General features: G+C 48.4%; 4 non-coding genes across 4 annotated transcripts; all 4 read left to right on the forward strand.

Annotated features, from left to right (window-relative positions):
* The first annotated feature begins 1,734 nt into the window (after positions 1–1,734).
* On the forward strand, positions 1,735–1,811 carry TRNAW-CCA (transfer RNA tryptophan (anticodon CCA)). Its single transcript has one exon. It is a non-coding gene; the product is annotated as a tRNA-Trp (tRNA).
* A 4,561-nt stretch (positions 1,812–6,372) lies between these two features.
* On the forward strand, positions 6,373–6,449 carry TRNAW-CCA (transfer RNA tryptophan (anticodon CCA)). Its single transcript has one exon. It is a non-coding gene; the product is annotated as a tRNA-Trp (tRNA).
* A 16,186-nt stretch (positions 6,450–22,635) lies between these two features.
* Positions 22,636–22,711, forward strand: TRNAL-CAA (transfer RNA leucine (anticodon CAA)). Its single transcript has one exon. It is a non-coding gene; the product is annotated as a tRNA-Leu (tRNA).
* A 4,649-nt stretch (positions 22,712–27,360) lies between these two features.
* TRNAA-CGC (transfer RNA alanine (anticodon CGC)) lies at positions 27,361–27,437 on the forward strand. The gene has a single exon. It is a non-coding gene; the product is annotated as a tRNA-Ala (tRNA).
* Positions 27,438–72,089: the final 44,652 nt, after the last annotated feature.

Consider the following 72,089-nt stretch of genomic DNA (forward strand, 5'->3'; position numbering starts at 1 on the left):
GCACTAGATATAAAAAGAAGCATTCCTCTATGCACCTTGATTTCTGTGACTGTTGGCTTCCTTAATATGTTTGTCAAATGAGCCCCTCACTACATTTGCTTTGCTAATAGCATAACGGGGGTCTCGGTTCTGGCAGTCTTGATGCCAGAGGTAGCATAAGAGGGCTCTCGCACAGTTTCCGCCCTCGCCGTTAGACGTCACACTTGCGGTATTACAGGACGTGCTACGTCCACCGCTATGGGCGAGGGTGGCACTGGTGAACACTCTCAAGGATCGCTTACACGCAAAACATAAATACCCACGAAAGCAGCAGATTAGATAGCCGTCGCCATAGCTCAGTTGGTAAGAGCACCAGACGCGATATTCGGAGGTCGTGGGTTCGGATCCGACCGGTGGCATGGTTGTTTTTTCTGCTGCTTTATAAGTTTTTTCTTTAAAAAACTAAATGATTGGCACTAGATATAAAAAAAGAATCATTCCCCTATGCACCTTGATTTCGGTGACTGTTGGCTTCCTTATTATGTTTGTCAAACGAGCCCCTCACTTCATTTGCCTTGTCTGCTAATAGCTTAACCGGGGTCTCGGTTCTGACAGTCTTGATGCCATAGGTAGCATAAGAGGGCTCTCGCACAGTTTCCGGCCTCGCCGTTAGATGACGTTCTACTTCCCACTTGCGGTATTACAGGACATGCTACGTCCACCGCTATGCACGAGGGTGGTGCTGGTGAACACTCTCAAGGTTCGCTTACACGCAAAACATAAATAAATACCAATGAAAGCAGCAGATTAGACAGCCGTCACGGTAGCTCAATTGGTAAGAGCACCGGACGCGATATTCGGAGGTCGTGGGTTCGGATCCCACCGGTGGCATGGTTGTTTTTTCTGCTGCTTTATAAGTAATTTTCTTTAAAAAAACTAATTGATTGGCACTAGATATAAAAAAAAGAAGCGTTCCCTATGCACCTTGATTATGGTGACTGTTGGCTTCCTTAATATGTTTGTCAAACGAGCCCCTCACTTCATTTGCCTTTTCTGCTAATAGCTTAACGGGGGTCTCGGTTTTGGCAGTCTAGATGCCATAGGTAGCATAAGAGGGCTCTCGCACAGTTGCAGCCCTCGCCGTTAGATGACGTTCTACGTCACACTTGCGGTATTACAGGACGTGCTACGTCCACCGCTAAGGACGAGGGTGGCGCTGGTGAACACTCTCAAGGTTCGCTTACACGCAAAACATAAATACGCACGAAAGCAGCAGATTAGATAGCCGTCGCCATAGCTCACTTGGTAAGAGCACCGGACGCGATATTCGGAGGTCGTGGGTTCGGATCCCACCGATGGCATGGTTGTTTTTTCTGCTGCTTTATAAGTTTTTTCTTTAAAAAACTAATTGATTGGCACTAGATATAAAAAAGAATCATTCCCCTATGCACCTTGATTTCGGTGACTGTTGGCTTCCTTAATATGTTTGTCAAACGAGCCCCTCACTTCATTTGCCTTGTCTGCTAATAGCTTAACGGGGGTCTCGGTTCTGGCAGTCTTGATGCCATAGGTAGCATAAGAGGGCTCTCGCACAGTTTCCGGACTCGCCGTTAGATGACGTTCTACTTCACACTTGCGGTATTACAGGACATGCTACGTCCACCGCTATGCACGAGGGTGGCGCTGGTGAACACTCTCAAGGTTCGCTTACACGCAAAACATAAATAAATACCCACGAAAGCAGCAGATTAGACAGCCGTCACGGTAGCTCAGTTGGTAAGAGCACCGGACGCCATATTCGGAGGTCGTGGGTTCGGATCCCACCGGCGGCATGGTTGTTTTTTCTGCAGCTTTATAAATAATTTTCTTTAAAAATCTAATTGATTGGCACTTGATATAAAAAAAGCATTCCTCTATGCACCTTGATTTCGGTGACTGTTGGCTTCCTTAATATGTTTGTCAAACAAGCCCCTCACTAGATTTGCTTAGTCTGCTAATAGCTTAACGGGGGTCTCGGTTCTGGCAGTCTTGATGCCAGAGGTAGCATAAGAGGGCTCTTGCACAGTTTCCGCCCTCGCCGTTAGACGTCACACTTGCGTTATCACAAGACGTGCCACGTCCACCGCTAAGGACGAGGGTGGCACTGGTGAACACTCTTAAGGTTCGCTTGCACGCAAAACATAAATACCCAAGAAAGCAGCAAATTAGACAGCCGTCGCATTAGCTCAGTTGGTAAAGCACCATACGCGATATTCGGAGGTCGTGGGTTCGGATCCCACCTTCGGCATGGTTGTTTTTTTTTGCTGCTTTAGAAGTAATTTTCTTAAAACAAGCTAATTGATTGGCACTAGATATAAAAAAGCAGCATTCCCCTATGCACCTTGATTTCGGTGACTGTTGGCTCCCTAATATGTTTGTCAAACGAGCCCCTCACTTCATTTGCCTTGTCTGCTAATAGCTTAACGGGCGTCTCGGTTCTGCCAGTCTTGATGCCATAGGTAGCATAAGAAGGCTATCGCACAGTTTCCGGCCTCGCCGTTAGATGACGTTCTACGTCACACTTGCGGTATTACAGGACGTGCTACGTCCACCGCTATGGACGAGAGTGGCGCTGGTGAACACTCTCAAGGTTCGCTTACACGCAAAACATAAATACCCACGAAAGCAGCAGATTAGACAGCCGTCGCCGTAGCTCAGTTGGTAAGCGCACCGGACGCCATATTCGGAGGTCGTGGGTTCGGATCCCACCGGCGGCATGGTTGTTTTTCTGCTGCTTTATAAATAATTTTCTTCAAAAAAACTAATTGATTGGCACTAGATATAAAAAAAGCATTCCTCCATGCACCTTGATTTCGGTGACTGTTGGCTTCCTTAATATGTTTGTCACACGAGCCCCTCACTTCATTTGCCTTGTCTGCTAATAGCTTAACGGGGGTCTCGGTTCTGGCAGTCTTGATGCCATAGGTAGCATAAGAGGGCTATCGCACAGTTTCCGGCCTCGCCTTTAGATGAAGTTCTACTTCACACTTGTGGTATTACAGGACGTGCTACGTCCACCGCTATGGACGAGGGTGGCGCTGGTGAACACTCTCAAGGTTCGCTTACAAGCAAAACATAAATACCCACGAAAGCAGCAGATTAGACAGCCGTCGCCGTACCTCAGTTGGTAAGCGCACCAGACGCCATATTCGGAGGTCGTGGGTTAGGATCCCACCGGCGGCATGGTTGTTTTTTCTGCTGCTTTATAAATAATTTTCTTTAAAAAACTAATTGATTGGCACTAGATATAAAAAAGAAGCATTCATCTATGCACCTTGATTTCTGTGACTGTTGGCTTCCTTAATATGTTTGTCAAACGAGCCCCTCACTACATTTGCTTTGTCTGCTAATAGCTTAACAGGGGTCTTGGTTCTGGCAGTCTTGATGCCAGAGGTAGCATAGGAGGGCTCTCGCACAGTTTCCGCCCTCGCCGTTAGATGACGTTCTGCTTCACACTTGCGGTATTACAGGACACGCTACGTCCACCGCTATGCACTAGGGTGGCGCTGGTGAACACTCTCAAGGTTCGCTTACACGCAAATCATAAATAAATACCCACGAAAGCAGCAGATTAGGCAGCCGTCACGGTAGCTCAGTTGGTAAGAGCACCGGAAGCGATATTCGGAGGTCGTGGGTTCTGATCCCACCGACGGCATGGTTGTTTTTTCTGCTGCTTTATAAGTAATTTTCTTTAAAAAAACTAATTGATTGGCACTAGATATAAAAAAGAAGCATTCCTCTATGCACCTTGATTTCTGTGACTGTTGGCTTCCTTAATATGTTTGTCAAATGAGCCCCTCACTACATTTGCTTTGCTAATAGCTTAACGGGGGTCTCGGTTCTGGCAGTCTTGATGCCAGAGGTTGCATAAGAGGGCTCTCGCACAGTTTCCGCCCTCGCCGTTAGACGTCACACTTGCGGTATTACAGGACGTGCTACGTCCACCGCTATGGGCGAGGGTGGCACTGGTGAACACTCTCAAGGATCGCTTACACGCAAAACATAAATACCCACGAAAGCAGCAGATTAGATAGCCGTCGCCATAGCTCAGTTGGTAAGAGCACCGGACGCGATATTCGGAGGTCGTGGGTTCGGATCCGACCGGTGGCATGGTTGTTTTTTCTGCTGCTTTATAAGTTTTTTCTTTAAAAAACTAAATGATTGGCACTAGATATAAAAAAAGAATCATTCCCCTATGCACCTTGATTTCGGTGACTGTTGGCTTCCTTATTATGTTTGTCAAACGAGCCCCTCACTTCATTTGCCTTGTCTGCTAATAGCTTAACCGGGGTCTCGGTTCTGACAGTCTTGATGCCATAGGTAGCATAAGAGGGCTCTCGCACAGTTTCCGGCCTCGCCGTTAGATGACGTTCTACTTCACACTTGCGGTATTACAGGACATGCTACGTCCACCGCTATGCACGAGGGTGGCACTGGTGAACACTCTCAAGGATCGCTTACACGCAAAACATAAATACCCACGAAAGCAGCAGATTAGATAGCCGTCGCCATAGCTCAGTTGGTAAGAGCACCGGACGCGATATTCGGAGGTCGTGGGTTCGGATCCGACCGGTGGCATGGTTGTTTTTTCTGCTGCTTTATAAGTTTTTTCTTTAAAAAACTAATTGATTGGCACTAGATATAAAAAAGAATCATTCCCCTATGCACCTTGATTTCGGTGACTGTTGGCTTCCTTAATATGTTTGTCAAACGAGCCCCTCACTTCATTTGCCTTGTCTGCTAATAGCTTAACGGGGGTCTCGGTTCTGGCAGTCTTGATGCCATAGGTAGCATAAGAGGGCTCTCGCACAGTTTCCGGCCTCGCCGTTAGATGACGTTCTACTTCACACTTGCGGTATTACAGGACATGCTACGTCCACCGCTATGCACGAGGGTGGCGCTGGTGAACACTCTCAAGGTTCGCTTACACGCAAAACATAAATAAATACCCACGAAAGCAGCAGATTAGACAGCCGTCACGGTAGCTCAGTTGGTAAGAGCACCGGACGCGATATTCGGAGGTTGTGGGTTCGGATCCCACCGGCGGCATGGTTGTTTTTTCTGCAGCTTTATAAATAATTTTCTTTAAAAATCTAATTGATTGGCACTTGATATAAAAAAAGCATTCCTCTATGCACCCTGATTTCGGTGACTGTTGGCTTCCTTAATATGTTTGTCAAACAAGCCCCTCACTAGATTTGCTTAGTCTGCTAATAGCTTAACGGGGGTCTTGGTTCTGGCAGTCTTGATGCCAGAGGTAGCATAAGAGGGCTCTTGCACAGTTTCCGCCCTCGCCGTTAGACGTCACACTTGCGTTATCACAAGACGTGCCACGTCCACCGCTAAGGACGAGGGTGGCACTGGTGAACACTCTCAAGGTTCGCTTACACGCAAAACATAAATACCCACGAAAGCAGCAGATTAGACAGCCGTCGCCGTAGCTCAGTTGGTAAGCGCACCAGACGCCATATTCGGAGGTCGTGGGTTAGGATCCCACCGGCGGCATGGTTGTTTTTTCTGCTGCTTTATAAATAATTCTCTTTAAAAAACTAATTGATTGGCACTAGATATAAAAAAGAAGCATTCTTCTATGCACCTTGATTTCTGTGACTGTTGGCTTCCTTAATATGTTTGTCAAACGAGCCCCTCACTACATTTGCTTTGTCTGCTAATAGCTTAACGGGGGTCTCGGTTCTGGCAGTCTTGATGCCAGAGGTAGCATAAGAGGGCTCTCGCACAGTTTTCGCCCTCGCCGTTAGACGTCACACTTGCGGTATTTCAGGACGTGCTACGTCCACCGCTATGGACGAGGGTGGCACTGGTGAACACTCTCAATGATCGCTTACACGCAAAACATAAATACCCACGAAAGCAGCAGATTAGATAGCCGTCGCCATAGCTCAGTTGGTAAGAGCACCGGTCGCGATATTCGGAGGTCATGGGTTAGGATCCCACTGGTGGCATGGTTGTTTTTTCTGCTGTTTTATAAGTTTTTTCTTTAAAAAAACTAATTGATTGGCACTACATATAAAAAAGCAGCATTCCCCTATCCACCTTGATTTCGGTGACTGTTGGCTTCCTTAATATGTCACACGAGCCCCTCACTTCATTTGCCTTGTCTGCTAATAGCTTAACGGGGGTCTCGGTTCTGGCAGTCTTGATGCCATAGGTAGCATAAGAGGGCTCTCGCACAGTTTCCGGCCTCGCCGTTAGATGACGTTCTACTTCACACTTGCGGTATTACAGGACATGCTACTTCCACCGCTATGCACGAGGGTGGCGCTGGTGAACACTCTCAAGGTTCGCTTACACGCAAAACATAAATAAATACCCACGAAAGCAGCAGATTAGACAGCCGTCACGGTAGCTCAGTTGGTAAGAGCACCGGACGCCATATTCGGAGGTCGTGGGTTCGGATCCCACCGGCGGCATGGTTGTTTTTTCTGCTGCTTTATAAATAATTTTCTTTAAAAAACTAATTGATTGGCACTTGATATAAAAAAAGCATTCCTCTACGCACCTTGATTTCGGTGACTGTTGGCTTCCTTAATATGTTTGTCAAACAAGCCCCTCACTACATTTGCTTTGTCTGCTAATAGCTTAACGGGGGTCTCGGTTCTGGCAGTCTTGATGCCAGAGGTAGCATAAGAGGGCTCTTGCACAGTTTCCGCCCTCGCCGTTAGACGTCACACTTGCGGTATCACAAGACGTGCCACGTCCACCGCTAAGGACGAGGGTGGCACTGGTGAACACTCTTAAGGTTCGCTTGCACGCAAAACATAAATACCCAAGAAAGCAGCAAATTAGACAGCCGTCGCATTAGCTCAGTTGGTAAAGCACCATACGCGATATTCGGAGGTCGTGGGTGCGGATCCCACCGGCGGCATGGTAGTTTTTTCTGCTGCTTTATAAATAATTTTCTTTAAAAAAACTAATTGATTGGCACTAGATATAAAAGAGAAGCATTCCTCTATGCACCTTGATTTCTATGACTGTTGGCTTCCTTAATATGTTTGTCAAACGAGCCCCTCACTACATTTGCTTTGTCTGCTAATAGCTTAACGGGGGTCTCGGTTCTGGCAGTCTTGATGCCAGAGGTAGCATAAGAGGGCTCTCGCACAGTCTCCGCCCTCGCCGTTAGACGTCACACTTGCGATATTACAGGACGTGCTACGTCCACCGCTATGCACGAGGGTGGCGCTGGTGAACACTCTCAAGGTTCGCTTACACGCAAATCATAAATACCCACGAAAGCAGCAGATTAGACAGCCGTGACGGTAGCTCAGTTGGTAAGAGCACAGGAAGCGATATTCGGAGGTCGTGGGTTCGGATCCCACACGCGGCATGGCTGTTTTTTCTGCTGCTTTATAGGTAATTTTCTTTAAATAAACTAATTGATTGGCACTAGATATAAAAAAGAAGCATTCCTCTATGCACCTTGATTTCTGTGACTGTTGGCTTCCTTAATATGTTTGTCAAACAAGCCCCTCACTACATTTGCTTTGTCTGCTAATAGCTTAACGGGGGTCTCGGTTCTGGCAGTCTTGATGCCAGAGGTAGCATAAGAGGGCTCTCGCACAGTTTCCGCCCTCGCCGTTAGACGTCACACTTGCGGTTTTACAGGACGTGCTACGTCCACCGCTATGGACGAGGGTGGCGCTGGTGAACACTCTCAAGGATCGCTTACACGCAAAACATAAATACCCACGAAAGCAGCAGATTAGATAGCCGTCGCCATAGCTCAGTTGGTAAGAGCACCGGACGCGATATTCGGAGGTCGTGGGTTCGGATCCCACCTTCGGCATGGTTGTTTTTTCTGCTGCTTTATAAGTAATTTTCTTTAAAATACTAATTGATTGGCACTAGATATAAAAAAGAAGCATTCCCCTATGTACCTTGATTTCGGTGACTGTTGGTTTCCTTAATATGTTTGTCAATCGAGCCCCTCACTTCATTTGCCTTGTTTGCTAATAGCTTAAAGGGGGTCTCGGTTCTGGCAGTCTTGATGCCATAGGTAGCATAAGAGGGCTCTCGCACAGTTTCCGCCCTCGCCGTTAGATGACGTTCTACGTTACACTTGCGGTATTACAGGACGTGCTACGTCCACCGCTATGGACGAGGGCGGCGCTGGTGAACACTCTCAAGGTTCGCTTACACGCAAAACATGAATACCCACGAAAGCAGCAGATTAGACAGCCGTCGCCGTAGCTCAGTTGGTAAGCGCACCAGACGCCATATTCGGAGGTCGTGGGTTAGGATCCCACCGGCGGCATGGTTGTTTTTTCTGCTGCTTTATAAATAATTCTCTTTAAAAAACTAATTGATTGGCACTAGATATAAAAAAGAAGCATTCTTCTATGCACCTTGATTTCTGTGACTGTTGGCTTCCTTAATATGTTTGTCAAACGAGCCCCTCACTACATTTGCTTTGTCTGCTAATTGCTTAACGGGGGTCTCGGTTCTGGCAGTCTTGATGCCAGAGGTAGCATAAGAGGGCTCTCGCACAGTTTTCGCCCTCGCCGTTAGACGTCACACTTGCGGTATTACAGGACGTGCTACGTCCACCGCTATGGACGAGGGTGGCACTGGTGAACACTCTCAATGATCGCTTACACGCAAAACATAAATACCCACGAAAGCAGCAGATTAGATAGCCATCGCCATAGCTCAGTTGGTAAGAGCACCGGTCGCGATATTCGGAGGTCATGGGTTAGGATCCCACTGGTGGCATGGTTGTTTTTTCTGCTGTTTTATAAGTAATTATCTTTAAAAGACTAATTGATTGGCACTAGATATAAAAAAAGAAGCGTTCGCTATGCACCTTGATTGCGGTGACTGTTGGCTTCCTTAATATGTTTGTCAAACGAGCCCCTCACTACATTTGCCTTGTTTGCTAATAGCTTAAAGGGGGTCTCGGTTCTGGCAGTCTTGATGCCATAGGTAGCATAAGAGGGCTCTCGCACAGTTTCCGCCCTCGCCGTTAGATGAAGTTCTACGTCACACTTGTGGTATTACAGGACGTGCTACGTCTAACGCTATGGACGAGGGTGGCGCTGGTGAACACTCTCATGGTTCGCTTACAAGCAAAACATAAATAAATACCCACGAAAGCAGCAGATTAGACAGCCGTCACGGTAGCTCAGTTGGTAAGAGCACCGGACGCGATATTCGGAGGTCGTGGGTTCGGATCCCACCGGCGACATGGTTGTTTTTTCTGCTGCTTTATAAGTAATTATCTTTAAAAAACTAATTGATTGGCACTAGATATAAAAAAAGAAGCGTTCGCTATGCACCTTGATTGCGGTGACTGTTGGCTTCCTTAATATGTTTGTCAAACGAGCCCCTCACTACATTTGCCTTGTTTGCTAATAGCTTAAAGGGGGTCTCGGTTCTGGCAGTCTTGATGCCATAGGTAGCATAAGAGGGCTCTCGCACAGTTTCCGCCCTCGCCGTTAGATGAAGTTCTACGTCACACTTGTGGTATTACAGGACGTGCTACGTCTAACGCTATGGACGAGGGTGGCGCTGGTGAACACTCTCAAGGTTTGCTTGCACGCAAAACATAAATACCCAAGAAAGCAGCAAATTAGACAGCCGTCGCCGTAGCTCAGTTGGTAAGCGCACCAGACGCCATATTCGGAGGTCGTGGGTGCGGATCCCACCGGCGGCATGGTAGTTTTTTCTGCTGCTTTATAAATAATTTTCTTTAAAAAAACTAATTGATTGGCACTAGATATAAAAGAGAAGCATTCCTCTATGCACCTTGATTTCTATGACTGTTGGCTTCCTTAATATGTTTGTCAAACGAGCCCCTCACTACATTTGCTTTGTCTGCTAATAGCTTAACGGGGGTCTCGGTTCTGGCAGTCTTGATGCCAGAGGTAGCATAAGAGGGCTCTCCCACCGTCTCCGCCCTCGCCGTTAGACGTCACACTTGCGATATTACAGGACGTGCTACGTCCACCGCTATGCACGAGGGTGGCGCTGGTGAACACTCTCAAGGTTCGCTTACACGCAAATCATAAATACCCACGAAAGCAGCAGATTAGACAGCCGTGACGGTAGCTCAGCTGGTAAGAGCACAGGAAGCGATATTCGGAGGTCGTGGGTTCGGATCCCACACGCGGCATGGCTGTTTTTTCTGCTGCTTTATAAATAATTTTCTTTAAATAAACTAATTGATTGGCACTAGATATAAAAAAGAAGCATTCCTCTGTGCACCTTGATTTCTGTGACTGTTGGCTTCCTTAATACGTTTGTCAAACGAGCCCCTCACTACATTTGCTTTGTCTGCTAATAGCTTAACGGGGGTCTCGGTTCTGGCAGTCTTGATGCCAGAGGTAGCATAAGAGGGCTCTCGCACAGTTTCCGCCCTCGCCGTTAGACGTCACACTTGCGGTTTTACAGGACGTGCTACGTCCACCGCTATGGACGAGGGTGGCGCTGTTGAACACTCCCAAGGATCGCTTACACGCAAAACATAAATACCCACGAAAGCAGCAGATTAGATAGCCGTCGCCATAGCTCAGTTGGTAAGAGCACCGGACGCGATATTCGGAGGTCGTGGGTTCAGATCCCACCTTCGGCATGGTTGTTTTTTCTGCTGCTTTATAAATAATTCTCTTTAAAAACTAATTGATTGGCACTAGATATAAAAAAGAAGCATTCTTTTATGCACCTTGATTTCTGTGACTGTTGGCTTCCTTAATATGTTTGTCAAACGAGCCCCTCACTACATTTGCTTTGTCTGCTAATAGCTTAACGGGGGTCTCGGTTCTGGCAGTCTTGATGCCAGAGGTAGCATAAGAGGGCTCTCGCACAGTTTTCGCCCTCGCCGTTAGACGTCACACTTGCGGTATTACAGGACGTGCTACGTCCACCGCTATGGACGAGGGTGGCACTGGTGAACACTCTCAATGATCGCTTACACGCAAAACATAAATACCCACGAAAGCAGCAGATTAGATAGCCGTCGCCATAGCTCAGTTGGTAAGAGCACCGGTCGCGATATTCGGAGGTCATGGGTTAGGATCCCACTGGTGGCATGGTTGTTTTTTCTGCTGTTTTATAAGTTTTTTCTTTAAAAAAACTAATTGATTGGCACTAGATATAAAAAAGCAGCATTCCCCTATCCACCTTGATTTCGGTGACTGTTGGCTTCCTTAATATGTCACACGAGCCCCTCACTTCATTTGCCTTGTCTGCTAATAGCTTAACGGGGGTCTCGGTTCTGGCAGTCTTGATGCCATAGGTAGCATAAGAGGGCTCTCGCACAGTTTCCGGCTTCGCCGTTAGATGACGTTCTACTTCACACTTGCGGTATTACAGGACGTGCGATGTCCACCGCTATGCACGAGGGTGGCACTGGTGAACACTCTCATGGTTCGCTTACAAGCAAAACATAAATAAATACCCACGAAAGCAGCAGATTAGACAGCCGTCGCCGTAGCTCAGTTGGTAAGCGCACCAGACGCCATATTCGGAGGTCGTGGGTTAGGATCCCACCGGCGGCATGGTTGTTTTTTCTGCTGCTTTATAAATAATTTTCTTTAAAAAACTAATTGATCGGCACTAGATATAAAAAAGAAGCATTCCTTTATGCACCTTGATTTCTGTGACTGTTGGCTTCCTTAATATGTTTGTCAAACGAGCCCCTCACTACATTTGCTTTGTCTGCTAATAGCTTAACGGGGGTCTCGGTTCTGGCAGTCTTGATGCCAGAGGTAGCATAAGAGGGCTCTCGCACAGTTTCCGCCCTCGCCGTTAGATGACGTTCAACTTCACACTTGCGGTATTACAGGACACGCTACTTCCACCGCTATGCTCGAGGGTGCGCTGGTGAACACTCTCAAGGTTCGCTTACACGCAAATCATAAATAAATACCCACGAAAGCAGCAGATTAGACAGCCGTCACGGTAGCTCAGTTGGTAAGAGCACCGGAAGCGATATTCGGAGGTCGTGGGTTCGGATCTCACCGGCGGCATGGCTGTTTTTTCTGCTGCTTTATAAGTAATTTTCTTTAAAAAAACTAATTGATTGGCACTAGATATAAAAAAGAACCATTCCTCTATGCACCTTGAGATCTGTGACTGTTGGCTTCCTTAATATGTTTGTCAAACGAGCCCCTCACTACATTTGCTTTGTCTGCTAATAGCTTAACGGGGGTCTCGGTTCTGGCAGTCTTGATGCCAGAGGTAGCATAAGAGGGCTCTCGCACAGTTTCCGCCCTCGCCGTTAGACGTCACACTTGCGGTATTACAGGACGTGCTACGTCCACCGCTATGGACGAGGGTGGCACTGGTGAACACTCTCAAGGATCGCTTACACGCAAAACATAAATACCCACGAAAGCAGCAGATTAGATTGCCGTCGCCATAGCTCAGCTGGTAAGAGCACCGGACGCGATATTCGGAGGTCGTGGGTTCGGATCCCACCGGTGGCATGGTTGTTTTTTCTGCTCCTTTATAAGTTTTTTCTTTAAAAAACTAATTGATTGGCACAAGATATAAAAAAAGAATCATTCCCCTATGCACCTTGATTTCGGTGACTGTTGGCTTCCTTAATATGTTTGTCAAACGAGCCCCTCACTTCATTTGCCTTTTCTGCTAATAGCTTAACGGGAGTCTCGGTTCTGGCAGTCTAGATGCCATAGGTAGCATAAGAGGGCTGTCGCACAGTTTCAGCCTTCGCCGTTAGATGACGTTCTACGTCACACTTGCGGTATTACAGGACGTGCTACGTCCACCGCTATGCACGAGGGTGGCGCTGGTGAACACTCTCAAGGTTCGCTTACACGCAAAACATAAATAAATACCCACGAAAGCAGCAGATTAGACAGCCGTCACGGTCGCTCAGTTGGTAAGAGCACCGGACGCGATATTCGGAGGTCGTGGGTTCGGATCCCACCAGCGGCATGGTTGTTTTTTCTGCTGCTTTATAAGTAATTTTCTTTAAAAAAACTAATTGATTGGCACTAGATATAAAAAAAGAAGCGTTCCCTATGCACCTTGATTACGGTGACTGTTGGCTTCCTTAATATGTTTGTCAAACGAGCCCCTCACTTCATTTGCCTTTTCTGCTAATAGCTAAACGGGGGTCTCGGTTCTGGCAGTCTAGATGCCATAGGTAGCATAAGAGGGCTCTCGCACAGTTTCTGCCCTCGCCGTTATATGACGTTCTACGTCACACTTGCGGTATTACAGGACGTGCTACCTCCACCGCTATGGACGAGGGTGGCGCTGGTGAACACTCTGAAGGTTCGCTTACACGCAAAACATAAATACCCACGAAAGCAGCAGATTAGACAACCGTCGCCGTAGCTCAGTTGGTAAGAGCACCGGACGCGATATTCGGAGGTAGTGGGCTCGGATCCCACCGGCGGCATGGTTGTTTTTTTCTACTTCTTTATAAGCAATTTTCTTTAAAAAACTAATTGATTGGCACTAGATATAAAAAAGAAGCATTCCCCTATGCACATTGATTTCGGTGACTTTTGGCTTCCTTAATATGTTTGTCAAACGAGCCCCTCACTTCATTTGCCTTTTCTGCTAATAGCTTAACTTGGGTCTCGGTTCTGGCAGTCTAGATGCCATATGTGCATAAGAGGGCTCTCGCACAGTTTCCGCCCTCGCCGTTAGATGACGTTCTACGTCACACTTGGGGTATTACAGGACGTGCTACGTCCACCGCTATGCACGAGGGTGGCGCTGGTGAACACTCTCAAGGTTCGCTTACACCCAAAACATAAATAAATACCCACGAAAGCAGCAGATTAGACAGCCGTCACATTAGCTCAGTTGGTAAGATCACCGGAAGCGATATTCGGAGGTCGTGGGCTCGGATCCCACCGGCGGCATGGTTGTTTTTTCTGCTGCTTTAAAAGTAATTTTCTTTAAAAAAACTAATCGATTGGCACTAGCTATAAAAAAAGAACCATTCCTCTATGCATCTTGATTTCGGTGACTGTTGGCCTTAATATGTTTGTCAAACGAGCCCCTCAATTCATTTGCCTTCTCTGCTAATAGCGTAACGGGGGTCTCGGTTCTGGCAGTCTTGATGCCATAGGTAGCATAAGAGGGCTCTCGCACAGTTTCCGCCCTCGCCGTTAGATGACGTTCTACGTCACAATTGCGGTATTACAGGACGTGCTACGTCCACCGCTATGGACGAGGGTGGCGCTTTTGAACACTCTCAAGGTTCGCTTGCACGCAAAACATAAATACCCAAGAAAGCAGCAAATTAGACAGCCGTCGCCGTAGCTCAGTTGCTAAGCGCACCGGACGCCATATTCGGAGGTCGTGGGTTCGGATCCCACCGGCGGCATGGTTGTTTTTTCTGCTGCTTTATAAATAATTTTCTTTAAAAAACTAATTGATTGGCACTTGATATAAAAAAAGCATTCCTCTATGCACCTTGATTTCGGTGACTGTTGGCTTCCTTAATATGTTTGTCAAACAAGCCCCTCACTACATTTGCTTTGTCTGCTAATAGCTTAACGGGGGTCTCGGTTCTGGCAGTCTTGATGCCAGAGGTAGCATAAGAGGGCTCTTGCACAGTTTTCGCCCTCGCCGTTAGACGTCACACTTGCGGTATTACAGGACGTGCTACGTCCACCGCTATGGACGAGGGTGTCGCTGGTGAACACTCTCAAGGATCGCTTACACGCAAAACATAAATACCCACGAAAGCAGCAGATTAGATAGCCGTCGCCATAGCTCAGTTGGTAAGAGTACCGGACGCGATATTCGGAGGTCGTGGGTTCAGATCCCACCTTCGGCATGGTGGTTTTTTCTGCTGCTTTATAAGTAATTTTCTTTAAAATACTAATTGATTGTCACTAGATATAAAAAAGAAGCATTCCCCTATGCACCTTGATTTCGGTGACTGTTGGTTTCCTTAATATGTTTGTCAAACGAGCCCCTCACTTCATTTGCCTTGTTTGCTAATAGCTTAAAGGGGGTCTCGGTTCTGGCAGTCTTGATGCCATAGGTAGCATAAGAGGGCTCTCGCACAGTTTCCGCCCTCGCCGTTAGATGACGTTCTACGTCACACTTGCGGTATTACAGGACGTGCTACGTCCACCGCTATGGACGAGGGCGGCGCTGGTGAACACTCTCAAGGTTCGCTTACACGCAAAACATAAATACCCACGAAAGCAGCAGATTAGACAGCCGTCGCCGTAGCTCAGTTGGTAAGCGCACCAGACGCCATATTCGGAGGTCGTGGGTTAGGATCCCACCGGCGGCATGGTTGTTTTTTCTGCTGCTTTATAAATAATTCTCTTTAAAAAACTAATTGATTGGCACTAGATATAAAAAAGAAGCATTCTTCTATGCACCTTGATTTCTGTGACTGTTGGCTTCCTTAATATGTTTGTCAAACGAGCCCCTCAATTCATTTGCTTTGTCTGCTAATAGCTTAACGGGGGTCTCGGTTCTGGCAGTCTTGATGCCAGAGGAAGCATAAGAGGGCTCTCGCAAAGTTTTCGCCCTCGCCGTTAGACGTCACACTTGCGGTATTACAGGACGTGCTACGTCCACCGCTATGGACGAGGGTGGCACTGGTGAACACTCTCAATGATCGCTTACACGCAAAACATAAATAAATACCCACGAAAGCAGCAGATTAGACAGCCGTCACATTAGCTCAATTGGTAAGAGCACCGGTCGCGATATTCGGAGGTCATGGGTTAGGATCCCACTGGTGGCATGGTTGTTTTTTGTGCTGTTTTATAAGTTTTTTCTTTAAAAAACTAATTGGTTGGCACTAGATATAAAAAAGCAGCATTCCCCTATCCACCTTGATTTCGGTGACTGTTGGCTTCCTTAATATGTCACACGAGCCCCTCACTTCATTTGTCTTGTCTGCTAATAGCTTAACGCGGGTCTCGGTTCTGGCAGTCTTGATGCCATCGGTAGCATAAGAGGGCTCTCGCACAGTTTCCGGCCTCGCCGTTAGATGACGTTCTACTTCACACTTGCGGTATTACAGGACGTGCTATGTCCACCGCTATGCACGAGGGTGGCACTGGTGAACACTCTCATGGTTCGCTTACAAGCAAAACATAAATAAATACCCACGAAAGCAGCAGATTAGACAGCCGTCACGGTAGCTCAGTTGGTAAGAGCACCGGACGCGATATTCGGAGGTCGTGGGTTCGGATCCCACCGGCGGCATGGTTGTTTTTTCTGCTGCTTTATAAGTAATTATCTTTAAAAAACTAATTGATTGGCACTAGATATAAAAAAAGAAGCGTTCCCTATGCACCTTGATTGCGGTGACTGTTGGCTTCCTTAATATGTTTGTCAAACGAGCCCCTCACTTCATTTGCCTTTTCTGCTAATAGCTTAACGGGGGTCTCGGTTCTGGCAGTCTTGATGCCATAGGTAGCATAAGAGGGCTCTCGCACAGTTTCCGGCCTCGCCGTTAGATGACGTTCTACGTCACACTTGCTGTATTACAGGACGTGCTACGTCCACCGCTATGGACGAGGGTGGCACTGGTGAACACTCTCAAGGTTCGCTTACACGCAAAACATAAATACCCACGAAAGCAGCAGATTAGACAGCCGTCGCCGTAGCTCAGTTGGTAAGCGCACCAGACGCCATATTCGGAGGTCGTGGGTTAGGATCCCACCGGCGGCATGGTTGTTTTTTCTGCTGCTTTATAAATAATTTTCTTTAAAAAACTAATTGATTGGCACTAGATATAAAAAAGAAGCATTCCTTTATGCACCTTGATTTCTGTGACTGTTGGCTTCCTTAATATGTTTGTCAAACGATCCCCTCACTACATTTGCTTTGTCTGCTAATAGCTTAACGGGGGTCTCGGTTCTGGCAGTCTTGATGCCAGAGGTAGCATAAGAGGGCTCTCGCACAGTTTCCGCCCTCGCCGTTAGATGACGTTCTACTTCACACTTGCGGTATTACAGGACACGCTACGTCCACCGCTATGCACGAGGGTGGCGCTGGTGAACACTCTCAAGGTTCGCTTACACGCAAATCATAAATAAATACCCACGAAAGCAGCAGATTAGACAGGCGTCACGGTAGCTCAGTTGGTAAGAGCACCGGAAGCGATATTCGGAGGTCGTGGGTTCGGATCTCACCGGCGGCATGGCTGTTTTTTCTGCTGCTTTATAAGTAATTTTCTTTAAAAAAACTAATTGATTGGCACTAGATATAAAAAAGAACCATTCCTCTATGCACCTTGATTTCTGTGACTGTTGGCTTCCTTAATATGTTTGTCAAACGAGCCCCTCACTACATTTGCTTTGTCTGCTAATAGCTTAACGGGGGTCTCGGTTCTGGCAGTCTTGATGCCAGAGGTAGCATAAGAGGGCTCTCGCACAGTTTCCGCCCTCGCCGTTAGACGTCACACTTGCGGTATTACAGGACATGCTACGTCCACCGCTATGGACGAGGGTGGCACTGGTGAACACTCTCAAGGATCGCTTACACGCAAAACATAAATACCCACGAAAGCAGCAGATTAGATTGCCGTCGCCATAGCTCAGTTGGTAAGAGCACCGGACGCGATATTCGGAGGTCGTGGGTTCGGACCCCACCGGTGGCATGGTTGTTTTTTCTGCTGCTTTATAAGTTTTTTCTTTAAAAAACTAATTGATTGGCACTAGATATAAAAAAAGAATCATTCCCCTATGCACCTTGATTTCGGTGACTGTTGGCTTCCTTAATATGTTTGTCAAACGAGCCCCTCACTTCATTTGCCTTTTCTGCTAATACCTTAACGGGAGTCTCGGTTCTGGCAGTCTAGTTGCCATAGGTAGCATAAGAGGGCTGTCGCACAGTTTCAGCCCTCGCCGTTAGATGACGTTCTACGTCACACTTGCGGTATTACAGGACGTGCTACGTCCACCGCTATGCACGAGGGTGGCGCTGGTGAACACTCTCAAGGTTCGCTTACACGCAAAACATAAATAAATACCCACGAAAGCAGCAGATTAGACAGCCGTCACGATAGCTCAGTTGGTAAGAGCACCGGACGCGATATTCGGAGGTCGTGGGTTCGGATCCCACCGGCGGCATGGTTGTTTTTTCTGCTGCTTTATAAGTAATTTTCTTTAAAAAAACTAATTGATTGGCTCTAGATATAAAAAAAAGAAGCGTTCCCTATGCACCTTGATTACGGTGACTGTTGGCTTCCTTAATATGTTTGTCAAACGAGCCCCTCACTTCATTTGCCTTTTCTGCTAATAGCTTAACGGGGGTCTCGGTTCTGGCAGTCTAGATGCCATAGGTAGCATAAGAGGGCTCTCGCACAGTTTCAGCCTTCGCCGTTATATGACATTCTACGTCACACTTGCGGTATTACAGGACGTGCTACGTCCACCGCTATGGACGAGGGTGGCGCTGGTGAACACTCTCAAGGTTCGCTTACACGCAAAACATAAATACCCACGAAAGCAGCAGATTAGACAACCGTCGCCGTAGCTCAGTTGGTAAGAGCACCGGACGCGATATTCGGAGGTAGTGGGCTCGGATCCCACCGGCGGCATGGTTGTTTTTTCTACTTCTTTATAAGCAATTTTCTTTAAAAACTAATTGATTGGCACTAGATATAAAAAAGAAGCATTCCCCTATGCACATTGATTTCGGTGACTTTTGGCTTCCTTAATATGTTTGTCAAACGAGCCCCTCACTTCATTTGCCTTTTCTGCTAATAGCTTAACTTGGGTCTCGGTTCTGGCAGTCTAGATGCCATATGTGCATAAGAGGGCTCTCGCACAGTTTCCGCCTTCGCCGTTAGATGACGTTCTACGTCACACTTGCGGTATTACAGGACGTGCTACGTCCACCGCTATGCACGAGGGTGGCGCTGGTGAACACTCTCAAGGTTCGCTTACACGCAAAACATAAATAAATACCCACAAAAGCAGCAGAATAGACAGCCGTCACCGTAGCTCAGTTGGTAAGAGCACCGGACGCGATATTCAGAGGTCGTGGGTGCGATCCCACCGGCGCCATGGTTGTCTTTTCTGCTGCTTTATAAGTAATTTTCTTTAAAAATCTAATTGATTGGCACTAGCTATAAAAAAAGAAGCATTCCTCTATGCATCTTGATTTCGGTGACTGTTGGCCTTAATATGTTTGTCAAACGAGCCCCTCACTTCATTTGCCTTGTCTGCTAATAGCTTAACGGGGGTCTCGGTTCTGGCGGTCTTGATGCCATAGGTAGCATAAGAGGGCTCTCGCACAGTTTCCGCCCTCGCCGTTAGATGACGCTCTACGTCACACTTGCGGTATTACAGGACGTGCTACGTCCACCGCTATGGACGAGGGTGGCGCTGGTGAACACTCTCATGGTTCGCTTACACGAAAAACGTAAATACCCACGAAAGCAGCAGATTAGACAGCCGTGGGCTAAGCTCAGTAAGAGCACCGGACGCGATAATCGGAGGTCGTGGGTTCGGATCCCCCCGGCGGCATGCTTGTTTTTTCTGCTGCTTTATAAGTAATTTTCTTTAAAAAACTAATTGATTGGCACAAGATATAAAAAAGAAGCATTCCCTTATGCACCTTGATTTCGGTTACTGTTGGCTTCCTTAATTTGTTTCTCAAACGAGCCCCTCACCTCATTTACCTTGTCTGTCTGCTCATAGCTTAACAGGGGTCTCGGTTCTGGCACTCTTGATGCCATAGGTAGCATAAGAGGGCTCTCGCACAGTTTCCGCCCTCGCCGTTAGATGACGTTCTACGTCACACTTGAGTTATTACATACGTGCTACGTCCACCGCTATGGACGAGGGTGGCGCTGGTGAACACTCTCAAGGATCGCTTACACGCAAAACATAAATACCCACCAAAGCAGCAGATTAGATAGCCGTCGCCATAGCTCAGTTGGTAAGAGCACCGGACGCGATATTCGAAGGTCGCGGGTTCGGATCCTACTGGCGGCATGGTTGTTTTTTCTGCTGCTTTATAAGTAATTTTCTTTAAAAAACTAATCGATTGGCACTAGATATAAAAAAGAAGCATTCCCCTATGCAGATTTATTTCGTTGACTGTTGGTTTCCTTAATATGTTTGTCAAACGAGCCCCTCACTTCATTTGCCTTTTTTGCTAATACCTTAAAGGGGGTCTCGGTTCTGGCAGTCTTGATGCCATAAGTAGCATAAGAGGGCTCTCGCACAGTTTCCGCCCTCGCCGTTAGATGACGTTCTACGTCACACTTGCGGTATTACAGGACGTGCTACGTCCACCGCTATGGACGAGGGTGGCGCTGGTGAACACTCTCAAGGTTCGCTTACACGCAAAACATAAATACCCACGAAAGCAGCAGATTGGACAGCCGTCGCCGTAGCTCAGTTGGTAAGCGCACCAGACGCCATATTCGGAGGTCGTGGGTTAGGATCCCACCGGCGGCATGGTTGTTTTTTCTGCTGCTTTTTAAATAATTTTCTTTAAAAAAACTAATTGATTGGCACTAGATATAATAAAGAAGCATTCCTCTATGCACCTTGCTTTGTGTGACTGTTGGCTTCCTTAATATGTTTGTCAAACGAGCCCCTCACTACATTTGCTTTGTCTGCTAATAGCTTAACGGGGGTCTCGGTTCTGGCAGTCTTGATGCCAGAGGTAGCATAAGAGGGCTCTCGCACAGTTTCCGCCCTCGCCGTTAGACGTCACACTTGCGGTATTACAGGACGTGCTACGTCCACCGCTATGGACGAGGGTGGCACTGGTGAACACTCTCAAGGATCGCTTACACGCAAAACATAAATATCCACGTAAGCAGCAGATTAGATCGCCGTCGCCATAGCTCAGTTGGTAAGAGCACCGGACGCGATATTCGGAGGTCGTGGGTTCGGATCCCACCGGCGGCATGGTTGTTTTTTCTGCTGCTTTATAAGTAATTTTCTTTGAAATACTAATTGATTGGCACTAGATATAAAAAAGAAGCATTCCCCTATGCACCTTGATTTCGGTGACTGTTGGTTTCCTTAATATGTTTGTCAAACGAGCCCCTCACTTCATTTGCCTTGTTTGCTAATAGCTTATAAAGGGGTCTCGGTTCTGGCAGTCTTGATGCCATAGGTAGCATAAGAGGGCTCTCGCACAGTTTCCGCCCTCGCCGTTAGATGATGTTCTACGTCACACTTGCGATATTACAGGACGTGCTACGTCCACCGCTATGCACGAGGGTGGCGCTGGTGAACACTCTCAAGGTTCGCTTACACGCAAATCATAAATAAATACCCACGAAAGCAGCAGATTAGATAGCCGTCGCCATAGATCAGTTGGTAAGAGCACCGGACGCGATATTCGGAGGTCGTGGGTTCGGATCCCACCGGCGGCATGGTTGTTTTTCTGCTGCTTTATAGGTAATTTTCGTTAAAAAAACTAATTGATTGGCACGAGATATAAAAAAGAAGCATTCCTCTATGCACCTTGATTTCTGTGACTGTTGGCTTCCTTAATATGTTTGTCAAACGAGCCCCTCACTACATTTGCTTTGTCTGCTAATAGCTTAACGGGGGTCTCGGTTCTGGCAGTCTTGATGCCAGAGGTAGCATAAGAGGGCTCTCGCACAGTTTCCGCCCTCGCCGTTCGACGTCACACTTGCGGTATTACAGGACGTGCTACGTCCACCGCTATGAACGAGGGTGGAACTGGTGAACACTCTCAAGGATCGCTTACACGCAAAACATAAATACCCACGAAAGCAGCAGATTAGATAGCCGTCGCAATAGCTCAGTTGGTAAGAGCACCGGACGCGATATTCGGAGGTCGTGGGTTCGGATCCCACTGGTGGCATGGTTGTTTTTTCTGCTGCCTTATAAGTTTTTTCTTTAAAAAACTAATTGATTGGCACTAGATATAAAAAGAATCATTCCCCTATGCTCCTTGATATCGGTGACTGTTGGCTTCCTTAATATGTTTGTCAAACGAGCCCCTCACTTCATTTGCCTTGTCTGCTAATAGCTTAGCGGGGGTCTCGGTTCTGGCAGTCTTGATGCCAGAGGTAGCATAAGAGGGCTCTCGCACAGTTTCCGCCCTCGCCGTTCGACGTCACACTTGCGGTATTACAGGACGTGCTACGTCCACCGCTATGAACGAGGGTGGCACTGGTGAACACTCTCAAGGATCGCTTACACGCAAAACATAAATACCCACGAAAGCAGCAGATTAGATAGCCGTCGCAATAGCTCAGTTGGTAAGAGCACCGGACGCGATATTCGGAGGTCGTGGGTTCGGATCCCACTGGTGGCGTGGTTGTTTTTTCTGCTGCCTTATAAGTTTTTTCTTTAAAAAACTAATTGATTGGCACGAGATATAAAGAAGAAGCATTCCTCTATGCACCTTGATTTCTGTGACTGTTGGCTTCCTTAATATGTTTGTCAAACGAGCCCCTCACTACATTTGCTTTGTCTGCTAATAGCTTAACGGGGGTCTCGGTTCTGGCAGTCTTGATGCCAGAGGTAGCATAAGAGGGCTCTCGCACAGTTTCCGCCCTCGCCGTTCGACGTCACACTTGCGGTATTACAGGACGTGCTACGTCCGCCGCTATGCACGAGGGTGGCGCTGGTGAACACTCTCAAGGTTCGCTTACACACAAAACATAAATAAATACCCACAAAAGCAGCATATTAGACAGCCGTCACGTAGCTCAGTTGGTAAGAGTACCGGACGCAATATTCGGAGGTCGTGGGTTCGGATCCCACCGGCGGCATGGTTGTTTTTTCTGCTGCTTTATAGGTAATTTTCTTTAAAAAAACTAACTGATTGGCACTAGATATAAAAAAGAAGCGTTCCCTATGCACCTTGATCACGGTGACTGTTGGCTTCCTTAATATGTTTGTCAAACGAGCCCCTCACTTCATCTGCCTTTTCTGCTAATAGCTTAACGGGAGTCTAGGTTCTGGCAGTCTTGATGCCATAGGTAGCATAAGAGGGCTCTCGCACACTTTCCGCCCTCGCCATTAGATGACGTTCTACGTCACACTTGCGGTATTACAGGACGTGCTACATCCACCGCTATGGACGAGGGCGGCGCTGGTGAACACTCTCAAGGTTCGCTTACACGCAAAACATAAATACCCACGAAAGCAGCAGATTAGACAGCCGTCACCGTAGCTCAGTTGGTAAGAGCACCGGACGCGATATTCGAAGGTCGTGGGTTCGGATCCCACCTGCGGCATGGTTGGTTTTTCTGCTGCTTTATGAGTAATTTGCTTTAATAAACTAATTGATTGGCACTAGATATAAAAAAGAAGCATTCCCCTATGCACCTTGATTTCGGTGACTATTGGCTTCCTTAATATTGCCACGGATAGAAGAAGAGATGAATGAAGACTCTTGGAGGCGCGCGTGCTCTGGGATTCGGTGCTCTGTGCCTGGTGCTCTGTGCGGGCCGCCTTGTGCTCTTGACCTGTGTGTTGTGCCCGGGCGTTCTCGCGTCGTTCCCGCCTGGACCACGTAACATCTTTGGTTGAGGTGCGGATTTTACGCTGCGCACACCACGCAGCTTCGTAGTACTCGTCAGGCCGGGACTACCACCATGGCTCCACCCGGCCGGTCAAGGAGCCCCACTACCCCTCCTTTCGTCATCATGGCTCCACCTCGCGACCCCGGCATGTTTTCCGGCACAGATGGCTCCGATGTCGAAGACTGGATTAACCTTTACGAGCGTGTCAGCAACTACAACAGGTCGGACCCTACGCTAATGCTCGCGAACGTCATCTTTTACCTCAATGGCACGGCGCGCGTATGGTACGAGACCCACGAGGAAGAGCTAACAAGTTGGGACACCTTTAAGGAAAAGTTGAAGACGCTATTCGGTAGACCTGATGACCGCCAGCTCGCCGCCAAGAAACAGCTGGCTACTCGAGCACACTCTTCTACCGAGAGCTACGTGGCCTACATTCATGACATCTTGGCGCTTTGTCACAAGGTCGACGCCGCAATGAGTGAGACCGATAAAGTGGGCCACGTGCTCAAAGGCATTGCCGACGATGCGTTCCACTTGCTTGTTTGCAAAGACTGTACCTCAATTGACTCCATCATAAACGAGTGCCGTCGATTTGAGCAAGTCAAAAGCCGCCGCATTTCGCCGTCGTTTTCTCGCCTTCCCAAACACGGCCGCGACATCTTCCTGTGAGGACCACCGATAACCATCCCGCACGCCCTCGGACGCCCCTGCCGTCACCGATTCAGTCACCCGGATCGTCCGACGTGAACTGGAGGCCCTCTCACCTGTGATATCCCCGCCCTCCGTCCCTGATACAACCCTGCCCGCTGTGTCGCTGATTCAGGCCGTCGTGCGGCAGGAACTCGCTCATCTGAACCTCGCTCCAGCAGTGTGCGCCATCAGAAGCCCGGACACCCCCCAGCCCCCTCCCTGTGCTTTTCGTCGCACCTATTATTCTCTGCCCCGTTCCCGCAATCCCAATGACTGGCGCACGGCGGACGACCGTCCCATTTGCTTCCGGTGCTCTCGCATTGGCCACATCGCCCGTCATTGCCGTAGTCCATGGTCTTCAACGCCCCGCAACGTCTTCCCCTCCTTCTACAGTCCCGCCTCATCCCACAACTTCTCGACCCGTGCCCAGTCCGAACCGTCTGCACCAGCCATACCCCCTCCACGCCGATTCTCCCGCTCTCCGTCCCCGCAGGGCCGCCGCTCTCGTTCCCCCCAGTCGCCTTCTCGCAGCCGCTCCCAATTGAAAAACTAAGTGATGCAGCTCCCGGAGGTGACGCTGCATCAACGACCCGGACTACATATCCTCTCTCGACCACTCGACCTAATCTTCTGAACGTCACTATCGACCATGTTCCTGTGCGTGCCCTGATTGACACCGGTGCTCATGTATCAGTGATGAGTGCTGCCCTCCGCCGTCGCCTCCGCAAAGTCCTAACGCCTGCAACGTCCCGTGTGTGTGTCGCGGATGGTGGCACGCCTGCTGTGGACGGTATGTGTACCGCGCGCGTTACTATTGCCGGCCAGAGTATCCTACTGGCTGCCTAGGTCGCTGGGCTTTACACCTCCAAGACTACGACTATACCGTGGTATATAAGTCCGGTAGGCTACACACTGATGCTGACTCCCTCTCCCGATATCCCGTTGACTCGTCTGATGATTCTGGCAGTGACACCGCCGCTGACCTCTTCTCGCTCTCTGCTCTTACACACCTTGGCGATGAGCAGCGACGAGATATCGAGCTCCGCTCTATTATTTTCCGCCTCAGAACCTCTCGATCTGACCCTACCCTGCGCCGGTTTGTACTTCATCATGACACACTCTACCGCAGAAGCCTGAACCCGTCCGGCCCAGACCTACTGCTCGTTGTCCCGAAGCATCTGCGCAACGACGTCCTCCACGAGCTCCATGACCTCCCCACTGCTGGACATCTGGGTTTCTCGCGTACTTACGCCCGCGTGCGTCGTCGCTTCTTTTGGCCCCGTCTCTACCAGTCCGTCCGCCGCTATGTTCGTGCCTGCGACCAGTGCCAGCGCCGGAAACGTCCCGCCACGCTCTCCGCGGGTTTGCTCCAGCCTGTTGATGTGCCCCCTGAACCATTCTATCGTGTTGGCTTGGATCGTTTGGGCCCGTTTCCGGAGTCCACCTCTGGAAACAAATGGATTGCCGTTGCGACAGATTATGCTACTCGCTATGCCATCACGCGGGCCCTCCCCACGAGTACTGCTACCGACGTGGCCGATTTTCTCCTCTACGACCTCATCCTCCGTCATGGTGCACCCCGCCAACTTCTCACCGACCGCGGCCGTTGCTTTCTCTCTAAAGTTGTCGACGACATTCTCCGTTCCTGCTCAACAAAACATAAGCTAACCACCGCCTATCATCCCCAAACCAACGGTCTTACAGAGTGCCTCAACCGCACTCTCACGGATATGCTCGCCATGTACGTTTCCCCGGACCATCGGGACTGGGACATTGCCCTTCCATACGTGACCTTCGCTTACAATTCTTCTCGCCATGACACTGCCGGTTACTCCCCGTTCTATCTGTTGTACGGTCGTGAACCCCAATTAAATTTGGACACGCTGCTTCCGACATCTCCTTCCCCGCCTTCTGAATATGCCCACGACGCTATTGCCCGCGCCGACCACGCCCGCCAGCTGGCTCGCTCCCGCCTACAAGCCTCGCAGGTTTCACAGCAGGACTACTACGACCGCCGCCACCACATGGTAACTTTTTCCCCTGGAGCCCTCGTCTTGCTTTGGTCGCCCACACGCCGTGTCGGGCTTTGCGAAAAACTAATGTCCCGCTATGTTGGCCCATACCGTGTGCTCCGCCAGGTCACCGCCGTCACCTACGAGATTGCCCCGGCCTTTCCGGAGACCACCTCCGGTGCATCTCAGAGTGACGTTGTCCACGTCTCTCGCCTCAAGCCCTAGGTGTCGCAATCCCTTGCCCCGCCCTAATTTCCAACGAGACGGTGTTTTTTTTGCGACCGGGGGCCATGCCACGGATAGAAGAAGGGATGAATGAAGACTCTTGGAGGCGCGCGTGCTCTCGGATTCGGTGCTCTGTACCTGGTGCTCTGTGCGGGCCGCCTTGTGCTCTTGACCTGTGTGTTGTGCCCGGGCGTTCTCGCGTCGTTCCGGCCTGGACCACGTAACAATATGTTTCTCAAACGAGCCCCTCACTTCATTTGCCTTGTCTGCTTACAGCTTAAAGAGGGTCTCGGTTCTGGCAGTCTTGATGCCATAGGTAGCATAAGAGGGCTCTTGCACAGTTTCCGCCCTCGCCGTTAGACGTCACACTTGAGGTATTACAGGACGTGCTACGTCCACCGCTATGGACGAGGATGGCACTGGTGAACACTCCCAAGGTTCGCTTACACGCAAATCATAAATAAATACCCACGAAAGCAGCAGATTAGATAGCCGTCGCCATAGATCAGTTGGTAAGAGCACCGGACGCGATATTCGGAGGTCGTGGGTTCGGATCCCACCGGCGGCATGGTTGTTTTTTCTGCTGCTTTAAAAGTAATTTTCATTAAAAAAACTTATTGATTGGCACTAGATATAAAAAAGAAGCATTCTCTATGCACCTTGATTTCGGTTACTGTTGGCTTCCTTAATATGTTTGTCAAACGAGCCCCTCACTTCATTTGCCTTTTCTGCTAATAGCTTAACGGGGGTCTCGGTTCTGGCAGTCTTGATGCCATAGGTAGCATAAGAGGGCCCTCGCACAGTTTCCGCCCTCGCCGTTAGATGACGTTCTACTTCACACTTGCGGTATTACAGGACGTGCTACATCCACCGCTATGCACGAGGGTGGCGCTGGTGAACACTCACAAAGTTCGCTTACACGCAAAACATAGATAAATACCCACGAAAGCAGCAGATTAGACAGCCGTCACGGTAGCTCAGTTGGCAAGAGCACCGGACGCGCAATTCGGAGGTCGTGGGTTCGGATCCCACTGGCGGCTTGGTTGTTTTTTCTGTTGCTTTATAAGGTTTTTTCTTTAAAAAACTAAATAATTAATTGGCAATAGATATAAAAAAGAAGCATTCCCCTCTGCACCTTGATTTCGGTGACTGTTGGCTTCCTTAATATGTTTGTCAAACGAGCCCCTCACTTCATTTGCCTCTTCTGCTAATAGCTTAACGGGGGTCTCGGTTCTGGCAGTCTTGATGCCATCGGTAGCATAAGAGGGCTCTCGCACAGTTTCCGCCCTCGCCATTAGATGACGTTCTACGTCACACTTGCGGTATTACAGGACGTGCTACGTCCACCGCTATGGACGAGGGCGGCGCTGGTGAACACTCTCAAGGTTCGCTTACACGCAAAACATAAATACCCACGAAAGCAGCAGATTAGACAGCCGTCGCCGTAGCTCAGTTGGTAAGAGCACCAGACGCGATATTCGGAGGTCGTGGGTTCGGATCTCACCTTCGGCATGATTGTTTTTCCTGCTGCTTTATAAGCAATTTAAAAAAAAAAAACTAACTGATTTGCACTAGATATAAAAAAAAGAAGCATTCCCCTATGCACCTTGATTTCGGTGACTATTGGCTTCCTTAATATGTTTCTCAAACGAGCCCCTCACTTCATTTGCCTTGTCTGCTTATAGCTTAAAGAGGGTCTCGGTTCTGGCAGTCTTGATGCCATAGGTAGCATAAGAGGGCTCTCGCACAGTTTCCGCCCTCGCCGTTAGATGACGTTCTACGTCACACTTGCGGTATTACAGGACGTGCTACGTCCACCGCTATGGACGAGGGTGGCGCTGGTGAACACTCTCAAGGTTCGCTTACACGCAAAACATAAATACCCACGAAAGCAGCAGATTAGACAGCCGTCGCCGTAGCTCAGTTGGTAAGAGCACCGGACGCGATATTCGGAGGTCATGGGTTCGGATCCCACCGGTGGCATGGTTGTTTTCTCTGCTGCTTTATAAGTAATTTTTATTAAAAACTAATTGATTGGCACTAGATATAAAAAAGAAGCGTTCCTTATGCACCTTTATTTCGGTGACTGTTGGCTTCCTTAATATGCTTGTCAAACGGGCCCCTCACTTCATTTGCCTTGTCTGCTAATAGCTTAACGGGGGTCTCCGTTCTGGCAGTCTTGATGCCATAGGTAGCATAAGAGGGCTCGCGCACAGTTTCCGCCCTCGCCGTTAGATGTCACACTAGTGGTATTACAGGACGTCCAACGTCCACCGCTATGGACGAGGGTGGCGCTGGTGAACACTCTCAAGGTTCGCTTACACGCGAAACATAAATACCCACGAAAGCAGCAGATTAGACAGCCGTCGCCGTGGCTAGCTCAGTTGGTAAGAGCGCCGGACGCGATATTCGGAGGTCTTGGGTTCGGATGCCACCGGCGGCATGGTTGTTTTTCTGCTGCTTTATAAATAATTTTCTTTAAAAAACTAATTGATTGACACTAGATATAAAAAAAGCATTCCTCTATGCACCTTGATTTCGGTTACTGTTGGCTTCCTTAATATGTCTGTCAAACGAGCCCCTCACCTCATTTGCCTTTCCTGCTAATAGCTTAACAGGGGTCTCGGTTCTGGCAGTCTAGATGCCATAGGTAGCATAAGAGGGCTCTCGCACAGTTTCCGCCCTCGCCGTTAGATGAAGTTCTACGTCACACTTGCGGTATTACAGGATGTGCTACGTCCACCGCTATGGACGAGGGTGGCGCTGGTGAACACTCTCAAGGTTCGCTTACACGCAAAACATAAATACCCACGAAAGCAGCAGATTAGACAACCGTCGCTGTAGCTCAGTTGGTAAGAGCACCGGACGCGATATTCGGAGGTCGTGGGCTCGGATCCCACCGGCGGCATGGTTGTTTTTTTGCTGCTTTATAAGTAATTTCCTTTAAAAAAACTAATTGATTGGCATTAGATATAAAAAAGAACCATTCCCCTATGCACCTATATTTCTGTGACTGTTGGCTTCCTTAATATGTTTGTCAAACGGCCCCTCACTTCATTTGCCTTGTCTGCTAATAGCTTAAAGGGGGTCTCGGTTCTGGCAGTCTTGATGCCATAGGTAGCATAAGATTGCTCTCGTACACTTTCCGCCCTCGCCGTTAGATGACGTTCTACGTCACACTTGCGGTATTACAGGACGTGCTACGACCACCGCTATGGACGAGGGTGGCGCTAGTGAACACTCTCAAGGTTCGCTTGCACGCGAAACATAAATACCCACGAAAGCAGCAGATTAGACAGCCGTCGCCGTAGCTCAGTTGGTAAGAGCACCGGAAGCGATATTCGGAGGTCGTGGGTTCGGATCTCACCGGCTGCATGGTTCTTTTTTCTGCTGCTTTATAAGTAATTTTCTTTTAAAAAAACTCATTGATTGGCACTATATATAAAAAAGAAGCATTCCCCTATGCACCTTGATTTCGGCGACTGTTGGCTTCCTTAATATGTTTGTCAAACGAGGCCCTCACCTCATTTGCCTTGTCTGCTAATAGCTTAACGGGGCTCTCGGTTCTGGCAGTCTTGATGTTATAGGTAGCATAAGAGGGCTCTCGCACAGTTTCCGCCCTCGCCGTTAGATGACGTTCTACGTCACACTTGCGGTATTACCGGACGTGCTACGTCCACCGCTATGGACGAGGGTGGCGCTGGTGAACACTCTCAAGGTTCGCTTACACGCAAAACATAAATACCCACGAAAGCAGCAGATTAGACAGCCGTCGCCGTAGCTCAGTTGGTAAGAGCACCAGACGCGATATTCGGAGGTCGTGGGTTCGGATCTCACCTTCGGCATGATTGTTTTTCCTGCTGCTTTCTAAGCAATTTAAAAAAAAAAACTAACTGATTTGCACTAGATATAAAAAAAAGAAGCATTCCCCTATGCACCTTGATTTCGGTGACTATTGGCTTCCTTAATATGTTTCTCAAACGAGCCCCTCACTTCATTTGCCTTGTCTGCTTATAGCTTAAAGAGGGTCTCGGTTCTGGCAGTCTTGATGCCATAGGTAGCATAAGAGGGCTCTCGCACAGTTTCCGCCCTCGCCGTTAGATGACGTTCTACGTCACACTTGCGGTATTACAGGACGTGCTACGTCCACCGCTATGGACGAGGGTGGCGCTGGTGAACACTCTCAAGGTTCGCTTACACGCAAAACATAAATACCCACGAAAGCAGCAGATTAGACAGCCGTCGCCGTAGCTCAGTTGGTAAGAGCACCGGACGCGATATTCGGAGGTCATGGGTTCGGATCCCACCGGTGGCATGGTTGTTTTCTCTGCTGCTTTATAAGTAATTTTTATTAAAAACTAATTGATTGGCACTAGATATAAAAAAGAAGCGTTCCTTATGCACCTTTATTTCGGTGACTGTTGGCTTCCTTAATATGCTTGTCAAACGGGCCCCTCACTTCATTTGCCTTGTCTGCTAATAGCTTAACGGGGGTCTCCGTTCTGGCAGTCTTGATGCCATAGGTAGCATAAGAGGGCTCGCGCACAGTTTCCGCCCTCGCCGTTAGATGTCACACTAGTGGTATTACAGGACGTCCAACGTCCACCGCTATGGACGAGGGTGGCGCTGGTGAACACTCTCAAGGTTCGCTTACACGCGAAACATAAATACCCACGAAAGCAGCAGATTAGACAGCCGTCGCCGTGGCTAGCTCAGTTGGTAAGAGCGCCGGACGCGATATTCGGAGGTCTTGGGTTCGGATGCCACCGGCGGCATGGTTGTTTTTCTGCTGCTTTATAAATAATTTTCTTTAAAAAACTAATTGATTGACACTAGATATAAAAAAAGCATTCCTCTATGCACCTTGATTTCGGTTACTGTTGGCTTCCTTAATATGTCTGTCAAACGAGCCCCTCACCTCATTTGCCTTTCCTGCTAATAGCTTAACAGGGGTCTCGGTTCTGGCAGTCTAGATGCCATAGGTAGCATAAGAGGGCTCTCGCACAGTTTCCGCCCTCGCCGTTAGATGAAGTTCTACGTCACACTTGCGGTATTACAGGATGTGCTACGTCCACCGCTATGGACGAGGGTGGCGCTGGTGAACACTCTCAAGGTTCGCTTACACGCAAAACATAAATACCCACGAAAGCAGCAGATTAGACAACCGTCGCTGTAGCTCAGTTGGTAAGAGCACCGGACGCGATATTCGGAGGTCGTGGGCTCGGATCCCACCGGCGGCATGGTTGTTTTTTTGCTGCTTTATAAGTAATTTCCTTTAAAAAAACTAATTGATTGGCATTAGATATAAAAAAGAACCATTCCCCTATGCACCTATATTTCTGTGACTGTTGGCTTCCTTAATATGTTTGTCAAACGGCCCCTCACTTCATTTGCCTTGTCTGCTAATAGCTTAAAGGGGGTCTCGGTTCTGGCAGTCTTGATGCCATAGGTAGCATAAGATTGCTCTCGTACACTTTCCGCCCTCGCCGTTAGATGACGTTCTACGTCACACTTGCGGTATTACAGGACGTGCTACGACCACCGCTATGGACGAGGGTGGCGCTAGTGAACACTCTCAAGGTTCGCTTGCACGCGAAACATAAATACCCACGAAAGCAGCAGATTAGACAGCCGTCGCCGTAGCTCAGTTGGTAAGAGCACCGGAAGCGATATTCGGAGGTCGTGGGTTCGGATCTCACCGGCTGCATGGTTCTTTTTTCTGCTGCTTTATAAGTAATTTTCTTTTAAAAAAACTCATTGATTGGCACTATATATAAAAAAGAAGCATTCCCCTATGCACCTTGATTTCGGCGACTGTTGGCTTCCTTAATATGTTTGTCAAACGAGGCCCTCACCTCATTTGCCTTGTCTGCTAATAGCTTAACGGGGCTCTCGGTTCTGGCAGTCTTGATGTTATAGGTAGCATAAGAGGGCTATCGCACAGTTTCCGCCCTCGCCGTTAGATGACGTTCTACGTCACACTTGCGGTATTACCGGACGTGCTACGTCCACCGCTATGGACGAGGGTGGCGCTGGTGAACACTCTCAAGGTTCGCTTACACGCAAAACATAAACATCCACGAAAGCAGCAGATTAGACAGCCGTGGCCGTAGCTAAGTTGGTAAGAGCACCGGACGCGATATTCGGAGGTCGTGGGTTCGGATCCCACCTTCGGCATGGTTGTTTCTTCTGCTGCTTTATAAGCAATTTTCAAAAAAAACTAATTGATTGGCACTAGATATAAAAAACATGATGCATTCCCTATGCACCTTGATTTCGTTGACTGTTGGCTTCCTTAATATGCTTGTCAAACGGGCCCCTCACTTCATTTGCCTTGTCTGCTAATAGCTTAACGGGGGTCTCGGTTCTGGCAGTCTTGATGCCATAAGTAGCATAAGAGGGCTTGCGCACAGTTTCCGCCCTCGCCGTTAGATGTCACACTAGTGGTATTACAGGACGTCCTACGTCCACCGCTATGGACGAGGGTGGCGCTGGTGAACACTCTCAAGGTTCGCTTACAGGCGAAACATAAATACCCACGAAAGCAGCAGATTAGACAGCCGTCGCCGTGGCTAGCTCACTTGGTAAGAGCGCCGGACGCGATATTCGGAGGTCTTGGGTTCGGATGCCACCGGCGGCATGGTTGTTTTTTCTGCTTCTTTATAAGTAATTATCTTTACAAAAACTAATTGATATGCACTAGATATAAAAAAGAAGCATTCTCCTATGCACCTTGATTTCAGTGACTGTTGGGTTCCTTAATATGTTTGTCAAACGAGCCCCTCACTTCATTTGCCTTGTCTGCTAATAGCTTAACGGGGGTCTCGGTTCTGGCAGTCTTGATGCCATAGGTAGCATAAGAGGGCTCTCGCACAGTTTCTGCCCTCGCCGTTAGATGACGCTCTACGTCACACTTGCGGTATTACAGGACGTGCTACGTCCACCGCTATGGACGAGGGTGGCGCTGGTGAACACTCTCATGGTTCGCTTACACGAAAAACGTAAATACCCACGAAAGCAGCAGATTAGACAGCCGTGGGCTAAGCTCAGTAAGAGCACCGGACGCGATAATCGGAGGTCGTGGGTTCGGATCCCCCCGGCGGCATGCTTGTTTTTTCTACTGCTTTATAAGTAATTTTCTTTAAAAAACTAATTGATTGGCACAAGATATAAAAAAGAAGCATTCCCTTATGCACCTTGATTTCGGTTACTGTTGGCTTCCTTAATTTGTTTCTCAAACGAGCCCCTCACCTCATTTGCCTTGTCTGTCTGCTCATAGCTTAACAGGGGTCTCGGTTCTGGCAGTCTTGATGCCATAGGTAGCATAAGAGGGCTCTCGCACAGTTTCCGCCCTCGCCGTTAGATGTTCTACGTCACACTTGCGATATTACAGGACGTGCTACGTCCACCGCTTTGGACGAGGGTGGCGCTGGTGAACATTCTCAAGGTTCGTTTACACGCAAAACATAAATATCCACGAAAGCAGCAGTATATACAGCCGTCGCCGTGGCTAGCTCAGTTGGTAAGAGCACCGGACGCGATATTCGGAGGTCGTGGGTTCGGATCCCACCTTCGTCATGGTTGTTTCTTCTGCTGCTTTATAAGCAATTTTCAAAAGAAACTAATTGATTGGCACTAGATATAAAAAACAAAAAGCATTCCCCTATGCACCTTGTTTTCGGTGACTGTTGGCTTCCTTAATATGTTTGTCAAACGAGCCCCTCACTTCATTTGATTTGTCTGCTAATAGCTTAACGGGGCTCTCGGTTCTGGCAGTCTTGATGCCATAGGTAGCATAAGGGGGCTCTCGCACAGTTTCCTCCCTCGCCGTTAGATGACGTTCTACGTCACACTTGCGGTATTACAGGACGTGCTACGACCACCGCTATGGACGAGGGTGGCGCTGGTGAACACTCTCAAGGTTCGCTTACAGGCGAAACATAAATACCCACGAAAGCAGCAGATTAGACAGCCGTCGCCGTGGCTAGCTCACTTGGTAAGAGCGCCGGACGCGATATTCGGAGGTCTTGGGTTCGGATGCCACCGGCGGCATGGTTGTTTTTTCTGCTTCTTTATAAGTAATTATCTTTACAAAAACTAATTGATATGCACTAGATATAAAAAAGAAGCATTCTCCTATGCACCTTGATTTCAGTGACTGTTGGGTTCCTTAATATGTTTGTCAAACGAGCCCCTCACTTCATTTGCCTTGTCTGCTAATAGCTTAACGGGGGTCTCGGTTCTGGCAGTCTTGATGCCATAGGTAGCATAAGAGGGCTCTCGCACAGTTTCTGCCCTCGCCGTTTGATGACGCTCTACGTCACACTTGCGGTATTACAGGACGTGCTACGTCCACCGCTATGGACGAGGGTGGCGCTGGTGAACACTCTCATGGTTCGCTTACACGAAAAACGTAAATACCCACGAAAGCAGCAGATTAGACAGCCGTGGGCTAAGCTCAGTAAGAGCACCGGACGCGATAATCGGAGGTCGTGGGTTCGGATCCCCCCGGCGGCATGCTTGTTTTTTCTGCTGCTTTATAATTAATTTTCTTTAAAAAACTAATTGATTGGCACAAGATATAAAAAAGAAGCATTCCCTTATGCACCTTGATTTCGGTTACTGTTGGCTTCCTTAATTTGTTTCTCAAACGAGCCCCTCACCTCATTTGCCTTGTCTGTCTGCTCATAGCTTAACAGGGGTCTCGGTTCTGGCAGTCTTGATGCCATAGGTAGCATAAGAGGGCTCTCGCACAGTTTCCGCCCTCGCCGTTAGATGTTCTACGTCACACTTGCGATAATACAGGACGTGCTACGTCCACCGCTTTGGACGAGGGTGGCACTGGTGAACATTCTCAAGGTTCGTTTACACGCAAAACATAAATATCCACGAAAGCAGCAGTATATACAGCCGTCGCCGTGGCTAGCTCAGTTGGTAAGAGCACCGGACGCGATATTCGGAGGTCGTGGGTTCGGATCCCACCTTCGTCATGGTTGTTTCTTCTGCTGCTTTATAAGCAATTTTCAAAAAAAACTAATTGATTGGCACTAGATATAAAAAACAAAAAGCATTCCCCTATGTACCTTGTTTTCGGTGACTGTTGGCTTCCTTAATATGTTTGTCAAACGAGCCCCTCACTTCATTTGATTTGTCTGCTAATAGCTTAACGGGGCTCTCGGTTCTGGCAGTCTTGATGCCATAGGTAGCATAAGGGGGCTCTCGCACAGTTTCCTCCCTCGCCGTTAGATGACGTTCTACGTCACACTTGCGGTATTACAGGACGTGCTACGACCACCGCTATGGACGAGGGTGGCGCTGGTGAACACTCTCAAGGTTCGCTTGCACGCGAAGCATAAATACCCACGAAAGCAGCAGATTAGACAGCCGTCGCCGTAGCTCAGTTGGTAAGAGCACCGGAAGCGATATTCGGAGGTCGTGGGTTCGGATCCCACCGGCTGCATGGTTCTTTTTTCTGCTGCTTTATAAGTAATTTTCTTTTAAAAAAACTCATTGATTGGCACTAGATATAAAAAAGAAGCATTCCCCTATGCACCTTGATTTCGGCGACTTTTGGCTTCCTTAATATGTTTGTCAAATGAAGCCCTCACCTCATTTGCCTTGTCTGCTAATAGCTTAACGGGGCTCTCGGTTCTGGCAGTCTTGATGTTATAGGTAGCATAAGAGGGCTCTCGCACAGTTTCCGCCCTCGCCGTTAGATGACGTTCTACGTCACACTTGCGGTATTACAGGACGTGCTACGTCCACCGCTATGGACGAGGGTGGCGCTGGTGAACACTCTCAAGGTTCGCTTACACGCAAAACATAAATATCCACGAAAGCAGCAGATTAGACAGCCGTGGCCGTAGCTAAGTTGGTAAGAGCACCGGACGCGATATTCGGAGGTCGTGGGTTCGTATCCCACCTTCGGCATGGTTGTTTCTTCTGCTGCTTTATAAGCAATTTTCAAAAACAACTAATTGGTTGCCACTAGATATAAAAAACAAGATGCATTCCCTATGCACCTTGATTTCGGTGACTGTTGGCTTCCTTAATATGCTTGTCAAACGAGCCCCTCACTACATTTGCTTTGTCTGCTAATAGCTTAACGGAGGTCTCGGTTCTGGCAGTCTTGATGCCAGAGGTAGCATAAGAGGGCTCTCGCATAGTGTCCTCCCTCGCCATTAGATGACGTTCTACGTCACACTTGCGGTATTACAGGACGTGCTACGTCCAGCGCTATGGACGAGGGTGGCGCTGGTGAACACTCTCAACGTTCGCTTACACGCAAAACATAAGTACCCACGAAAGCAGCAGATTAGACAGCCGTCGCCGTAGCCAGCTCAGTTGGTAAGAGCACCGGACGCGATATTCGGAGGTCGTGGGTTCGAATGCCACCGGCGGCATGGTTGTTTTTTCTGCATCTTTATAAGTAATTATCTTTACAAAAACTAATTGATAGGCACTAGATATAAAAAAAGAAGCATTCCCCTATGCACCTTGATTTCAGTGACTGTTGGCTTCCTTAATATGTTTGTCAAACGAGCCCCTCACTTCATTTGCCTTGTCTGCTAATAGCTTATCGGGGGTCTCGGTTCTGGCAGTCTTGATGCCATAGGTAGCATAAGAGGGCTCGCGCACAGTTTCCGCCCTCGCCGTTAGATGTCACACTAGTGGTATTACAGGACGTCCTACGTCCACCGCTATAGACGAGGGTGGCGCTGGTGAACCCTCGCAAGGTTCGCTTACACGCGAAACATAAATACCCACGAAAGCAGCAGATTAGACAGCCGTCGCCGTGGCTAGCTCAGTTGGTAAGAGCGCCGGACGCGATATACGGAGGTCTTGGGTTCGGATGCCACCGGCGGCATGGTTGTTTTTCTGCTGCTTTATAAATAATTTTCTTTAAAAAACTAATTGATTGACACTAGATATAAAAAAAGCATTCCTCTATTCACCTTGATTTCGGTTACTGTTGGCTTCCTTAATATGTTTGTCAAACGAGCCCCTCACTACATTTGCTTTGTCTGCTAATAGCTTAACGGAGGTCTCGGTTCTGGCAGTCTTGATGCCAGAGGTAGCATAAGAGGGCTCTTGCACAGTTTCCGCCCTCGCCGTTAGACGTCACACTTGCGGTATTACAGGACGTGCTACGTCCACCGCTAAGGACGAGGGTGGCACTGGTGAACACTCTCAAGGTTCGCTTGCACGCAAAACATAAATACCCACGAAAGCAGCAGATTAGACAACCGTCGCTGAAGCTCAGTTGGTAAGAGCACCGGACGCGATATTCGGAGGTCGTGGGCTCGGATACCACCGGCGGCATGGTTGTTTTTTTTGCTGCTTTATAAGTAATTTCCTTTAAAAAAACTAATTGATTGGCATTAGATATAAAAAAAGAACCATTCCCTTATGCACCTATATTTCTGTGACTGTTGGCTTCCTTAATATGTTTGTCAAACGGCCCCTCACTTCATTTGCCTTGTCTGCTAATAGCTTAAAGGGGGTCTCGGTTCTGGCAGTCTTGATGCCATAGGTAGCATAAGATTGCTCTCGTACAGTTTCCGCCCTCGCCGTTAGATGACGTTCTACGTCACACTTGCGGTATTACAGGACGTGCTACGACCCCCGCAATGGACGAGGGTGGCGCTGGTGAACACTCTCAAGGTTCGCTTGCACGCGAAACATAAATACCCACGAAAGCAGCAGATTAGACAGCCGTCGCCGTAGCTCAGTTGGTAAGAGCACCGGAAGCGATATTCGGAGGTCGTGGGTTCGGATCCCACCGGCTGCATGGTTCTTTTTTCTGCTGCTTTATAAGTTTTTTCTTTAAAAAACTAATTGATTGGCACTAGATATAAAAAAAGAATCATTCCCCTATGCACCTTGAGTTCGGTGACTGTTGGCTTCCTTAATATGTTTGTCAAACGAGCCCCTCACTTCATTTGCCTTTTCTGCTAATAGCTTAACGGGAGCCTCGGTTCTGGCAGTCTAGATGCCATAGGTAGCATAAGAGGGCTGTCGCACAGTTTCAGCCTTCGCCGTTAGATGACGTTCTACGTCACACTTGCGGTATTACAGGACGTGCTACGTCCACCGCTATGCACGAGGGTGGCGCTGGTGAACACTCTCAAGGTTCGCTTACACGCAAAACATAAATAAATACCCACGAAAGCAGCAGATTAGACAGCCGTCACGGTCGCTCAGTTGGTAAGAGCGCCGGACGCGATATTCTGAGGTCTTGGGTTCGGATGCCACCGGCGGCATGGCTGTTTTTTCTGCTTCTTTATAAGTAATTATCTTTACAAAAACTAATTGATATGCACTAGATATAAAAAAGAAGCATTCTCCTATGCACCTTGATTTCAGTGACAGCTGGGTTCCTTAATATGTTTGTCAAACGAGCCCCTCACTTCATTTGCCTTGTCTGCTAATAGCTTAACGGGGGTCTCGGTTCTGGCAGTCTTGATGCCATAGGTAGCATAAGAGGGCTCTCGCACAGTTTCTGCCCTCACCGTTAGATGACGCTCCACGTCACACTTGCGGTATTACAGGACGTGCTACGTCCACCGCTTTGGACGAGGGTGGCGCTGGTGAACACTCTCATGGTTCGCTTACACGAAAAACGTAAATACCCACGAAAGCAGCAGATTAGACAGCCGTGGGCTAAGCTCAGTAAGAGCACCGGACGCGATAATCGGAGGTCGTGGGTTCGGATCCCCCCGGCGGCATGCTTGTTTTTTCTGCTGCTTTATAAGTAATTTTCTTTAAAAAACTAATTGATTGGCACAAGATATAAAAAAGAAGCATTCCCTTATGCACCTTGATTTCGGTTACTGTTGGCTTCCTTAATTTGTTTCTCAAACGAGCCCCTCACCTCATTTGCCTTGTCTGTCTGCTCATAGCTTAACAGGGGTCTCGGTTCTGGCAGTCTTGATGTCATAGGTAGCATAAGAGGGTTCTCGCACAGTTTCCGCCCTCGCCGTTAGATGACGGTCTACGTCACACTTGCGTTATTACAGGACGTGCTACGTCCACCGCTATGGACGAGGGTGGCGCTGGTGAACATTCTCAAGGTTCGTTTACACGCAAAACATAAATATCCACGAAAGCAGCAGATTAGACAGCCGTGGCCGTAGCTAAGTTGGTAAGAGCACCGGACGCGATATTCGGAGGTCGTGGGTTCGGATCCCACTTTCGGCATGGTTGTTTCTTCTGCTGCTTTATAAGCAATTTTCAAAATAAAACTAATTGGTTGGCACTAGATATAAAAAACAAGATGCATTCCCTATGCACCTTGATTTCGGTGACTGTTGGCTTCCTTAATATGCTTGTCAAACGGGCCCCTCACTTCATTTGCCTTGTCTGCTAACAGCTTAACGGGGGTCTCGGTTCTGGCAGTCTTGATGCCATAGGTAGCATAAGAGGGCTCGCGCACAGTTTCCGCCCTCGCCGTTAGATGTCACACTAGTGGTATTACAGGACGTTCTACGTCCACCGCTATTGACGAGGGTGGCGCTGGTGAACACTCTCAAGGTTCGCTTACACGCGAAACATAAATACCCACGAAAGCAGCAGATTAGACAGCCGTGGCCGTAGCTAAGTTGGTAAGAGCACCGAACGCGATATTCGGAGGTCTTGGGTTCGGATGCCACCGGCGGCATGGTTGTTTTTTCTGCTTCTTTATAAGTAATTATCTTTACAAAAACTAATTGATATGCACTAGATATAAAAAAGAAGCATTCTCCTATGCACCTTGATTTCAGTGACTGTTGGCTTCCTTAATATGTTTGTCAAACGAGCCCCTCACTTCATTTGCCTTGTCTGTTAATAGCTTAACGGGGGTCTCGGTTCTGGCAGTCTTGATGCCATAGTTAGCATAAGAGGCCTCTCGCATAGTTTCCTCCCTCGCCATTAGATGACGTTCTACGTCACACTTGCGGTCTTACAGGACGTACTACGTCCAACGCTATGGACGAGGGTGGCGCTGGTGAACACTCTCAAGGTTCGCTTACACGCAAAACATAAATACCCACGAAAGCAGCAGATTAGACAGCCGTGGCCGTAGCTAAGTTGGTAAGAGCACCGGACGCGATATTCGGAGGTCGTGGGTTCGGATACCACCTTCGGCATGGGTGTTTCTTCTGCTGCTTTATATGTAATTTTCTTTAAAAAACTAATTAAAAAATTGGCACTAGATATAAAAACAGAACCATTCATCTATGCACCTTGCTTTCTGTGACTCTTGGCTTCCTTAATATGCTTGTCAAACGAGCCCCTCACTTCATTTGCCTTGTCTGCTAATAGCTTAACGGGGGTCTCGGTTCTGGCAGTCTTGATGCCATAGGTAGCATAAGAGGGCGCTCGCACAGTTTCTGCCCTCACCGTTAGATGACGCTCCACGTCACACTTGCGGTAATACAGGACGTGCTACGTCCACCGCTATGGACGAGGGTGGCGCTGGTGAACACTCTCATGGTTCGCTTACACGAAAAACGTAAATACCCACGAAAGAAGCCGATTAGACAGCCGTGGGCTAAGCTCAGTAAGAGCACCGGACGCGATAATCGGAGATCGTGGGTTCGAATCCCCCCGGCGGCATGCTTGTTTTTTCTGCTGCTTTATAAGTAATTTTCTTTAAAAAACTAATTGATTGGCACAAGATATAAAAAAGAAGCATTCCCTTATGCACCTTGATTTCGGTTACTGTTGGCTTCCTTAATTTGTTTCTCAAACGAGCCCCTCACCTCATTTGCCTTGTCTGTCTGCTCATAGCTTAACAGGGGTCTCGGTTCTGGCAGTCTTGATGCCATAGGTAGCATAAGAGGGCTCTCGCACAGTTTCCGCCCTCACCGTTAGATGACGTTCTACGTCACACTCGCGTTATTACAGGACGTGCTACGTCCACCGCTATGGACGAGGGTGGCGCTGGTGAACATTCTCAAGGTTCGTTTACACGCAAAACATAAATATCCACGAAAGCAGCAGATTAGACAGCCGTCGCCATGGCTAGCTCAGTTGGTAAGAGCACCGGACGAGATATTCGGAGGTCGTGGGTTCGGATCCCACCTTCGTCATGGTTGTTTCTTCTGCTGCTTTATAAGCAATTTTCAAAAAAAAAACTAATTGATTGGCACTAGATATAAAAAACAAGAAGCATTCCCCTATGCACCTTGTTTTCGGTGACTGTTGGCTTCCTTAATATGTTTGTCAAACGAGCCCCTCACTTCATTTGATTTGTCTGCTAATAGCTTAACGGGGCTCTCGGTTCTGGCAGTCTTGATGCCATAGGTAGCATAAGAGGGCTCTCGCACAGTTTCCTCCCTCGCCGTTAGATGACGTTCTACGTCACACTTGCGGTATTACAGGACGTGCTACGACCACCGCTAAGGACGAGGCTGGCACTGGTGAACACTCTCAAGGTTCGCTTGCACGCGAAACATAAATACCCACGAAAGCAGCAGATTAGACAGCCGTCGCCGTAGCTAAGTTGGTAAGAGCACCGGAAGCGATATTCGGAGGTCGTGGGTTCGGATCCCACCGGCTGCATGGTTCTTTTTTCTGCTGCTTTATAAGTAATTTTCTTTTAAAAAAACTCATTGATTGGCACTAGATATAAAAAAGAAGCATTCCCCTATGCACCTTGATTTCGGCGACTGTTGGCTTCCTTTATATCTTTGTCAAACGAGGCCCTCACCTCATTTGCCTTGTCTGCTAATAGCTTAACGGGGCTCTCGGTTCTGGCAGTCTTGATGTTATAGGTAGCATAAGAGGGCTCTCGCACAGTTTCCGCCCTCGCCGTTAGATGACGTTCTACGTCACACTTGCGGTATTACAGGACGTGCTACGTCCACCGCTATGGACGAGGGTGGCTCTGGTGAACACTCTCAAGGTTCGCTTACACGCAAAACATATATATCCACGAAAGCAGCAGATTAGACAGCCGTGGCCGTAGCTAAGTTGTTAAGAGCACCGGACGCGATATTCGGAGGTCTTGGGTTCGGATCCCACCTTCGGCATGGTTGTTTCTTCTGCTGCTTTATAAGCAATTTTCAAAAAAACTAATTGATTGGCACTAGATATAAAGAAAGAAGGATTCCCCTATGCACCTTGATTTCGGTGACTGTTGGTTTCGTTAATATGTTTGTCAAACGAGCCCCTCACTTCATTTGCCTTGTCTGCTAATAGCTTAACGGGGGTCTCGGTTCTGGCAGTCTTCATGCCATAGGTAGAATAAGAGGGCTCGCGCACAATTTCCGCCCTCACCGTTAGATGTCACACTAGTTGTATTACAGGACGTCCTACGTCCACCGCTATGGACGAGGGTGGCGCTGGTGAACACTCTCAAGGTTCGCTTACACGCGAAACATAAATACCCACGAAAGCAGCAGATTAGACAGCCGTCGCCGTGGCTAGCTCAATTGGTAAGAGCGCCTGACGCGATATTCGGAGGTCTTGGGTTCGGATGCCACCGGCGGCATGGTTGTTCTTTCTGCTTCTTGATAAGTAATTATGTTTACAAAAACTAATTGATATGCACTAGATATAAAAAAGAAGCATTCTCCTATGCACCTTGATTTCAGTGACTGTTGGCTTCCTTAATATGTTTGTCAAACGAGCCCCTCACTTCCTTTGCCTTGTCTGCTAATAGCTTAAAGGGGGTCTCGGTTCTGGCAGTCTTGATGCCATAGGTAGTATCAGAGGGCTCTCGCACAGTTTCCGCACTCGCCGTTATATGACGTTCTACGTCACACTCTCGGTATTACAGGACGTGCTACCTCCACCGCTATGGACGAGGGTGGCGCTTGTGAACACTCTCAAGGTTCGCTTACACTCAAAACATAAATACCCACGAAAGCAGCAGATTCGACAGCCGTGGCCGTAGCTAAGTTGGTAAGAGCACCGGACGCGATATTCGGAGGTCGTGGGTTCGGATCCCACCTTCGGCATGGTTGTTTCTTCTGCTGCTTTATAAGCAATTTTCAAAAAAAACTAATTGGTTGGCACTAGATACAAAAAACAAGACGCATTCCCCTATGCACCTTGTTTTCGGTGACTGTTGGCTTCCTTAATATGTTTGTCAAACGAGCCCCTCACTTCATTTGCCTTGTCTGCTAATACCTTAACGGGGCTCTCGGTTCTGGCAGTCTTGATGCCATAGGTAGCATAAGAGGGCTCGCGCACAGTTTCCGCCCTCGCCGTTAGATGTCACACTAGTGGTATTACAGGACGTCCTACGTCCACCGCTATGGACGAGGGTGGCGCTGGTGAACACTCTCAAGGTTCGCTTACACGCGAAACATAAATACCCACGAAAGCAGCAGATTAGGCAGCCGTCGCCGTTGCTAGCTCAATTGGTAAGAGCGCCTGACGCGATATTCGGAGGTCTTGGGTTCGGATGCCACCGGCGGCATGGTTGTTTTTTCTGCTTCTTTATATGTAATTATGTTTACAAAAACTAATTGATTGGCACAAGATATAAAAAAGAAGCATTCCCTTATGCACCTTGATTTCGGTTACTGTTGGCTTCCTTAATTTGTTTCTCAAACGAGCCCCTCACCTCATTTGCCTTGTCTGTCTGCTCATAGCTTAACAGGGGTCTCGGGTCTGGCAGTTTTGATGCCATAGGTAGCATAAGAGGGCTCTCGCACAGTTTCCGCCCTCGCCGTTAGATGACGTTCTACGTCACACTTGCGTTATTACAGGACGTGCTACGTCCACCGCTATGGACGAGGGTGGCGCTGGTGAACATTCTCAAGGTTCGTTTACACGCAAAACATAAATATCCACGAAAGCAGCAGATTAGACAGCCGTGGCCGTAGCTAAGTTGGTAAGAGCACCGGACGCGATATTCGGAGGTCGTGGGTTCGGATCCCACCTTCGGCATGGTTGTTTCTTCTGCTGCTTTATAAGCAATTTTCAAAAAAAACTAATTGGTTGGCACTAGATATAAAAAACAAGATGCATTTCCTATGCACCTTGATTTCGGTGAATGTTGGCTTCCTTAATATGCTTGTCAAACGGGCCCCTCACTTCATTTGCCTTGTCTGCTAATAGCTTAACGGGGGTCTCGGTTCTGGCAGTCTTGATTCCATAGGTAGCATAAGAGGGCTCGCGCACAGTTTCCGCCCTCGCCGTTAGATGACGTTCTACGTCACACTTTCGATAATTCAGGACGTGCTACGTCCACCGCTATGCACGAGGGTGGCGCTTGTGAACTCTCAAGGTTCGCTTACACGCAAAACATAAATACCCACGAAAGCAACAGATTAGACAACCGTCGCTGTAGCTCAGTTGGTAAAAGCACCGGACGCGATATTCGGAAGTCGTGGGCTCGGATCCCACCGGCGGCATGGTTGTTTTTTTGCTGCTTTATAAGTATTTTCCTTTAAAAAACTAATTGATTGGCATTAGATATAAAAACAGAACCATTCATCTATGCACCTTGCTTTCTGTGACTCTTGGCTTCCTTAATGTGCTTGTCAAACGAGCCCCTCACTTCATTTGCCTTTTCTGCTAATAGCTTAAAGGGGTCTCGGTTCTGGCAGTCTTGATGCCAAGGTAGCGTAAGAGGGCTCTCGCAGAGTTCCCGCCCTCGCCGTTAGATGACGTTCTACGTCACACTTTCGATAATTCAGGACGTGCTACGTCCACCGCTATGCACGAGGGTGGCGCTTGTGAACTCTCAAGGTTCGCTTACACGCAAAACATAAATACCCACGAAAGCAACAGATTAGACAACCGTCGCTGTAGCTCAGTTGGTAAAAGCACCGGACGCGATATTCGGAGGTCGTGGGCTCGGATCCCACCGGCGGCATGGTTGTTTTTTTGCTGCTTTATAAGTATTTTCCTTTAAAAAACTAATTGATTGGCATTAGATATAAAAACAGAACCATTCATCTATGCACCTTGCTTTCTGTGACTCTTGGCTTCCTTAATGTGCTTGTCAAACGAGCCCCTCACTTCATTTGCCTTGTCTGCTAATAGCTTAACGGGGGTGTCGGTTCTGGCAGTCTTGATGCCATAGGTAGCGTAAGAGGGCTCTAGCACAGTTTCCGCCCTCGCCGTTAGATGACGTTCTACGTCACACTTTCGATATTACAGGACGTGCTACGTCCACCGCTATGCACGAGGGTGGCGCTTGTGAAATCTCAAGGTTCGCTTACACGCAAAACATAAATACCCACGAAAGCAGCAGATTAGACAACCGTCGCTGTAGCTCAGTTGGTAAGAGCACCGGACGCGATATTCGGAGGTCGTGGGCTCGGATCCCACCGGCGGCATGGTTGTTTTTTTGCTGCTTTATAAGTATTTTCCTTTAAAAAACTAATTTATTGGCATTAGATATAAAAACAGAACCATTCATCGATGCACCTTGCTTTCTGTGACTCTTGGCTTCCTTAATATGCTTGTCAAACGAGCCCCTCACTTCATTTGCCTTGTCTGCTAATAGCTTAACGGGGGTGTCGGTTCTGGCAGTTTTGATGCCATAGATAGCATAAGAGGGCTCTCGCAGAGTTCCCGCCCTCGCCGTTAGATGACGTTCTACGTCACACTTGCGGTATTACAGGACGTGCTACGTCCAGCGCTATGGACGAGGTTGGCGCTGGTGAACACTCTCAAGGTTCGCTTACACGCAAAACATAAATACCCACGAAAGCAGCAGATTAGACAGCCGTCGCCGTAGCCAGCTCAGTTGGTAAGAGCCCCGGACGCGATATTCGGAGGTCGTGGGTTCGAATGCCACCGGCGGCATGGTTTCTTTTTCTGCTTCTGTATAAGTAATTATCTTTACAAAAACTAATTGATAGGCACTAGATATAATAAAAGAAGCATTCCCCTATGCACCTTGATTTCAGTGACTGTTGGCTTCCTTAATATGTTTGTCAAACGAGCCCCTCACTTCATTTGCCTTGTCTGCTAATAGCTTAACGGGGGTCTCGGTTCTGGCAGTCTTGATGCCATATGTAGCATAAGAGGGCTCTCGCACAGTTTCCGCCCTCACCGTTAGATGACGTTCTACTTCACACTTGCGTTATTACAGGACGTGCTACGTCCACCGCTATGCACGAGGGTGGCGCTAGTGAACACTCTCAAGGTTCGCTTACACGCCAAACATAAATAAATACCCACAAAAGCAGCAGATTAGACAGCCGTCACCGTAGCTCAGTTGGTAAGGGCACCGGACGCGCTATTCGGAGGTCGTGGGCTCGATCCCACCGGCGCCATGGTTGTCTTTTCTGCTGCTTTATAATTAATTTTCTTTAAAAACCAATTGATTGGCACTAGATATAAAAAAGAAGCATTCCCCTATGCACCATGATTTCGGTGACTGTTGGTTTCCTTAATATGTTTGTCAAACGAGCCCCTCACTTCCTTTGCCTTGTCTGCTAATAGCTTAAAGGGGGTCTCGGTTCTGGCAGTCTTGATGCCATAGGTAGCATAAGAGGGCTCTCGCACAGTTTCCGCCCTCGCCGTTAGATGTCACACTAGTGGTATTACAGGACGTCCTACGTCCACCGCTATGGACGATGGTGGCGCTGGTGAACACTCTCAAGGTTCGCTTACACGCGAAAAATAAATACCAACGAAAGCAGCAGATTAGACAGCCGTCGCCGTGGCTAGCTCAATTGGTAAGAGCGCCTGACGCGATATTCGGAGGTCTTGGGTTCGGATGCCACCGGCGGCATGGTTGTTTTTTCTGCTTCTTTATAAGTAATTATGTTTACAAAAACTAATTGATATGCACTAGATATAAAAAAGAAGCATTCTCCTATGCACCTTGATTTCAGTGACTGTTGGCTTCCTTATATGTTTGTCAAACGAGCCCCTCACTTCATTTGCCTTGTCTGCTAATAGCTTAACGGGGGTCTCGGTTCTGGCAGTCTTGATGCCATAGGTAGCATAAGAGGGCTCTCGCACAGTTTCCGCCCTCGCCGTTAGATGACGCTCTACGTCACACTTGCGGTATTACAGGACCTGCTACGTCCACCGCTATGGACGAGGGTGGCGCTGGTGAACACTCTCATGGTTCGCTTACACGAAAAACGTAAATACCCACGAAAGCAACAGATTAGACAACCGTCGCTGTAGCTCAGTTGGTAAGAGCACCGGACGCGATATTCGGAGGTCGTGGGCTCGGATCCCACCGGCGGCATGGTTGTTTTTTTGCTGCTTTATAAGTATTTTCCTTTAAAAAACTAATTGATTGGCATTAGATATAAAAACAGAACCATTCATCTATGCACCTTGCTTTCTGTGACTCTTGGCTTCCTTAATATGCTTGTCAAACGAGCCCCTCACTTCATTTGCCTTGTCTGCTAATAGCTTAACGGGGGTGTCGGTTCTGGCAGTCTTGATGCCATAGGTAGCATAAGAGGGCTCTCGCAGAGTTCCCGCCCTCGCCGTTAGATGACGTTCTACGTCACACTTGCGGTATTAGAGGACGTGCTACGTCCAGCGCTATGGACGAGGGTGGCGCTGGTGAACACTCTCAAGGTTCGCTTACACGCAAAACATAAATACCCACCAAAGCAGCAGATTAGACAGCCGTGGCCGTAGCTAAGTTGGTAAGAGCACCGGACGCGATATTCGGAGGTCGTGGGTTCGGATCCCACCTTCGGAATGGTTGTTTCTTCTGCTGCTTTATAAGCAATTTTCAAAATAATCTAATTGGTTGGCACTAGATATAAAAAACAAGAAGCATTCCCCTATGCACCTTGTTTTCGGTGACTGTTGGCTTCCTTAATATGTTTGTCAAACGAGCCCCTCACTTCATTTGCCTTGTCTGCTAATACCTTAACGGGGCTCTCGGTTCTGGCAGTCTTGATGCCATAGGTAGCATAAGAGGGCTCTCGCATAGTTTCCTCCCTCGCCATTAGATGACGTTCTACGTCACACTTGCGGTATTACAGGACGTGCTACGTCCAGCGCTATGGACGAGGGTGGCGCTGGTGAACACTCTCAAGGTTCGCTTACACGCAAAACATAAATACCCACGAAAGCAGCAGATTAGACAGCCGTCGCCGTAGCCAGCTCAGTTGGTAAGAGCCCCGGACGCGATATTCGGAGGTCGTGGGTTCGAATGCCACCGGCGGCATGGTTTCATTTTCTGCTTCTGTATAAGTAATTATCTTTACAAAAACTAATTGATAGGCACTAGATATAATAAAAGAAGCATTCCCCTATGCACCTTGATTTCAGTGACTGTTGGCTTCCTTAATATGTTTGTCAAACGAGCCCCTCACTTCATTTGCCTTGTCTGCTAATAGCTTAACGGGGGTCTCGGTTCTGGCAGTCTTGATGCCATATGTAGCAAAAGAGGGCTCTCGCACAGTTTCCGCCCTCACCGTTAGATGACGTTCTACTTCACACTTGCGTTATTACAGGACGTGCTACGTCCACCGCTATGCACGAGGGTGGCGCTGGTGAACACTCTCAAGGTTCGCTTACACGCCAAACATAAATAAATACCCACAAAAGCAGCAGATTAGACAGCCGTCACCGTAGCTCAGTTGGTAAGGGCACCGGACGCGATATTCGGAGGTCGTGGGTTCGATCCCACCGGCGCCATGGTTGTCTTTTCTGCTGCTTTATAATTAATTTTCTTTAAAAACCAATTGATTGGCACTAGATATAAAAAAGAAGCATTCCCCTATGCACCATGATTTCGGTGACTGTTGGTTTCCTTAATATGTTTGTCAAACGAGCCCCTCACTTCCTTTGCCTTGTCTGCTAATAGCTTAAAGGGGGTCTCGGTTCTGGCAGTCTTGATGCCATAGGTAGTATAAGAGGGCTCTCGCACAGTTTCCGCACTCGCCGTTAGATGACGTTCTACGTCACACTCTCGGTATTACAGGACGTGCTACGTCCACCGCTATGGACGAGGGTGGCGCTTGTGAACACTCTCAAGGTTCGCTTACATTCAAAACATAAATACCCACGAAAGCAGCAGATTAGACAGCCGTGGCCGTAGCTAAGTTGGTAAGAGCACCGGACGCGATATTCGGAGGTCGTGGGTTCGGATCCCACCTTCGGCATGGTTGTTTCTTCTGCTGCTTTATAAGCAATTTTCAAAAAAAACTAATTGGTTGGCACTAGATATAAAAAACAAGAAGCATTCCCCTATGCACCTTGTTTTCGGTGACTGTTGGCTTCCTTAATATGTTTGTCAAACGAGCCCCTCACTTCATTTGCCTTGTCTGCTAATACCTTAACGGGGCTCTCGGTTCTGGCAGTCTTGATGCCATAGGTAGCATAAGAGGGCTCGCGCACAGTTTCCGCCCTCGCCGTTAGATGTCACACTAGTGGTATTACAGGACGTCCTACGTCCACCGCTATGGACGAGGGTGGCGCTGGTGAACACTCTCAAGGTTCGCTTACACGCGAAACATAAATACCCACGAAAGCAGCAGATTAGACAGCCGTCGCCGTGGCTAGCTCAATTGGTAAGAGCGCCTGACGCGATATTCGGAGGTCTTGGGTTCGGATGCCACCGGCGGCATGGTTGTTTTTTCTGCTTCTTTATAAGTAATTATGTTTACAAAAACTAATTGATATGCACTAGATATAAAAAAGAAGCATTCTCCTATGCACCTTGATTTCAGTGACTGTTGGCTTCCTTAATATGTTTGTCAAACGAGCCCCTCACTTCATTTGCCTTGTCTGCTAATAGCTTAACGGGGGTCTCGGTTCTGGCAGTCTTGATGCCATAGGTAGCATAAGAGGGCTCTCGCACAGTTTCCGCCCTCGCCGTTAGATGACGCTCTACGTCACACTTGCGGTATTACAGGACCTGCTACGTCCACCGCTATGGACGAGGGTGGCGCTGGTGAACACTCTCATGGTTAGCTTACACGAAAAACGTAAATACCCACGAAAGCAACAGATTAGACAACCGTCGCTGTAGCTCAGTTGGTAAGAGCACCGGACGCGATATTCGGAGGTCGTGGGCTCGGATCCCACCGGCGGCATGGTTGTTTTTTTGCTGCTTTATAAGTATTTTCCTTTAAAAAACTAATTGATTGGCATTCGATATAAAAACAGAACCATTCATCTATGCACCTTGCTTTCTGTGACTCTTGGCTTCCTTAATATGCTTGTCAAACGAGCCCCTCACTTCATTTGCCTTGTCTGCTAATAGCTTAACGGGGGTGTCGGTTCTGGCAGTCTTGATGCCATAGGTAGCATAAGAGGGCTCTCGCAGAGTTCCCGCCCTCGCCGTTAGATGACGTTCTACGTCACACTTGCGGTATTAGAGGACGTGCTACGTCCAGCGCTATGGACGAGGGTGGCGCTGGTGAACACTCTCAAGGTTCGCTTACACGCAAAACATAAATACCCACCAAAGCAGCAGATTAGACAGCCGTGGCCGTAGCTAAGTTGGTAAGAGCACCGGACGCGATATTCAGAGGTCGTGGGTTCGGATCCCACCTTCGGAATGGTTGTTTCTTCTGCTGCTTTATAAGCAATTTTCAAAATAATCTAATTGGTTGGCACTAGATATAAAAAACAAGAAGCATTCCCCAATGCACCTTGTTTTCGGTGACTGTTGGCTTCCTTAATATGTTTGTCAAACGAGCTCCTCACTTCATTTGCCTTGTCTGCTAATACCTTAACGGGGCTCTCGGTTCTGGCAGTCTTGATGCCATAGGTAGCATAAGAGGGCTCTCGCATAGTTTCCTCCCTCGCCATTAGATGACGTTCTACGTCACACTTGCGGTATTACAGGACGTGCTACGTCCAGCGCTATGGACGAGGGTGGCGCTGGTGAACACTCTCAAGGTTCGCTTACACGCAAAACATAAATACCCACGAAAGCAGCAGATTAGACAGCCGTCGCCGTAGCCAGCTCAGTTGGTAAGAGCCCCGGACGCGATATTCGGAGGTCGTGGGTTCGAATACCACCGGCGGCATGGTTTCATTTTCTGCTTCTGTATAAGTAATTATCTTTACAAAAACTAATTGATAGGCACTAGATATAATAAAAGAAGCATTCCCCTATGCACCTTGATTTCAGTGACTGTTGGCTTCCTTAATATGTTTGTCAAACGAGCCCCTCACTTCATTTGCCTTGTCTGCTAATAGCTTAACGGGGGTCTCGGTTCTGGCAGTCTTGATGCCATATGTAGCATAAGAGGGCTCTCGCACAGTTTCCGCCCTCACCGTTAGATGACGTTCTACTTCACACTTGCGTTATTACAGGACGTGCTACGTCCACCGCTATGCACGAGGGTGGCGCTGGTGAACACTCTCAAGGTTCGCTTACACGCCAAACATAAATAAATACCCACAAAAGCAGCAGATTAGACAGCCGTCACCGTAGCTCAGTTGGTAAGGGCACCGGACGCGATATTCGGAGGTCGTGGGTTCGATCCCACCGGCGCCATGGTTGTCTTTTCTGCTGCTTTATAATTAATTTTCTTTAAAAACCAATTGATTGGCACTAGATATAAAAAAGAAGCATTCCCCTATGCACCATGATTTCGGTGACTGTTGGTTTCCTTAATATGTTTGTCAAACGAGCCCCTCACTTCCTTTGCCTTGTCTGCTAATAGCTTAAAGGGGGTCTCGGTTCTGGCAGTCTTGATGCCATAGGTAGTATAAGAGGGCTCTCGCACAGTTTCCGCACTCGCCGTTAGATGACGTTCTACGTCACACTCTCGGTATTACAGGACGTGCTACGTCCACCGCTATGGACGAGGGTGGCGCTTGTGAACACTCTCAAGGTTCGCTTACACTCAAAACATAAATACCCACGAAAGCAGCAGATTAGACAGCCGTGGCCGTAGCTAAGTTGGTAAGAGCACCAGACGCGATATTCGGAGGTCGTGGGTTCGGATCCCACCTTCGGCATGGTTGTTTCTTCTGCTGCTTTATAAGCAATTTTCAAAAAAAACTAATTGGTTGGCACTAGATATAAAAAACAAGAAGCATTCCCCTATGCACCTTGTTTTCGGTGACTGTTGGCTTCCTTAATATGTTTGTCAAACGAGCCCCTCACTTCATTTGCCTTGTCTGCTAATACCTTAACGGGGCTCTCGGTTCTGGCAGTCTTGATGCCATAGGTAGCATAAGAGGGCTCGCGCACAGTTTCCGCCCTCGCTGTTAGATGTCACACTAGTAGTATTACAGGACGTCCTACGTCCACCGCTATGGACGAGGGTGGCGCTGGTGAACACTCTCAAGGTTCGCTTACACGCGAAACATAAATACCCACGAAAGCAGCAGATTAGACAGCCGTCGCCGTGGCTAGCTCAATTGGTAAGAGCGCCTGACGCGATATTCGGAGGTCTTGGGTTCGGATGCCACCGGCGGCATGGTTGTTTTTTCTGCTTCTTTATAAGTAATTATGTTTACAAAAACTAATTGATATGCACTAGATATAAAAAAGAAGCATTCTCCTATGCACCTTGATTTCAGTGACTGTTGGCTTCCTTAATATGTTTGTCAAACGAGCCCCTCACTTCATTTGCCTTGTCTGCTAATAGCTTAACGGGGGTCTCGGTTCTGGCAGTCTTGATGCCATAGGTAGCATAAGAGGGCTCTCGCACACTTTCCGCCCTCGCCGTTAGATGACGCTCTACGTCACACTTGCGTTCTTACAGGACGTACTACGTCCAACGCTATGGACGAGGGTGGCGCTGGTGAACACTCTCAAGGTTCGCTTACACGCGAAACATAAATACCCACGAAAGCAGCAGATTAGACAGCCGTCGCCGTGGCTAGCTCAATTGGTAAGAGCGCCTGACGCGATATTCGGAGGTCTTGGGTTCGGATGCCACCGGCGGCATGGTTGTTTTTTCTGCTTCTTTATAAGTAATTATGTTTACAAAAACTAATTGATATGCACTAGATATAAAAAGAAGCATTCTCCTATGCACCTTGATTTCAGTGACTGTTGGCTTCCTTAATATGTTTGTCAAACGAGCCCCTCACTTCATTTGCCTTGTCTGCTAATAGCTTAACGGGGGTCTCGGTTCTGGCAGTCTTGATGCCATAGGTAGCATAAGAGGGCTCTCGCACAGTTTCCGCCCTCGCCGTTAGATGACGCTCTACGTCACACTTGCGGTATTACAGGATGTGCTACGTCCACCGCTATGGACGAGGGTGGCGCTGGTGAACACTCTCATGGTTCGCTTACACGAAAAACGTAAATACCCACGAAAGCAGCAGATTAGACAGCCGTGGGCTAAGCTCAGTAAGAGCACCGGACGCGATAATCGGAGGTCGTGGGTTCGGATCCCCCCGGCGGCATGCTTGTTTTTTCTGCTGCTTTATAAGTAATTTTCTTTAAAAAACTAATTGATTGGCACAAGATATAAAAAAGAAGCATTCCCTTATGCACCATGATTTCGGTTACTGTTGGCTTCCTTAATTTGTTTCTCAAACGAGCCCCTCACCTCATTTGCCTTGTCTGTCTGCTCATAGCTTAACAGGGGTCTCGGTTCTGGCAGTCTTGATGCCATAGGTAGCATAAGAGGGCTCTCGCACAGTTTCCGCCCTCGCCGTTAGATGACGTTCTACGTCACACTTGCGTTATTACAGGACGTGCTACGTCCACCGCTATGGACGAGGGTGGCGCTGGTGAACATTCTCAAGGTTCGTTTACACGCAAAACACAAATATCCACGAAAGCAGCAGATTAGACAGCCGTGGCCGTAGCTAAGTTGGTAAGAGCACCGGACGCGATATTCGGAGGTCGTGGGTTCGGATCCCACCTTCGGCATGGTTGTTTCTTTTGCTGCTTTATAAGCAATTTTCAAAAAAAACTAATTGGTTGGCACTAGATATAAAAAACAAGATGCATTCCTTATGCACCTTGATTTCGGTGACTGTTGGCTTCCTTAATATGCTTGTCAAACGGGCCCCTCACTTCATTTGCCTTGTCTGCTAATAGCTTAACGGGGGTCTCGGTTCTGGCAGTCTTGATGCCATAGGTAGCATAAGAGGGCTCGCGCACAGTTTCCGCCCTCGCCGTTAGAGGTCACACCAGTGGTATTACAGGACGTCCTACGTCCACCGCTATGGACGAGGGTGGCGCTGGTGAACACTCTCAAGGTTCGCTTACACGCGAAACATAAATACCCACGAAAGCAGCAGATTAGACAGCCGTCGCACTGGCTAGCTCAGTTGGTAAGAGCGCCGGACGCGATATTCGGAGGTCTTGGGTTCGGATGCCACCGGCGGCATGGTTGTTTTTTCTGCTTCTTTATAAGTAATTATGTTTACAAAAACTAATTGATATGCACTAGATATAAAAAAGAAGCATTCTCCTATGCACCTTGATTTCAGTGACTGTTGGCTTCCTTAATATGTTTGTCAAACGAGCCCCTCACTTCATTTGCCTTGTCTGCTAATAGCTTAACGGGGGTCTCGGTTCTGGCAGTCTTGATGCCATAGGTAGCATAAGAGGGCTCTCGCACAGTTTCCGCCCTCGCCGTTAGATGACGCTCTACGTCACACTTGCGGTATTACAGGATGTGCTACGTCCACCGCTATGGACGAGGGTGGCGCTGGTGAACACTCTCATGGTTCGCTTACACGAAAAACGTAAATACCCACGAAAGCAGCAGATTAGACAGCCGTGGGCTAAGCTCAGTAAGAGCACCGGACGCGATAATCGGAGGTCGTGGGTTCGGATCCCCCCGGCGGCATGCTTGTTTTTTCTGCTGCTTTATAAGTAATTTTCTTTAAAAAACTAATTGATTGGCACAAGATATAAAAAAGAAGCATTCCCTTATGCACCATGATTTCGGTTACTGTTGGCTTCCTTAATTTGTTTCTCAAACGAGCCCCTCACCTCATTTGCCTTGTCTGTCTGCTCATAGCTTAACAGGGGTCTCGGTTCTGGCAGTCTTGATGCCATAGGTAGCATAAGAGGGCTCTCGCACAGTTTCCGCCCTCGCCGTTAGATGACGTTCTACGTCACACTTGCGTTATTACAGGACGTGCTACGTCCACCGCTATGGACGAGGGTGGCGCTGGTGAACATTCTCAAGGTTCGTTTACACGCAAAACACAAATATCCACGAAAGCAGCAGATTAGACAGCCGTGGCCGTAGCTAAGTTGGTAAGAGCACCGGACGCGATATTCGGAGGTCGTGGGTTCGGATCCCACCTTCGGCATGGTTGTTTCTTTTGCTGCTTTATAAGCAATTTTCAAAAAAAACTAATTGGTTGGCACTAGATATAAAAAACAAGATGCATTCCTTATGCACCTTGATTTCGGTGACTGTTGGCTTCCTTAATATGCTTGTCAAACGGGCCCCTCACTTCATTTGCCTTGTCTGCTAATAGCTTAACGGGGGTCTCGGTTCTGGCAGTCTTGATGCCATAGGTAGCATAAGAGGGCTCGCGCACAGTTTCCGCCCTCGCCGTTAGAGGTCACACCAGTGGTATTACAGGACGTCCTACGTCCACCGCTATGGACGAGGGTGGCGCTGGTGAACACTCTCAAGGTTCGCTTACACGCGAAACATAAATACCCACGAAAGCAGCAGATTAGACAGCCGTCGCACTGGCTAGCTCAGTTGGTAAGAGCGCCGGACGCGATATTCGGAGGTCTTGGGTTCGGATGCCACCGGCGGCATGGTTGTTTTTTCTGCTTCTTTATAAGTAATTATCTTTACAAAAACTAATTGATATGCACTAGATATAAAAAAGAAGCATTCTCCTATGCACCTTGATTTCAGTGACTGTTGGCTTCCTTAATATGTTTGTCAAACGAGCCCCTCACTTCATTTGCCTTGTCTGCTAATAGCTTAACGGGGGTCTCGGTTCTGGCAGTCTTGATGCCATAGTTAGCATAAGAGGCCTCTCGCATAGTTTCCTCCCTCGCCATTAGATGACGTTCTACGTCACACTTGCGTTCTTACAGGACGTACTACGTCCAACGCTATGGACGAGGGTGGCGCTGGTGAACACTCTCAAGGTTCGCTTACACGCAAAACATAAATACCCACGAAAGCAGCAGATTAGACAGCCGTCGCCGTGGCTCAGTAGGTAAGAGCACCGGACGCGATATTCGGAGGTCGTGTGTCGGATCCCACCGGCGGCATGGTTGTTTTTTCTGCTGCTTTATATGTAATTTTCTTTAAAAAAACTAATAATTACTTGGCACTAGATATAAAAAAAGAAGCATTTCCTATGCACCTTGATTTCGGTGACTGTTGGCTTTCTTAATATGTTTGTCAAACGAGCCCCTCACTTCATTTGCCTTTTCTGCTAATAGCTTAAAGGGGTCTCGGTTCTGGCAGTCTTGATGCCAAGGTAGCGTAAGAGGGCTCTAGCACAGTTTCCGCCCTCGCCGTTAGATGACGTTCTACGTCACACTTTCGATAATTCAGGACGTGCTACGTCCACCGCTATGCACGAGGGTGGCGCTTGTGAACTCTCAAGGTTCGCTTACACGCAAAACATAAATACCCACGAAAGCAACAGATTAGACAACCGTCGCTGTAGCTCAGTTGGTAAGAGCACCGGACGCGATATTCGGAGGTCGTGGGCTCGGATCCCACCGGCGGCATGGTTGTTTTTTTGCTGCTTTATAAGTATTTTCCTTTAAAAAACTAATTGATTGGCATTAGATATAAAAACAGAACCATTCATCTATGCACCTTGCTTTCTGTGACTCTTGGCTTCCTTAATATGCTTGTCAAACGAGCCCCTCACTTCATTTGCCTTGTCTGCTAATAGCTTAACGGGGGTGTCGGTTCTGGCAGTCTTGATGCCATAGGTAGCATAAGAGGGCTCTCGCAGAGTTCCCGCCCTCGCCGTTAGATGACGTTCTACGTCTCACTTGCGGTATTACAGGACGTGCTACGTCCAGCGCTATGGACGAGGGTGGCGCTGGTGAACACTCTCAAGGTTCGCTTACACGCAAAACATAAATGCCCACGAAAGCAGCAGATTAGACAGCCGTGGCCGTAGCTAAGTTGGTAAGAGCACCGGACGCGATATTCGGAGGTCGTGGGTTCGGATCCCACCTTCGGAATGGTTGTTTCTTCTGCTGCTTTATAAGCAATTTTCAAAATAATCTAATTGGTTGGCACTAGATATAAAAAACAAGAAGCATTCCCCTATGCACCTTGTTTTCGGTGACTGTTGGCTTCCTTAATATGTTTGTCAAACGAGCCCCTCACTTCATTTGCCTTGTCTGCTAATACCTTAACGGGGCTCTCGGTTCTGGCAGTCTTGATGCCATAGGAAGCATAAGAGGGCTCTCGCATAGTTTCCTCCCTCGCCATTAGATGACGTTCTACGTCACACTTGCGGTATTACAGGACGTGCTACATCCAGCGCTATGGACGAGGGTGGCGCTGGTGAACACTCTCAAGGTTCGCTTACACGCAAAACATAAATACCCACGAAAGCAGCAGATTAGACAGCCGTCACCGTAGCCAGCACAGTTGGTAAGAGCACCGGACGCGATATTCGGAGGTCCTGGGTTCGAATGCCACCGGCGGCATGGTTTCTTTTTCTGCTTCTGTATAAGTAATTATCTTTACAAAAACTAATTGATAGGCACTAGATATAATAAAAGAAGCATTCCCCTATGCACCTTGATTTCATTGACTGTTGGCTTCCTTAATATGTTTGTCAAACGAGCCCCTCACTTCATTTGCCTTGTCTGCTAATAGCTTAACGGGGGTCTCGGTTCTGGCAGTGTTGATGCCATATGTAGCATAAGAGGGCTCTCGCACAGTTTCCGCCCTCACCGTTAGATGACGTTCTACTTCACACTTGCGTTATTACAGGACGTGCTACATCCACCGCTATGCACGAGGGTGGCGCTGGTGAACACTCTCAAGGTTCGCTTACACGCAAAACATAAATACCCACGAAAGCAACAGATTAGACAACCGCCGCTGTAGCTCAGTTGGTGAGAGCACCGGACGCGATATTCGGAGGTCGTGGGCTCGGATCCCACCGGCGGTATGGTTGTTTTTTTGCTGCTTTATATTTAATTTTCTTTAAAAACCAATTGATTGGCACTAGATATAAAAAAGAAGCATTCCCCTATGCACCATGATTTCGGTGACTGTTGGTTTCCTTAATATGTTTGTCAAACGAGCCCCTCACTTTGCCTTGTCTGCTAATAGCTTAAAGGGGGTCTCGGTTCTGGCAGTCTTGATGCCATAGGTAGTATAAGAGGGCTCTCGCACAGTTTCCGCACTCGCCGTTAGATGACGTTCTACGTCACACTTGCGGTATTACAGGACGTGCTACGTCCACCGCTATGGACGAGGGTGGCGCTTGTGAACACTCTCAAGGTTCGCTTACACGCAAAACATAAATACCCACGAAAGCAACAGATTAGACAACCGTCGCTGTAGCTCAGTTGGTAAGAGCACCGGACGCGATATTCGGAGGTCGTGGGCTCGGATCCCACCGGCGGCATGGTTGTTTTTTTGCTGCTTTATAAGTAATTTCCTTTAAAAAAACTAATTGATTGGAATTAGATATAAAAACAGAACCATTCCCCTATGCACCTTGCTTTCTGTGACTGTTGGCTTCCTTAATATGCTTGCAAACGAGCCCCTCACTTCATTTGCCTTGTCTGCTAATAGCTTAACGGGGGTGTCGGTTCTGGCAGTCTTGATGCCATAGGTAGCATAAGAGGGCTCTCGCACAGTTCCCGCCCTCGCCGTTAGATGATGTTCTACGTCACACTTGCGGTATCACAGGACGTGCTACGTCCACCGCTATGGACGAGGGTGGCGCAGGTGAACACTCTCAAGGTTCGCTTACACGCAAAACATAAATATCCACGAAAGCAGCAGATTAGACAGCCGTGGCCGTAGCTAAGTTGGTAAGAGCACCGGACGCGATATTCGGAGGTCGTGGGTTCGGATCCCACCTTCGGCATGGTTGTTTCTTCTGCTGCTTTATGAGCAATTTTCAAAAAAAACTAATTGGTTGGCACTAGATATAAAAAACAAGAAGCATTCCCCTATGCACCTTGTTTTCGGTGACTGTTGGCTTCCTTAATATGTTTGTCAAACGAGCCCCTCACTTCATTTGCCTTGTCTGCTAATACCTTAACGGGGCTCTCGGTTCTGGCAGTCTTGATGCCATAGGTAGCATAAGAGGGCTTTCGCACAGTTTCCGCCCTCGCCGTAAGATGACGTTCTACTTCACTCTTGCGGTATTACAGGACGTGCTACGTCCACAGCTATGCACGATGGTGGCGCTGGTGAACAGTCTCAAGGTTCGCTTACAGGCAAAGCAAGAATAAATACCCACAAAAGCAGCAGATTAGACAGCCGTCACCGTAGCTCAGTTGGTAAGAGCACCGGACGCGATATTTGGAGGTCGTGGGTTCGATCCCACCGGCGCCATGGTTGTCTTTTCTGCTGCTTTATAAGTAATTTTCTTTAAAAAAACTAATTGATAGGCACTAGATATAAAAAAGAAGCATTCCCCCATGCACCTTGATTTCAGTGACTGTTGGCTTCCTTAATATGTTTGTCAAACGAGCCCCTCACTTCATTTGCCTTGTCTGCTAATAGCTTAACGGGGGTCTCGGTTCTGGCAGTCTTGATGCCATATGTAGCATAAGAGGGCTCTCGCACAGTTTCCGCCCTCACCGTTAGATGACGTTCTACTTCACACTTGCGATATTACAGGACGTGCTACGTCCACCGCTATGCACGACGGTGGCGCTGGTGAACACTCTCAAGGTTCGCTTACACGCAAAACATAAATAAATACCCACAAAAGCGGCAGATTAGACAGCCGTCACCGTAGCTCAGTTGGTAAGAGCACCGGACGCGATATTCGGAGGTCGTGGGTTCGATCCCATGGGCGCCATTGTTGTCTTTTCTGCTGCTTTATAATTAATTTTCTTTAAAAACCAATTGATTGGCACTAGATATAAAAAAGAAGCATTCCCCTATGCACCTTGATTTCGGTGACTGTTGGTTTCCTTAATATGTTTGTCAAACGAGCCCCTCACTTCATTTGCCTTGTCTGCTAATAGCTACAAGGGGGTCTCGCTTCTGGCAGTCTTGATGCCATAGGTAGTATAAGAGGGCTCTCTCACAGTTTCCGCCCTCGCCGTTAGATGACGTTCTACGTCACACTTGCGGTATTACAGGACGTGCTACGTCCAGCGCTATGGACGAGGGTGGCGCTGGTGAACACTCTCAAGGTTCGCTTACACGCAAAACATAAATACCCACGAAAGCAGCAGATTAGACAGCCGTCGCCGTAGCCAGCTCAGTTGGTAAGAGCACCGGACGCGATATTCGGAGGTCGTGGGTTCGAATGCCACCGGCGGCATGGTTGTTTTTTCTGCTTCTTTATAAGTAATTATCTTTACAAAAACTAATTGATAGGCACTAGATATAAAAAAAGAAGCATTCCCCTATGCACCTTGATTTCAGTGACTGTTGGCTTCCTTAATATGTTTGTCAAACGAGCCCCTCACTTCATTTGCCTTGTCTGCTAATAGCTTAACGGCGGCCTCGGTTCTGGCAGTCTTGATGCCATATGTTGCATAAGAGGGCTCTCGCACAGTTTCCGCCCTCACCGTTAGATGACGTTCTACTTCACGCTTGCGTTATTACAGGACGTGCTACGTCCACCGCTATGCACGAGGGTGGCGCTAGTAAACACTCTCAAGGTTCGCTTACACGCAAAACATAAATAAATACCCACAAAAGCAGCAGATTAGACAGCCGTCACCGTAGCTCAGTTGGTAAGAGCACCGGACGCGATATTCGGAGGTCGTGGGCTCGATCCCACCGGCGCCATGGTTGTCTTTTCTGCTGCTTTATAATTATTTTCTTTAAAAACCAATTGATTGGCACTAGATATAAAAAAGAAGCATTCCCCTATGCACCTTGATTTCGGTGACTGTATGTTTCCTTAATATGTTTGTCAAACGAGCCCCTCACTTCATTTGCCTTGTCTGCTAATAGCTATAAGGGGGTCTCGGTTCTGGCAGTCTTGATGCCATAGGTAGTATAAGAGGGCTCTCGCACAGTTTCCGCCCTCGCCGTTAGATGAAGTTCTACGCCACACTTGCGGTATTACAGGACGTGCTACGTCCACCGCTATGGACGAGGGTGGCGCTGGTGAACACTCTCAAGGTTCGCTTACACGCAAAACATAAATACCCACGAAAGCAACAGATTAGACAACCGTCGCTGTAGCTCAGTTGGTAAGAGCTCCGGACGCGATATTCGGAGGTCGTGGGCTCGGATCCCACCAGCGGCATGGTTGTTTTTTTGCTGCTTTATAAGTAATTTCCTTTAAAAAACTAATTGATTGGCATTAGATATAAAAACAGAACCATTCCCCTATGCACCATGCTTTCTGTGACTGTTGGCTTCCTTAATATCCTTGTCAAACGAGCCCCTCACTTCATTTGCCTTGTCTGATAATAGCTTAACGGGGGTGTCGGTTCTGGCAGTCTTGATGCCATAGGTAGCATAAGAGGGTTCTCGCACAGTTCCCGCCCTCGCCGTTAGATGACGTTCTACGTCACACTTGCGGTATTACAGGACGTGCTACGTCCACCGCTATGGACGAGGGTGGCGCTGGTGAACACTCTCATGGTTCGCTTACACGCAAAACGTTAATACCCACGAAAGCAACAGATTAGACAGCTGTCGCGGTAGCTCAGTTGGTAAGAGCACCGGACGCGATATTCGGAGGTCGTGGGTTCGGAACCCACCGGCGGCATGGTTGTTTTTTCTGTTGCTTTATAAGTAATTTTCTTTAGAAAAACTAATTAATTATTTGGCACTACATATAAAAAAAGAAGCATTCCCTATGCACCTTGATTTCGGTGACTGATGGCTTCCTTAATATGTTTGTCAAACGAGCCCCTCACTTCATTTGCCTTGTCTGCTAATAGCTTAACGGGGGTCTCGGTTCTGGCAGTCTTGATGCCATAGGTAGCATAAGAGGGCTCTCGCACAGTTTCCGCCCTCGCCGTTAGATGTCACACTAGTGGTATTACAGGACGTCCTACGTCCACCGCTTTGGACGAGGGTGGCGCTGGTGAACACTCTCATGGTTCGCTTACACGCAAAACATAAATACCCACGAAAGCAGCAGATTAGACAGCCGTCGCCGTAGCTCAATTGGTAAGAGCACTGGACGCGATATTCGGAGGTCGTGTGTTCCGATCCCACCGGCTGCATGGTTGTTTTTTCTGCTGCTTTATAAGTAATTTTTTAAAAAACTAATTAATTAATTGGCACTATATATAAAAAAGAAGCATTCCCTATGCACCTTGATTTAGGTGACTGTTGGCTTCCTTAATATGTTTGTCAAACGAGCCCCTCACTTCATTTGCCTTTTCTGCTAATAGCTTAACGGGGGTCCCGGTTCTGGCAGTCTAGATGTCATAGGTAGCATAAGAGGGCTCTAGCACAGTTTCCGCCCTCGCCGTTAGATGACTTTCTACGTCACACTTTCGGTTTTACAGGACGTGCTACGTCCACCGCTATGGACGAGGGTGGCGCTGGTGAACAACGAAGATGACTATGACGAGGAAGACAACGAGGACTCAAAAACTTGTTTTCCCCTTTACAAGGAATGCTCTGTATTAGGTAAGAACCGCGACTCGCTAACTAGGGAATTAATAGAAGCCCACCTGATAGCTAGGACTTCAGATCAGTGTATCAGCACTCCCTCTGTAGCCTTGTCGGATAAGGAAACCCGCTACCTTGATTGTGAATGAAAACTCGTGAATGCTGTAGGGCTGATATTTTGCACTGATGACTCTTGTATGTTGACACGTGCCTGATGAACTGGCGATGTTTGATATAACGCAAGTCAAGCGTGCTTGTATTTTTTCTAGGCCACCAGGCCAGTATTTATACTGGCTGGCAGCCAATAAACGTTTTAGTTGTGAGTCAGCGCTGTGTGTTGTGTCTCCTCTTCTTTGTCCCGTCTGTCGCGCTGTTATGGATCATTGAACACTCTCAAGGTTCACTTACACGCAAAACATAAATACCCACGAAAGCAGCAGATTAGACGACCGTCGCCGTAGCTCAGTTGGTAAGAGCACCGGACGCGATATTCGGAGGTCGTGGGTTCGATCCCACCGGCGCCATGGTTGTCTTTTCTGCTGCTTTATAAGTAATTTTCTTTAAAAAAACTAATTTATTGGCACTAGATATAAAAAAAGAAGCATTCCCCTATGCACTTTGATTTCGGTGACTGTTGGCTTCTTTAATATGCTTGTCAAATGAGCCCGTCACTTCATTTGCCTTGTCTGCTTATAGCTTAACGGGGGTCTCAGTTCTAGCAGTCTTGATGCCATAGGTAGCATAAGAGGGCTTTCGCACAGTTTCCGCCATCGCCGTTATATGTCACACTAGTGGTATTACAGGACGTGCTACGTCCACCGCTATGGACGAGGGTGGCGCTGGGGAACACTCTCAAGGTTCGATTACACGCAAAACATAAATACCCACGAAAGCAGCAGATTAAAGACTGCCGTCGCCGTAGCTAGCTCAGTTGGTAAGAGCACCGGACGCGATATTCGGAGGTAGCGGGCTCGGATCCCACCGGCGCCATGGTTGTCTTTTCTTCTGCTTTATAATTATTTTCTTTAAAAACCAATTGATTGGCACTAGATATAAAAAAGAAGCATTCCCCTATGCACCTTGATTTCGGTGACTGTTGGTTTCCTTAATATGTTTGTCAAACGAGCCCCTCACTTCATTTGCCTTGTCTGCTAATAGCTATAAGGGGGTCTCGGTTCTGGCAGTCTTGATGCCATAGGTAGTATAAGAGGGCTCTCTCACAGTTTCCGCCCTCGCCGTTAGATGACGTTCTACGTCACACTTGCGGTATTACAGGACGTGCTACGTCCAGCGCTATGGACGAGGGTGGCGCTGGTGAACACTCTCAAGGTTCGCTTACACGCAAAACATAAATACCCACGAAAGCAGCAGATTAGACAGCCGTCGCCGTAGCCAGCTCAGTTGGTAAGAGCACCGGACGCGATATTCGGAGGTCGTGGGTTCGAATGCCACCGGCGGCATGGTTGTTTTTTCTGCTTCTTTATAAGTAATTATCTTTACAAAAACTAATTGATAGGCACTAGATATAAAAAAAGAAGCATTCCCCTATGCACCTTGATTTCAGTGACTGTTGGCTTCCTTAATATGTTTGTCAAACGAGCCCCTCACTTCATTTGCCTTGTCTGCTAATAGCTTAACGGCGGCCTCGGTTCTGGCAGTCTTGATGCCATATGTTGCATAAGAGGGCTCTCGCACAGTTTCCGCCCTCACCGTTAGATGACGTTCTACTTCACGCTTGCGTTATTACAGGACGTGCTACGTCCACCGCTATGCACGAGGGTGGCGCTAGTAAACACTCTCAAGGTTCGCTTACACGCAAAACATAAATAAATACCCACAAAAGCAGCAGATTAGACAGCCGTCACCGTAGCTCAGTTGGTAAGAGCACCGGACGCGATATTCGGAGGTCGTGGGCTCTATCCCACCGGCGCCATGGTTGTCTTTTCTTCTGCTTTATAATTATTTTCTTTAAAAACCAATTGATTGGCACTAGATATAAAAAAGAAGCATTCCCCTATGCACCTTGATTTCGGTGACTGTTGGTTTCCTTAATATGTTTGTCAAACGAGCCCCTCACTTCATTTGCCTTGTCTGCTAATAGCTATAAGGGGGTCTCGGTTCTGGCAGTCTTGATGCCATAGGTAGTATAAGAGGGCTCTCGCACAGTTTCCGCCCTCGCCGTTAGATGACGTTCTACGTCACACTTGCGGTATTACAGGACGTGCTACGTCCACCGCTATGGACGAGGGTGGCGCTGGTGAACACTCTCAAGGTTCGCTTACACGCAAAACATAAATACCCACGAAAGCAACAGATTAGACAACCGTCGCTGTAGCTCAGTTGGTAAGAGCTCCGGACGCGATATTCGGAGGTCGTGGGCTCGGATCCCACCAGCGGCATGGTTGTTTTTTTGCTGCTTTATAAGTAATTTCCTTTAAAAAACTAATTGATTGGCATTAGATATAAAAACAGAACCATTCCCCTATGCACCATGCTTTCTGTGACTGTTGGCTTCCTTAATATGCTTGTCAAACGAGCCCCTCACTTCATTTGCCTTGTCTGCTAATAGCTTAACGGGGGTGTCGGTTCTGGCAGTCTTGATGCCATAGGTAGCATAAGAGGGTTCTCGCACAGTTCCCGCCCTCGCGGTTAGATGACGTTCTACGTCACACTTGCGGTATTACAGGACGTGCTACGTCCACCGCTATGGACGAGGGTGGCGCTGGTGAACACTCTCATGGTTCGCTTACACGCAAAACGTTAATACCCACGAAAGCAACAGATTAGACAGCTGTCGCGGTAGCTCAGTTGGTAAGAGCACCGGACGCGATATTCGGAGGTCGTGGGTTCGGAACCCACCGGCGGCATGGTTGTTTTTTCTGCTGCTTTATAAGTAATTTTCTTTAGAAAAACTAATTAATTATTTGGCACTACATATAAAAAAAGAAGCATTCCCTATGCACCTTGATTTCGGTGACTGATGGCTTCCTTAATATGTTTGTCAAACGAGCCCCTCACTTCATTTGCCTTGTCTGCTAATAGCTTAACGGGGGTCTCGGTTCTGGCAGTCTTGATGCCATAGGTAGCATAAGAGGGCTCTCGCACAGTTTCCGCCCTCGCCGTTAGATGTCACACTAGTGGTATTACAGGACGTCCTACGTCCACCGCTTTGGACGAGGGTGGCGCTGGTGAACACTCTCATGGTTCGCTTACACGCAAAACATAAATACCCACGAAAGCAGCAGATTAGACAGCCGTCGCCGTAGCTCAATTGGTAAGAGCACTGGACGCGATATTCGGAGGTCGTGTGTTCCGATCCCACCGGCTGCATGGTTGTTTTTTCTGCTGCTTTATAAGTAATTTTCTTTAAAAAACTAATTAATTAATTGGCACTATATATAAAAAAAGAAGCATTCCCTATGCACCTTGATTTCGGTACTGTTGGCTTCCTTAATATGTTTGTCAAACGAGCCCCTCACTTCATTTGCCTTGTCTGCTAATAGCTTAAAAGGGGGTCTCGGTTCTGGCAGTCTTGATGCCATAGGTAGCATAAGAGGGCTCTCGCACAGTTTCCGCCCTCGCCGTTAGATTACGTTCTACGTCACACTTGCGGTATTACAGGACGTGCTACGTCCAGCGCTATGGACGAGGGTGGCGCTGGTGAACACTCTCAAGGTTCGCTTACACGCAAAACATAAATACCCACGAAAGCAGCTGATTAGACAGCCGTCGCCGTAGCTCAATTGGTAACAGCACTGGACGCGATATTCGGAGGTCGTGTGTTCGGATCCCACCGGCTGCATGGTTGTTTTTTCTGCTGCTTTATAAGTAATTTTTTTTTTAAAACTAATTAATTAATTGGCACTATATATAAAAAAGAAGCATTCCCTATGCACCTTGATTTAGGTGACTGTTGGCTTCCTTAATATGTTTGTCAAACGAGCCCCTCACTTCATTTGCCTTTTCTGCTAATAGCTTAACGGGGGTCCCGGTTCTGGCAGTCTAGATGTCATAGGTAGCATAAGAGGGCTCTAGCACAGTTTCCGCCCTCGCCGTTAGATGACGTTCTACGTCACACTTTCGGTTTTACAGGACGTGCTACGTCCACCGCTATGGACGAGGGTGGCGCTGGTGAACAACGAAGATGACTATGACGAGGAAGACAACGAGGACTCAAAAACTTGTTTTCCCCTTTACAAGGAATGCTCTGTATTAGGTAAGAACCGCGACTCGCTAACTAGGGAATTAATAGAAGCCCACCTGATAGCTAGGACTTCAGATCAGTGTATCAGCACTCCCTCTGTAGCCTTGTCGGATAAGGAAACCCGCTACCTTGATTGTGAATGAAAACTCGTGCCTGCTGTAGGGCTGATATTTTGCACTGATGACTCTTGTATGTTGACACGTGCCTGATGAACTGGCGATGTTTGATATAACGCAAGTCAAGCGTGCTTGTATTTTTTCTAGGCCACCAGGCCAGTATTTATACTGGCTGGCAGCCAATAAACGTTTTAGTTGTGAGTCAGCGCTGTGTGTTGTGTCTCCTCTTCTTTGTCCCGTCTGTCGCGCTGTTATGGATCATTGAACACTCTCAAGGTTCGCTTACACGCAAAACATAAATACCCACGAAAGCAGCAGATTAGACGACCGTCGCCGTAGCTCAGTTGGTAAGAGCACCGGACGCGATATTCGGAGGTAGTGGGCTCGAATCCCACCGGCGGCACAGTTGTTTTTTCTGCTTCTTTATAAGTAATTTTCTCTAAAAAAGTAATTGATTGGCACTTGATATAAAAAAAGAAGAATTCCCCTATGCACCTTGATTTCGGTGACTGTTGGATTCCTTATATGTTTGTCAAACGAGCCCCTCACTTCATTTGCCTTTCTGCTAATAGCTTAACGGGGGTCTCGGTTCTGGCAGTCTTGATGCCATAGGTAGCACAAGACGGCTCTCGTACAGTTTCCGCTCTCGCCGTTAGATGACGTTCTACGTCACACTTCCGGTATTACAGGACGTGCTACGTCCACCGCTATGGACGAGGGTGGCGCTGGTGAACACTCTCAAGGTTCGCTTACACGCAAAACATAAATACCCACGAAAGCAGCAGATTAGACGACCGTCGCCGTAGCTCAGTTGGTAAGAGCACCGGACGCGATATTCGGAGGTAGTGGGCTCGAATCCCACCGGCGGCACAGTTGTTTTTTCTGCTTCTTTATAAGTAATTTTCTCTAAAAAAGTAATTGATTGGCACTTGATATAAAAAAAGAAGAATTCCCCTATGCACCTTGATTTCGGTGACTGTTGGATTCCTTATATGTTTGTCAAACGAGCCCCTCACTTCATTTGCCTTTCTGCTAATAGCTTAACGGGGGTCTCGGTTCTGGCAGTCTTGATGCCATAGGTAGCACAAGACGGCTCTCGTACAGTTTCCGCTCTCGCCGTTAGATGACGTTCTACGTCACACTTCCGGTATTACAGGACGTGCTACGTCCACCGCTATGGACGAGGGTGGCGCTGGTGAACACTCTCAAGGTTCGCTTACATGTAAAACATAAATTCACACGAAAGCAGCAGATTAGACAGCCGTCGCCGTAGCTCAGTTGGTAAGAGCACCGGACGCGATATTCGGAGGTCGTGGGTTCGGATCCCACCGGCGGCATGGTTGGTTTTTCTGCTGCTTTATAAGCAATTTTCAAAAAAACTAATTGGTTGGCACTAGATATAAAAAACAAGAAGCATCGCCTATGCACCTTGTTTTCGTTGACTGCTGGCTTCCTTAATATGTTTGTCAAACGAGCCCCTCACTTCATTTGCCTTGTCTGCTAATACCTTAACGGGGCTCTTGGTTCTGGCAGTCTTGATGCCATAGGTAGTATAAGAGGGCTCTAGCATAGTTTCATCCCTCGCCGTTAGATGTCACACTAGTGGTATTACAGGACGTGCTACGTCCACCGCTATGGACGAGGGTGGCGCTGGGGAACACTCTCAAGTTTCGATTACACGCAAATCATAAATACCCACGAAAGCAGCAGATTAGAGACAGCCGTCGCCGTAGCTAGCTCAGTTGGTAAGAGCACCGGACGCGATATTCGGAGGTCGTGGGTTCGGATGGCACCGGCGGCATGGCTGTTTTTTCTGCTTCTTTATAAGTAATTATCTTTACAAACACTAATTGATAGGCACTAGATATAAAAAGAAGCATTCCCCTATGCACCTTGATTTCGGTGACTGTTGGCTTCGTAATATGTTTGTCAAACGAGCCCCTCACTTCATTTGCCTCTTCTGCTAATAGCTTAACGGGGGTCTCGGTTCTGGCAGTCTTGATGCCATAGGTAGAATAAGAGGCCTCTCGCACAGTTTCCGCCCTCGCCGTTAGATGACGTTCTACTTCACACTTGCGGTATTACAGGACGTGCTACGTCCACCGCTATGGACGAGGGTGGCGCAGGTGAACACTCTCAAGGTTCGCTTACACGCAAAACATAAATATTGCCACCAATATTTGCAGTGTTTGTTCGTTTTTCAAATCTGCCGCGACACCACCTTATCTCTTTGTTTGCGACGCAAGACGCGACTAGATTTATATCGATTGATCGCAGCCAGGCAAAGCTGATTCTACGTTGTTCCGGAATGTTCTAGTAACTTTGCGCCCTTTATCTCGAATGTTCGCTATCAGCTTTATATTGAGCACGGCCGACAGCGGCGGGCATTCTGTTCGACGACCGCCGAGCACGCTTGTCGCTTCGCCGCCGCCGAGTGATTCAGTCCATTTTGGGTGCAAGTCAGCCCAATAAACAGTTCTTTTAGAAGACCCCTTTCGCCCGCCTTCATCGCTGCTTCGACTGCAGTCACCACTACGTGACATCTGGTGGAGGTGCGGGGTAACTTCCATGTTCCGGACCCCCCCTTCAAGTCGTGAACCCAGCCCTAAGCGCTTCACACCCGAGGACGAACCAGCAGCTCAGCGAGCCAGCCGACGTCTCCAGGGAGAGGAGCCTGAGTTCGGGAAACTGCCGGACCGCACCAGACAGCGAAAAGACGCTGCTACCAGCACTGCAACCTCGCCAAAGATGTCGACACCGATCATACTGCAGCAGCCGCGGGTGCCGCCAACTTTCAATGGATCCCTAGGCGAAGACCCTGAAGAATGGTTAGACCAATTTGAGCGCGTGGCGTCATTCAACAAGTGGGATGATGCGGCAAAAATTGGACACGTGTTCTTCTCATTGGATGGCTCTGCACGCACGTGGTACGAAAACTACGAGTCGTCCCTTACGACATGAGAGCTATTCAAGAGAGAACTATTGAAGGTATTCACCAGTGTCGTGAGGAAAGAAAGAGCCGAACGACTCCTCGAGTCAAGGATCCAGCTTCCGAATGAGCCCGTCCGCAGTTACGTCGAGGAGACGAAGCGCTTATTTCGCCGCGCTGATCCCGGGATGACCGAGGAAAAGAAAGTTCAGTTTTTAATGCGCGGCGTAAAAGAGCAACTCCTTGCAAGCCTCGTCCGCCAGCCGCCAAAAACAGTCGAGGAGTTTATGCAAGAAGCCTGCACGATTGAGAAGACCCTCGACGTTCGAGCTCGGCAGTACAATCGCCCTTCCTCTGCCTGTGCAATCCGTGCGGATACGCCGGCCACCACCAGCGACAGCTTGCGGGAAGTTATCCGCGAAATCGTCCGAGAGGAGCTACGCCGATTACTGCCATCTTCCCCACAGCCACAAGCAGCGACTCTGATGGATGTGGTACGGGAAGAAGTGCAACAGGCACTTGGCACCCCGACGGCCACAGAACCCCAGGCCATGACCTACGCCGCTGCAGTAAGTACTGCTCAGCCCCAGCGACAACCCCCATGTCCTCCCCGAGATGAGCCAATCGTTCCACAACGCCGCCTCCCAGCCCCCACCCGCCCAGCCTATGACCGACGCTCAAGCCCCAGGAAATGCGACGCCTGGAGGACTTCCGACAACCGGCCGTTGTGCTTCCATTGCGGTGAGGCCGGCCATATTCTTCGTCACTGCCCGTACCGACGTATCGGTCTTCGAGGATTTGCCGTTAACGCCCCACGACCACGCTTCGGACAACGTCCGCACGAAATCGACGAGTACCTGCGTCGAGAAGAGTACACGCCGAACCGCTTTTCGCGCTCACCATCGCCGTCAACCTCGCGCTTTGCGTCGCCATGCCGCAGCTACGCAGCCGCGGTACGAGGAAGGTCGCCCAGCCCCCGTAGGGGAAACTAAAGGCAGCAACCTCTGGAGGTGAGGTTGCTCACGAGCTAAACGCCGAAGATCCTCCACCGACCACGCCCCGTGAAGACGCTGCACCCGCGACGCCGCATGAAGAACCGACACTCGCTGCACCGACGCCGCACACAATGAGAACCTCGACCACGACGCAAGCTACCTTGAAATCGACGCCGCCACCCAGAGGAGCTTCGACCACACGCCCAACCCGTGACTCGCATACGCGACGAAGCCGTGACCCGACGCCGAGAGCGACATGCAATGCAAGAGCCAGGACCTCGGACCTAGAAGTGACTATAGACGGCCGGAAAGTTACCGCTCTAGTCGACACAGGAGCCGATTACTCGGTGATGAATGGAACATTCGCTGCGCAGCTCAGAAAAGTCACAACGGCTTGGGACGGCCCAAAAATTCGCACCGCTGGGGGCCACCTCATTACGCCATCAGGACGATGCACGGCGCGAGTGACTGTCAAGGGACATACTTATCCTGCGACCTTTGTTGTGCTACCGCAATGCTCCCGCGAAGTGATCTTGGGTATGGATTTCCTTAATGAGCATCAGGCGATCATCGACCTGCGATCCAAGCTGATCACGCTTTCGACGGACGAAGCCATCGCTTCGATGAAAACTCGGGAAAATCACGTTGCCCTAAGTGTCCTGGAGGAAGAAGTGAGCGTCCCACCCCGTTCAAGCGTTATCGTGACCGTAGGCGCCACGAAAGCCATAAACACTGAAGCCATCATCGAGGGGAACATGCAGTTGCTACTAGACCGAGGAATCAGCATCGCAAGAGGCATCGCACATTTCCGCAATGGCCAGGCCGAAGTACTGCTGACTAACTTCAGCGAAGAATACCGGCATATTAACAGAGGAACGACGATTGCTTTCTACGACGAAATAT

This window comes from Amblyomma americanum, chromosome 3 (assembly GCF_052857255.1).
Source record: "Amblyomma americanum isolate KBUSLIRL-KWMA chromosome 3, ASM5285725v1, whole genome shotgun sequence".
In the NCBI taxonomy this organism is placed as follows: Eukaryota; Metazoa; Arthropoda; class Arachnida; order Ixodida; family Ixodidae; genus Amblyomma; species Amblyomma americanum.